General features: G+C 51.2%; 1 protein-coding gene and 1 pseudogene across 1 annotated transcript; one reads left to right on the top strand and one right to left on the bottom strand.

The window, feature by feature from the left end:
• Nucleotides 1-15,013: 15,013 nt before the first annotated feature.
• On the bottom strand, nt 15,014-15,882 carry LOC149120278 (small ribosomal subunit protein eS6 pseudogene; annotated as a pseudogene).
• A 6,768-nt stretch (nt 15,883-22,650) lies between these two features.
• LOC149120279 (golgin subfamily A member 2-like) lies at nt 22,651-44,662 on the top strand. The gene is given in 13 exon segments (XM_089321932.1): nt 22,651-22,698; nt 24,025-24,147; nt 24,994-25,044; nt 40,143-40,250; nt 40,596-40,639; nt 40,760-40,823; nt 41,558-41,614; nt 41,774-41,854; nt 42,774-42,861; nt 43,215-43,328; nt 43,331-43,542; nt 43,794-43,907; nt 44,405-44,662. Coding segments are annotated over 13 exon segments (1,362 nt in total).
• The last annotated feature ends 26,482 nt before the right edge of the window (nt 44,663-71,144 follow it).

The raw sequence follows: 71,144 nt of genomic DNA on the forward strand, positions 1-71,144 counted from the left end.
TGCTCAGATGTTATCCGGATGTTCCCAGTGCATGTTGTCTCTCTCCTCCTTTATAGTCCTCTTCCGCCAATCCCAACTCTACTACCCACACGCCGAGCACACTGCTCTCCTCCAATCAGGAGCAGGATCAGCTACTGCAGCTTGTCAAACTGATGAGGCAGCTGCGTAGAGGTTGGTCTCTTTCTCTCAGCGCCATATTGTGGGAGAGCAGATGCATAGAATAAGTCTTAATTCCAGTAACTTAGTCTAGTCTCAGTTGCTCCCCACACATTACCACCATTCCGTGGAACAATCTATCCATTCCTAATGCAACGCAACTAGCTGATATGTTCAAACACAACCATTCTACCTGGCTAGAGTGGGTAAACGCAACAGCTCATCTTGAGGCTAACATTACTGAGAGCGCTCTACAGATAATACAGCTTCAACATATAGCGGCATTTAAGATAGGTCAAGTCAGAACAGTGGAACAGACAATAAATACTCTGACTGACACAGTTTCCTCTTGGCTCCCATCCTGGAAATGGTTTAAAATAGGAGCAATATTTTGTATGGTTCTTGTATGCTTGCCTATCTTACAGTACCTCTTCTCAATTGGACAGAATTTCGTGAAGGGATACCTAGCCCTCCAAAAGGAACCCAGCCTGCCAGAAATAGAAGAGGAAAAGGAAGATCCCGAATCTGGAAATCAATCCGGAATATGCTCAAGAATGTTCATCCTCTTGGCCCAGCGGCTCAATGGGCTTTGCAGGACTACGAGCGCATTTAAAGAAAAGAAAAGGGAGGACTATTAGGGAACCATTCATGGAGAAAGTAATAGTAGCACCGTTTGAAACAAAGTAACTGTAGCGCCCTTTGAAAGAAAGTAACTGTGCAGCCGCAGTCGCGCCCAGCTTGAAGGAAAAGTAGAGTAGTAGCCACCCTAGCTGGTAAGATTTGAAAATGGACGGCCTAGAGGGCCTAACCACAAACTGTCATTGCCATGATGACGGGACCCTGGGGGGTGGGAATGTGGGCGGGGATAGCCTCTAGAAACTGTATATAAGGGGACCCTCAGACACTGTAAACCAGAGGTTGCTCAGTCTCTCTCCCAAGTCCCTCGTGCCTAGTGCCCACAGGGAGAAGCTCCTGGTCCATAGTGCCTAGTGCCTGCAGGAGTAGGCTTGAGTGATCTCTCCTCCTAGTCGCCTAGAGTATCAATAAAGTGTGTTTAGCTTGACCTTCCTCAGTCTCCTCAACTCTTCCTTCGTGGTAACCTGGCCAGTTCCCAAAGGGGGAGAACCTGACACAAAGGAAGCTCCTGGTTCCTGGCTTCAGATCAGCACAGCTCTGGCCATTGTGGCCATCTTGGGGTGAGACAGCGGATGAAGACCTCTCTGTCTCTACCTATTTCAAATAACTAAATCATAAAAAAGAATCACTATGGTACATTGTGCACCTCCCTGTGTGCCACTCACCAGACAGCTGGCTGGGGAGTTTTGGATTCCACCCAAAGACTCTTCTTCTAGGTGTAACAATAGATTATTCCTAGAAACCAAAGAAACAATCTTCCTTCCCCAGAGAAGCTACTGTATCATTTGCAACTAGATTTGGTTAGACAGGTCCCAGGGGAGCATGAACAATTTAGCTCCTCCATTCCAAGAGTATCTCAATGAAGCTGTGACCATGGATCTAATCTGGGATGAGAACACACTAGTACATCACCACTAGCAGTTCAGCCATCAGACAGAGAGCTTGGACAAACTATTTCAGCACCGTGCAGGGCATTTTGCAAGGAGGGAATCTAATGCCTGGCCAGACCCACAGGCTCAGGCAAGGCTGAAACGTGTTGAGATCTTGGGCTCATCACGGTTCAGGGGTCTACCCAGGTGTGGCTGATGGACATCCAACGTGGAGGAATCAGCTCATCTAAGGAAAAACCAGGGTGTCTTACTGCTCCTACCGATCCCGGAAACAGGTGAGTTAATTTCATTCTGACCACAATTGGCCCCATTGTGGATTACACAGGCACACATTTCAACTGTGCTCCTGTTCTGTGAGACAAAGTATCTCCCTGTGCTCTACTTTGATTTGTTCTTTGTCTTCTTAGGTGAGTTTGCTTTATCTACCCACCAAGCTTGTGCGTTCAGGGTACACTTCCGTTTCTTTCATCTTTACAAAACCACACTGCCTGACACCTTAGCATAATTCAGATCCTCAAGATTTCTGTGGAAATTAACCAGAAATGCCAATGTAAGTAGAAACAACAGAATGCAGAAATCTCCATGTATGCATCTGTTGAATCTATTTAACCATCCATTCATCCCTCTATGTATCTGGCATTTGCCTGTATTGGCAAAGAAAGATGCATTATACAGCTACTGACACTCCTGAGCCATTTGGGGAGGATCCCAGGGACCAACATGTCCATGTCCCCATCTGGAGACCCAGGAGAGCCATTCATTCAATTCTAGGACACTATCAGAGTATTAGTCAATTACCTAAGGCACTAAGGTAGGAGGGTCTGCTCCTGCTCACGGACTGAGTAGCCCTTTTGCTCCACTCAAACCTCACCAGGAAGGGCGATTTCCCTGACAAAGTCTACAGATGTTAAACCTAGCCAGAAGTACCCACACAGAAACATCTAATTTATGCCTGGCCAAATGTGTGGGCATTTGGTGGCCCCGTTCAGTCATTACATAAAATCACCTTTCATACTAGGATCAAACATGAAATGAAACACCAGGAGTAAGGCAGGCCTTTGCATTCACAGCCATAACAGTTGATATGCATAGGTAGACAGGAGGAGGAGGGCTGGAGGGGAGAAGGGGTGAAAAAGACAGGCAAGGGGAGGGGCTCACTGGAGGACAGGAAGATGGAGAGTTTGGAAACACCAGGAATCAGAAGACAAGACAGGGCTGGCGCTGTGCTGCAGCGGCTTAATGCCCTGGCCTGAAGGGCCATATGGGCACTGGTTCAAGACCCGGCTGCTCTGTCGCTCCCCCTATTCACGGAGGAATGACACAGGACCCTGCGCTGTTCTTTTGTCTGCTCAGCCCTTCCCGGGTTTGCTGCTGGTTCTTCCTGGGTTGGCTGCCGTCCTTCCACCTCCATGGAAGGGCGGTGCCCCCTGCCACTTTCCCCACTTCCGCGGGGGAGCAGCACACCACCGGCCGGCTTTCTCAGGGGCTGCTCAGATGTTCCTCAGGTGTTCCTGGTGCATGTTGTCTCTCTCCTCCTTTATAGTCCTCTTCCACCAATCCCAACTCTGCTACCCACATGCCGAGTACGCCGCTGTCCTCCAATCAGGAGCAGGATCAGCTCCTGCAGCTCATCACTCAAGTTGGTGAGAGGCAGCTGCGTAGAAGCTGTTTACTCCTCTCCCAGCGCCATATTGTGGGAGAGCAGATGCATAGAATAAGTCTTAATTCGAGTAACTTAGTCTAGTCCGAGTTGCTCCCCACATGCTCCACTTCTGATCCAGCTCTCTGCTATGGCCTGGGAAAGCAGAGGAAGATGGCCCAAGTCCTGGAGGAAGCTCCTGGCTTCAGGATCAGCACAGCTCCAGCCGTTGCGGCCAATTGTGGATGGAAGACCCGTGTGTGTGTATGTGTGTGTGTGTGTAAAACTCTGACTTTCAAATAAATAAATCTTCAAAAAAAAAAAAAGCACAACAATGTCATAAGGATGAACAGCACTGTGGCATAGCAGGTAAAGCCGCCACCTGCAGTGCCGGCATACAATATGGGTGCCAGTTCAAGACCTGGCTGCTCCACTTCTGATCCAGCTCTCTACTAAGGCCTGGGAAAGCAGTAGAAGCTGGCCCAAGTCCTTGGGCCCCTATACCTGCATGGGAGACTCAGAAGAAGCTCCCGACTCCTGGCTTCAGATCAGCACAATTCTGGCCATTATGGCCAACTGGGGAGTGAACTAGCGGATGGAAGACTGACATCTCCCTCTCTGTCTCTGCCTCTCTGTCTGTCTCTGCCTCTCTCTCTGCCTCTCTCTCTCTGCCTCTCTCTGCCTTTCCTTCTCTGTGTAACTCTTTCAAATACATAATAAATCTTTAATTTAAAAAAAGGCATCAGCAGAAAGAGTAAAACTTCAGACTGAGCACAGCCCCCTGAAGCGGAGCCCTGAGCTCCAGCTCAGTCCCTCACCCTCACCCCATCATGACCAGCACTGCAACCAGGGCCAAGTTTCCTGAACTCAGGAAGCAGCTAGCAGAGATGTGCAGCTATCTCCAAACAACCCTCTCATGTGGGCAAAATGTATGCTTTCACGGGCATCACCTCAGTTCCCACAGCAAGGAAACTGCAGTCCCTGCCTTCTCTCATCCCTGGGGGTCTTTGAAGCTCAGGACAGCCCAGGAAACCACAGGCACGTAATGAAGGCAAGGCCACGCATGTTTGCCTCTCGGGGAACACACACACTCACCACAGGCAGCCCTCCATTGGCTGACAGATGATTCCTAAAGCTTGGTCTGTGTGAGAAACAGCCTCACCCATCCGATCAAGCGATGGACTCGACTCAGTGAGTGCAACAAGAGCAAGACACGACTTCCGATCTTGCAACGCCTTGTGCCAGCACACCAGGAGCAGGTTCCAGAAAGCTATTTATTTCCTAGCAAGCAGATCCCTCCCCCAGTTCCTCATTGGCTGAGTAACAACAGCGTGACAATCTTCCTGGCTTTTGCTTCAGCTGTTTGGCCACAACCTTCCTGGGTCCCTAAAAACTCAGGTGCACGGAATCTAGCATTCTTACTTTGAAAATGAACCAAGTGTTTACTTCTCACAGGGAGGAATAGTGGCGAGGAGTTCTTGGGCAAGGAACCTTTGTGCAGAGCAGTGTGTATGAGGGGTGAACAAGGGCTTGTCTAGGAGAAGATATACTATATTGGCTAACACAAATCTGCACTCATGTAGAAAACTCACACTCTCATCTGTGGGAAATCACTAACCTCTCCCACTCCTGAATATGGCCCGGAAAGGGTCTATTGTAAACTGCCTGCATGTCTGTATCCTCTGGCAAATTACAAATTCCCAAACACACCCCCAACAGTCTTAGCCTAGTACTTCTCCCAGTGGTGGCACAGATTCCCAGAAGTAACTTGGGGGTTTTGCCCCCACATGCTTGAAACAATGGGATTCAGACTCATTTCTGTGCCTTGGTTGTCAGCTTCTAAGCAGCTGTGTTTCCAGCTCCCATTCCATGACAAGCAAAGTCCCATATCATCCATGCCCACCCACACTCCAACACTGGAGCCCGCAAAGAACTGTGGGCTGCGTTTTGGGCCCTTGTGAGACTTGCTGTCTCCCACAGTGCACATCAGGAGGAAGCTGAAATCAGGACTGGACCAGATGTAAAACCCAGGAAATCCTATGTGGGATGTAGACGCCAGGAGGTGACTTATTGCTGCCCCAGGAATCCACCTTTTACTCCTATAACACTTAAGAGGGAATTACATAAAATTATACACAGGCAAGTTTGTGCACACAAGGCATGACTATGTTATCAATAACAAGAAAAGCAGTATTGGACCAAGGCACACAGGAGCAGAATTTGTGTATGCTATTGTAGGTGGCATGGACTCAGACTAAGGGGCTATATATTTAGGATGCTGTATGTGATCTCAGTATCAACATATTTTTGATAATCTTTTAGAGATTTATTTTTATTTATTTGAAAGGCAGAGTTATAGGGAGAGGGGGGGAGAGAGGCAGATCTTCTATCCACTGGTTCACTACCCAAATTGCCTCATGGCTGAAGCTGGCCCTGACCAAAGTCAAGAGCAAGGAGCCAGGAGCTTCTTCCAGATCTCACATGGCTGCAGGGGCCCAAACACTTGTGCCATCCTCCACTAATTTCCCAGGTGCATTAGCAAGGAGCTGGACTGGAAGTGGAGCAGCCAGGACTTGAACTGGTGCCCATATGGGATGCTGGCATCACAGGCAGCAGCATTACCTGCTACATCACAAACACCAGCCCCTAGATAATTTTTGTGTACATGGGAGACAAGTTCAAGGGCATTTAACTAGCTGTGAGCCAAAGCCATACCAAGGGTGCTTGAGGCTGGCCAGGACGCCACACGGCCCCTCAGGGCTCAGGCTGTGAGTGCCTCCAGGCAGCAGCAGAGGTTAGGGCACATCAGAATGAACTTTGAAAAACAGATTTGAGGGCCCAGTACCATGGTGTAGCAAGTTAAGCCTCTGCCTGCAGCACCGGCATCCCATATGGGCGCCAGTTCAAATCCCAGCTGCTGCACTTTTGATCCAGCTCCCTGCTGATGCACCTGGGAAAGCAGCAGAGGATGGCCTAAGAAATGGAAATGCAACAAACACAACAATGCACCTCAAGGACCGCAAAAAGCAAGAAAATCCCAGAGTTAGAAGACAGAAGTAATATCAGAACTGAAACATGAAATAAAATTTTTTTAAAAAGATGAGTTGCAGGCATGCACCTTCCGGATAGGTTAATGCCAGAGAGACCTCGGAGACACCAGACGCGTTTGTCAGCTTTTCAGCTTCCACTTTATTTTTTAGCAGACTCGGGTTACATGTCACGAACGCCGCTGTCTTCGCCTCCTCCAACCCTCATATATCCCGCCCACCGTCCACCTGTTTATATATGATTCACAGAAAACATGTTACCAAATCAGCAAGAAACAAAACTTAGTAAATGTGGGAAACATGCAGTAACAGGATGCTTAAAGTCAAAACAGGATCTTGCGGTTAGCAACGGGCAGGGTGGAAAAAGCCCAGCACTAAACTTCTTGTGCTTGTACATGTCAGGAGGGGCACAGCTGGCCAGGCTGTCCCATTCCCCGACATCTCCCCCTTATTTCTTTGCAAAATGGAGTGGTACTGTGCCTGTCTTAGGTGACCAAGAGCATCTATCGGGCTTACCCGTCATTGGCACATGAACATGAGGTGTGGAGGGAGCGTTCATGCCCTGTCTTAGGTTGCCTTGAAGACCTCTCAGAACTTACCCGTCTTTGACTACCGGTCCAGCAGATTCAGCCACACCTGAATCTGTCCATTTTGCATGGGGTACTGGTTATTGAATGTTAGCATGGCTTATTTAACCACCATTTGCATATTACGCTGACGCCTGAACAGCCCTTGCGAGATCCGAACAATAATTGATCCTGTTATAAGCACAACAAGAGCCAACCCTATAATAGCGGCCCATTGTTTAATTGGATTCCAACTACCATTTAACATGCTACCCAAAAGATGGGACTGATTAGCGGCAAATTAAACGTGGTTGTAGGGGCCGGCACCGCGGCTCACTAGGCTAATCCTCCGCCTAGCGGCGCCGGCACACCGGGTTCTAGTCCTGGTTGGGGCACCGGATTCTGTCCCGGTTGCCCCTCTTCCAGGCCAGCCCTCTGCTGTGGCCAGGGAGTGCAGTGGAGGATGGCCCAGGTGCTTGGGCCCTGCACCCCATGGGAGACCAGGAAAAGCACCTGGCTCCTGGCTCCTGCCATCGGATCAGCGCGGTGTGCCGGCCGCAGCGCGCCGGCCGCGGTGGCCATTGGAGGGTGAACCAACGGCAAAGGAAGACCTTTCTCTCTGTCTCTCTCTCTCACTGTCCACTCTGCCTGTCAAAAAAAAAAAAGAAAAAAAAAAGTGGTTGTAGGGGTAGGTGGTAACACAAACTGCAGTAGATCGAAAAACACAGGGTATGCCAGCCAGGCCTGATCTTGCAATAAATCCGTTCATTGAGTTAACAGCTGAATAGCAGTATATCATCAAGTGCCTGGGTGGTAGATCTTCTGATGCTATCAAGTGTGGACAGTGTGGAGGTTTGGCTCACGGCCATGCCAATAGTGGCCACACCAGCTGATAACACCGCAATTACTGCAACGACGACTGCGGTGACCCCAAAGTCTCTCCTGTGTCAAATAGCCATTGAGAAGTCCTTCTCAGACACCGCAACTGGTACAGGAACCCAAATGGGAATCCGCACAACCACCAATGTTTCCGCTTCATTTAATTTTCCTTTAACACATGAGGAAATAACTCCTGTAGTGCAAGTATTATTAGGATCATTACAACGACACCAAAAGAAGGGAGGCTGAAGGCAAACAGGGGATGATACATGGGTTTCATTGGGTGATGAAAAGGCAAATCATAGCCAGTGCCACAGCTCACTAGGCTAATCCTCCACCTTGCAGCACTGGCACACTGGGTTCTAGTCCCAGACAGGGCGCCGGATTTTGTCCCGGTGGCCCCTCTTCCAGGCCAGCTCTCTGCTGTGGCCAGGGAGTGCAGTGGAGGATGGCCCACGTGCTTGGGCCCTGCACCCCATGGGAGACCAGGAGAAGCACCTGCCTCCTGCCTTTGGATCAGCGCGGTGCGCCGGCCACAGCATGCTGGCCGCGGCAGCCATTGGAGGGTGAACCAACGGCAAAAGGAAGACCTTTCTCTCTGTCTCTCTCTCTCACTGTCCACTCTCTGCCTGTCAAAAAAAAAAAAGGCAAATCAAGAAGGTGCAAAGAAATTAACATTAAGGAGCAACAGGGAATCAATCAGAGGTGGACAGGCATCTGGAGAATTGGGGGTGCCTGAGAAGTGCAAGAAGGAAGTGGATTGGTATGAGGGTAAGGAGCAAATGGTCTGTGACACTCCTGGTACTTGAGAGGTAGCAACTCAGATCGAAAGGCTATAAGTTCCCCTGTAATATTGGCTGTGTAAGAACTACCTGACTCATTCCAGTTGATAACATCTCCCATGGAATAAGTGGCCAAATTAATACATGGCATAGGAAAGCCGGTATAATTATAACCACAAAGATCTGCACCAAACTTAGGCTTATGGAAGTATAGTGCTCCCGAAAGGTGGATGGATAAGTTAACCTGGCCCTGATGGGAAGAATTGACAAGACTGTTGTAAGGCACTCCAAATCTTTCACCTATGGTAGAGTTATGCAAATACACAACTGGCAGAAGGTTAGAAGAATTAGAAACAGGTAGAAGGAGAGGTAGGGCTCTCAAGAGACCCCAATACTCATCCAGCTTGGCCATCGTCGGTGACAGTGGCGTCATTATTAGGAGTAGGATCACGATCATCTTGCCACTCTATTGTTCTTGTCCGTCTTTCTGGAGTCCAGATTGGATTTTTTTCTTCCTGTGGGAGAAAACAAACAGCACCTCATACCCTTCTTATTAATGGGTATGGGCCTTTCCATTGTTATCTTGTGGGTCTTTCCACATAATCATTTTTCTAATGGATGGCTGAGCTTCTGTCGGTTCATGGGGTTTATTACTATTGGGGGTCTGTTCCAAGATTACATGACGTTCTGCCGGGGTGAGACCATCAGCTTTTTTATTTAAAAAATTTATGGTAAGTAAGGCGACGTTGAGAATGTCTTTAGGGGAACAGGATAGTGCCCCTATTCCCCCTTTTTGTTTTAATACAAAATTTTTCAGATACAGATTAGTGCGTTCCACAATGGCTTGTCCAGTAGGGTTATATGGGATGCCGGTTAAATGAGAAATATGAAAAGTTGCTAAAAACTCAGCAAAAGCCTTAGAAGTATAAGCAGGTCCATTATCAGTTTTTATTATATTAGGAATTCCCCAAGAAGCAAAACATTGTAACATATGTTGCATTACATGGGAGGCGGACTCTTTGGCAGCGGCGGTAGCCATAACTACTCCTGAGTAAGTATCCACCGTAACATGGACACAGGATAGCTTGCCAAAGGCAGGGATATGCGTTACATCCATTTGCCAAATGTGACATGGATAAAGGCCCCGGGGATTAGCTCCAGTGGGCATAGTAACAGGCTGATGAATAACACATTTTTCACAATTTTAGACAATAGATTTAGCTTTATGAATAGGATATTAAACCTCATACTTAAGGTCTTACTATTAACATGCCAAAGTTTGTGATATTCCGTTGCCTGTTCCATGGCAGTGCAAGCTAAAAGGAAGCGGGAATGTTGATCGGCAAGGGCGTTTCCCGCGATGAGAGGACCTGGCAGAGAGGTATGTGCTCTAATATGGGTGATAAAAATGGGATCTGATCTCCTAAATAAAGCGTGCTGAACAAGCTCAAAATAAGGAAACACTGTAGAACTTTTGGATATTAGCGAAGGGGAGCCTAGCCTCTTAACAGCATTAACAACATATAAGCTATCAGAAATGATATTAAGAGGACCCTCAACCATATTTAATAACTTAGCCACTATAGCTAGCTCTGCAAGTTGAGGTGAGGGAGACGCAGTAACTGCACGATGCACCTGACCTTGTAAAATAGCCACCCCGGTACCTCCTTTTGCTCCATCAGTAAAAGCTATGGGTGCTTTGGGAATGGGATTAGAATAAACTCTTTTAAAATAGTGTAAGGGTACCATGTCGCAAAATCTAATAAAGGGATGATGGGGATAATGGTTATCTACACTTATGTCAAGGGTGATGGTGATGTGGGACCATTGCCAAGTTTCCTTAGCCCACTCCTGAATGACTACAGACTCTAATGGAAGAATGCAGGACTATGGTCTTCTCCCTGCAATTTCTACAACTTGGTGGATGGCTTGTAAAACTAAATTTCCCATAGCCTCCACATAGGAGGTAATAGATCTGGGTATATGGTTATGTGGGTATATAAACAACAACGGTCCTTCTTGCATAGGGATAATGACTTTGTATGAACACCAAAATACTTAAGGGCATAGTGGGGTCACACCACTGCATAGCGGTGCTCTTAAGGTGCTGTTCAAAAAATTTTAATACTGCTTTTGCCTCCTTTGTAAGTTGTCTGGGTGAATTTAGGCATGCATCACCTTCCAGAAGTCGGAACAAAGGGCGCATTTCTTTAGTAGTCATTTTACAATAAGGCCGAATCCAGTTTAAATTTCCACACAATTTGGGCTGGCGCCGCGGCTCACTAGGCTAATCCTCCGCCTAGCGGCACCAGCACACCAGGTTCTAGTCCCAGTTGGGGCGCCAGATTCTGTTCCGGTTGCCCCTCTTCCAGGCCAGCTCTCTGCTGTGGCCAGGGAGTGCAGTGGAGGATGGCCCAGGTGCTTGGGCCCTGCACCCCATGGGAGACCAGGAAAAGCACCTGGCTCCTGGCTCCTGCCATCGGATCAGCGCGGTGCGCCGGCCGCAGCACGCCAGCCGCGGCGGCCATTGGAGGGTGAACCAACGGCAAAGGAAGACCTTTCTCTCTGTCTCTCTCTCTCACTGTCCACTCTGCCTGTCAAAAAAAAATTTTTTTTTAATTAAATTAAATTTAAAAAATTTTCCACACAATTATTGTAAGTCACTTAAGGTTTTAACATGATGAGTGGAGATATTAAAATCAAGAGGCTTTACTGTGGTAGGGGTAATCCGTAGTCCTAAATATTGTGCTGCAAGAACTCGTTGAATCTTTTCAGGGGATAAGATAAGATTATAATTGTTTAGGGATTGCTCTAATGCAAAGAAGGCTTTATCTAATTCTTCCTGGTTAAGAGCAGCCAATAGACTATAACCCATGTAGTGTACTATTGTCATTTGTGGAAATAATTTTCTTACAGGTGCAATAGCCTTAGCAACATATATTTGACATAATGTGGGACTATTAGTCATTCCTTGTAGCAATACCGTCCATTCAAAATGAGCACTGGGTCCTATATGATTTATAGAGGGAATTGTAAAGGCAAAACGTTGTCTATCTTCCTTGGCTAGGGGGATAGAGAAAAAACAATCCTTTATATCAACTACTATTAGTTTCCATTCTCTAGGTAGCATGGTTAAAATGGGGAGGCCGGGTTGGGTGGCCCCCATAGGTTGCATTTGTTTATTTATAGCTCTTAAATCATGAAGTAGGCGATATTTACCTGATTTCTTTTTAATCACAAAGATAGGAGTATTCCAAGGAGAAGTAGATGGCTGAAGATGTCCTGCCCCTAATTGTTCCTCTACTAAGGTTTTTACAGCAGCCAATTTTTCTTCTGTAAGGGGCCACTGCGAAATCCACACTGGCTTAGAGGAGAGCCAAGTTACAGGGATTGGCTGCGGTGCGGTGGCCCCTCCTGGAAACCCAGTCCATGCCTGTCCTTTTCTCCTTTTGGACTAATGGGCATTGTAATACCCTGTTCCCTAGCTCCCAGGCCTCCACCTTTATATCCCATTCATGTCATGATGTTCCACACAGCCTGCGATACTTGTTGTTTTCCCTTTTCATTAGTCAAAGTAAGTCTTAGTTCCTGTAGGACGTCTCGTCCCCAAAGGGTAACTGGCAGCTTACAGATATATGGTTGGAACTGTCCAGAATGGCCTTCATTGTCGGTCCAAGTGAGGATGCTGGCACTCCTAGGTGGAGCATGGGTAGTACCCAACCCTACCAGTGTATTCTCTGACTCTTGTGTTGGCCAGGAGGGAGGCCAGTCGTCTGCGGCTATAATACATCAGCCCCAGTATCTAACAAGCCTTGTATTGTTTTTCCCTGAATGACAAGAGGCCAAAGTGGTCTGTTTTCCAATGATAAGGAGAGTGCTGCAAAATTACTTCCTTGTTTAGCTCTCTGATCTCTAATTTTTTCCCAGCATAGTAATTGTGCTAGGGGTCTGTCATTATCTATGATAGCTGCACCTAAGGTGGCTTGAACGATAACTTTAGGTTTGCATGTGGGGAGTTACTATTGTTGGCTGAATTTGGAGTCCACGCTGAAAATTGGTGGCTCGTCCAATCACTAGTCCGAAGCCAGTATTGGGAAGAGAATTTTTAGTAGGGACTACATCAATGATTTGAGGACCCATAGCTGGAGTTAATATTTGAGACTCAGTTGGCCACAATTCGAAACAGCTTACTGTTCCTGATCCCCCTTTTTTGATTGCTGGCGCACCCAATTTTGCTTCGGGCCCCAGTGTGCTGGGGCCCCTCTCCCGTTTTTTGACTCTTGGGGAATGGGGTTTCCTGCTCTATCAGTCTTAGAATAACAATCACTGGCCCAATGATTACCTTTCCCACATTTAGGGCATAATCCTGGCTGTCGTTTGTTGGGCTTATGTTGTCTACATTCCTTTTTTACATGTCCGGGTTGGCCGCAAGCGAAACATTTGCAGTCACTCACTCTATTGGCCTTAGCCATTGCCATAGCAGCATGAGCCCCAGAGGCAACATCATCCATGACATCTCTGCAAATTTTCATAAAGGTAGGGATCTCCTTATGTTGCGAAGGCCTTAGCGTGGAGCGACATGTCTTATTAGCATTTTCATATGCCAGTCGTCTCAGCAAGGGTGCGGCCTCTTCAGGAGACTCAAACAGATTGCCCACAGCTTCATAAAGGTGGTTAATAAAATCTGCATAAGGCTCGGTCGGTCCTTGTATTATCTTAGTAAGACTGTGTTTAACTTCCCCTTTTTTTGGCACTACCTTCCAGGCCCTCAAGGCTATATCTCTTATTTGTTGTAATACCTCCCGGGGACACCGAGCTTGCACCGCTTCTGCATGGAATGCTCCCTCTCCATTTAACATGTCCTCATTCCAGGCAGGTTGTCCATCAGCTGAGTTTTGTACCGCCTGAGTACGAGCTAGTTCCCTATAAGCGGCTGACCATAAGAGATAATCTCCCCCTGAAAGGACTGCCTTGCAGACATTTCTCCAATCTTCAGGGACTAAGCCCTGAGTGCCTAAGGTTCCTAGGATAGCTTTGGTGAAGTTAGCATGTGGCCCGTAGAGAGTCACTGCTTTGCAGCTCTTTTAATGCTGTAAAGTTGACCGGAGTCCACCCGCGATTTCCTTGGCGGTCTTCAGTCACTGGAAAGATCTGATGGGGGTTAAAGAACTCTGCCCAATTTGGTTTCAGGCGCCGCAGTGGGTGGGGAGTTGATTCCCCAGTATTTATAAGAAAAGTGGCTTCATCGTCATTACGAGCACTTTCGTTTTCAAGTATTTGCCTTCTAGTCTGTTTCTCCGGTCCAGACTCTAAAACTATGGGCCTCATCTCACTTGAAGCATTGCCGGCAAAACAGCAACAGCACATAGGATGAGGGGGCAGTTCATAAGGAGGAGTGGAGGGCATTAAGGGCAACTCCGGGTAAAGTGGAGGCAATTCCAGCGTCTGCGGATGTTTCGCTTTTGGTCGGGCTCCTCCGCTTGCTTCCATCCTTTGTTTCTCTATATTGTCTCCTTTTTCGCTACTATCAAGGGAGTCTTCGCTGAGCTCCTCCAGTAGTTCGGAGCCTTCATCTGAGAGTTCCCCGACCTGGTCATCCTCTGACCGTAAGGCAGTATCTATCAGATACCACAAGCGGATCACTCCCTCCTCGACTCCAGCGTTTCGCAATTCACGTCCCACCCGTCTCCACCAAACCTGTGATAAATCTCCTTCTTCAACAAACCAAGGACAAGTTTTACATAGTATCCTAGTAAAATTGCACACAGCTACACTCTTTACGGGCGTCCCCGTTGCCTTTAAAAGGCGGCTAATCAATAGGTGCATTTTCATGGTGGACTGTGTGTTCCCCATTGTACCGAGGTATTCCTAGGCTTTTTCCCCTAGACTCCCATCTATAGACTTTTTTTTTCTTACCTTCTTTCCGCGTCGCAGCGATCCGAGTCATGGCACCAGTTGCAGGCGTGCACCTTCCGGATAGGTTAACGCCGGCAAGACCACGGAGACACCAGACGCATTTATTGGCTTTTCAGCTTCCACTTTATTTTTTAGCAGACTCGGGTTACATGTCACGAACGCCCGCTGTCTTCGCCTCCTCCAACCCTCTTATATATCCCCCTCCCACCATCCACCTGTTTATATATGATTCGCAGAAAACATGTTACCAAATCAGCAAGAAACAAAACTTAGTAAATGTGGGAAACATGCAATAACAGGATGCTTAAAGTCAAAACAGGATCTTGCGGTTAGCAACAGGCAGGGTGGAAAAAGCCCAGCACTAAACTTCTTGTGCTTGTACATGTCGGGAGGGGCACAGCTGGCCAGGCTGTCCCATTCCCCAACAATGAGTGGATTAGGTTTTTTGAAAAGGTGAACAAAATTTGTATTTATTTTTATTTTTTGAGGTCTGAAACACAATCTTATTTATTTGTTGTTATTAAACCTTAGTTTTGACTGGACTCAGATTTAGCAGTAGATGCTCTCAGAGAAGACAGCCCACATCTCCCGGCAATCCATTCCTGGCGTTTTTCTTTGGCCTCCTCCATTCTCTTGGCTGAGAGTTTAGCATATTCTGCAGCCTCCTCCTTGTTCTCCTTAGTACACTGTTTCTTCAGAGCAATTCACCGGCGTCTGTGTCGCAGGACACGTGGAGTAACTAGACGCTGAATCTTGGGTGCTTTGGTCCTAGGTTTCTTACCCTGTTTAAGGGCTTTTCTTACAACATACTGGCATACATCATCTTCTTTAGAGAAACTGAAAAGCTTACGAATTCTGCTGGCTCTTTTAGGACCCAGGCGACGAGGCACTGTGGTATCTGTCAATCCAGGAATATCTCTCTCTCTCTCTCTCTTTTTTTTTACAATGACCAAGTTGAGAACACTCAAATTGGCATCAACAATGCAGCCCCGAACTGATTTGAGCTTTCTTTCTCCAGTTCTCCTTGGTCAGTAACAGGAATGCCCCTTATTCAGCAGAAGGTGGACCCGCCCATGGGTCAAGACACCTTGCTTCATGGGAAAACCTTGTTTGTCATTCCCACCACTGATCCGGACCACATAACCCTTCCATTCTTCACCCAGGGTGTCGGCAGCAACTTCTGTGGCCATACACTTCTCATAGAAAGTACGAAGTTTATGTTCATTGTGCACTTGGATGAGTTTCTGGCAGCCAGTGGCTGGGAAGGAGGTATTCAGCTTCATTTTGAAGCAGCTGGCCGCTTCGGAGGCTAAATTTTATTTAAGGTATACAAGTTTCATGTATTTCCTATATACAGATCTAGGAACATAGTGATATTCCCCATCCTTCCCTCCCTCCCACCCACGCTCCAACCCTTCTTCCTCCTCCCTCTCCTATTTCCATTAATTTTTACAAAAATCTATTTTTAGTTTACTTTATACTCCTAAGGGTAACTCTACACTAAGAGTTCAGGTAGTATGAAGGAAAAAATACTGTTGTGGGGGCTGGTACTGTGGCACAGCAGGTTAAAGCCCCAGTCTGCATTGCGGGCATCCCGTAAGGGTGCAGGTTCAAGTCCTAGCCACTCCACTTCTGATCCGGATCTCTGCTGTGGCCTGGGAAGGCAGTGGAAGATGGCCCAAATCCTTGGGCCCCTTTACCCACGTGGGAGACCTGGAAGAGGCTCCTGCTTTGGATCAGCACTGCTTCAGCCATTATGGCCAACTGGGGAGTGAACCAGCAGATAGAAGACCTCTCTCTGCCTCTGTTAGGGTCATTTCTGGGCCAGGGTCATCTTCAGGTGAGGTCAATTTCAGGGATGGCATCTGGGTGAGGAGGGCATCTGGGTGAGGGGCATTGCTGGGTGGAGGCACCAAGGCAAGGGCAAGGGTCAATCCTGGGGCAGGGGTATCATGGGTAAGGGCAGTCTGGGTGAGGTTCACTTAGGGCCGGGGGCATCATGGGAGAAGGCATCTGGGCGAGGAGAGCATCTGTGTGAGGGTCATTGCTAGGCAGGGGCACTTGGGCAAGGGCATCTTGGGCAAGGGTCACTTCTGGACCAGGGGCAGCATCGTCCTAGGGCCCAGGGTCTGCTGTGCTGCGGGTGGGCACTGCACAGGGCAGCAGGGCCTGCCAGCAGTGGGCAGCCTGCTGTGCTGTGCTGTACTGAGCATTCAGTGGGGTGAAGAGGCCTCTTCCAGGCTGGTCTTATTACACTGTGACTCCAGGGGCACTGCCGTCTGTGTGTGTGTGTGTGTGTGTGTGTTTATGAGTATTTATAGATTGTCGCTCCCCCCTTCATGGAGGAATGACACTAAGCCCTGCCTAGGTTTCCTATCCGAGTCACGGCACCATTATGTCGCTCCCCGTCTTCGTGGAGGAACGACACAGGACCCTGCGCTGTTCTTTTGTCTGCTCGGCCCTCCCCGGGTTTGCTGCTGGTTCTTCCCGGGTTGGCTACCATCCCTTCCACCTCCGTGGAAGGGCGGTTCCCCCTGCCACTTTCCCCACTTCCGCGGGGGAGCGGCACACCTTGGCGGGCTCTCTCGGGGGCTGCACAGGTGTTCCTTCAGATAGATGTTCCTGGTGCATGTTGTCTCTCTCCTCCTTTATAGTCCTCTTCCACCAATCCCAACTCTGCTACCCACGACGCCGAGTATGCTGCTCTCCTCCAATCAGGAGCAGGTCCTGCTGTTTATTGGTTGAACTGGAGGCAGCTGTGTAGAAGCTATTTCCTCCTCTCCCAGCGCCATATTGTGGGAGAGCAGATGCATAGAATAAGTCTTAATTCCAGTAACTTAGTCTAGTCTGAGTTGCTCCCCACAGATCCCCCTTTCTTTTTATTTTTGGCATTGATACGCGCCTGTCTTCGGTGTCCCGCGGCACACACTCTGCTCTGCTTGCTAGAGTTGCCACAGGTTCTTACAAGTCCTATCAATCAGGCAAACCGAATCCAGGTCCTCTCTTTGCCATGTTGTGAGGAGGTTTTTAGGCGCTGATGCGTGCCTGTGTTCGGTGCCCTGCAGCACATGCTCTGCTCTGCTAGAACTGCCTGCAGGTGCTTACAAGCCCTACCAATCAGGCAAACCGAATCCGAGCCTTCTCATTGCCGTATTGTGGGGAGACTTATTGATGTTGATAACGTGCCTGTCTTCGGTGACCTGCAGCCGCCCACAGGTGCTCATCGCCTTACTAATCAGGCAGACCGAATCCAAGCTCTCTCATTGCCGTGTTGTGGGGAGGCCTTATTTTTCTCTATTTCTCTATCTCCGGGCATTCCTATTTCTCCTATTTTACTTCTATCTGCCAGCATTCCTATTTCTCTCATTTTACTTCTAAAACTTCTGTTTCTCTTATCCCCGCGGCTTCCCGGCACCCGCCCCGAGGCTGCTTCTCGGCGCCTCGCCCCGCGGCGGCTTCATCCTCCCTAACATATTTTTCTCTACCTGGTATGTTTCCTAACTTTTCATCCAACAATATTCCCCTCTCACTTTTCCTGGCTTCTCCCCACAGTCCGTATCCGAGTCTAAGTTTCTTCTAGGTTTCACTTTCACTTTCAACCTGCAGTCCGTATCTGAGTCTAAGTTTCTTCTTGCTTTCACTTTAAATCCTAACTTCTTTCCCACAGTCCGTATCCGAGTCTATGCCTAGGCTTTCGATAGCTTCTTCCGGCACCTTTTCCATCCGGCTTTTCCCTAGGCTCTTTGCTAGTCTCTCTCTCTGGTATTTTCCCACTTCTTCCCGTTTCTTCCCTCCTAGGTTTCCTATCCGAGTCACGGCACCATTATGTCGCTCCCCATCTTCGTGGAGGAACGACACAGGACCCTGCGCTGTTCTTTTGTCTGCTCGGCCCTCCCCGGGTTTGCTGCTGGTTCTTCCCGGGTTGGCTACCGTCCCTTCCACCTCCGTGGAAGGGCGGTTCCCCCTGCCACTTTCCCCACTTCTGCGGGGGAGCGGCACACCGCCGGCCGGCTCTCTCGGGGGCTGCACAGGTGTTCCTTCAGATAGATGTTCCTGGTGCATGTTGTCTCTCTCCTCCTTTATAGTCCTCTTCCACCAATCCCAACTCTGCTACCCACAATGCCTAGTACGCTGCTCTCCTCCAATCAGGAGCAGGTCCTGCTGTTTATTGGTTGAACTGGAGGCAGCTGTGTAGAAGCTATTTCCTCCTCTCCCAGCGCCATATTGTGGGAGAACAGATGCATAGAATAAGTCTTAATTCCAGTAACATAGTCTAGTCCGAGTTGCTCCCCACAATAGATATTTATAGAACAGGGCAGGAGCAGGACTGCAGAGGGGCACAAATTTTCACCAAGGTCATGCCTGGAGGTGTGAGCTCACCACACAACAGAAAGTCACAGATGAAGGGGAGGCTTTGAGGCTGAGGGGCCACTGTCAAGTCACAGAACAGCTCTCTGGACAGACTGGCAAAGGGAGGTCTCTGAGGAAGAGAAAGGATCTGGTTAGATGTCAAAGGGGGGCCTGGGGCTCTCAGGACAGGATGGCCTTGCCTGACCCAATCAGCTGGCAGTGGGAGAGAGAGCAGAGAGAACAGTGGAGAGAGAGGAGGGAGACAGGTGGTAAGGCAAGAGCAGCCAGGCCATGGCACTGGTGGGCAGGGCGGAGGTGGGAAGCAGCAGGAGGTGGGCATGTGGGTGAGCTTTCTGGAAAAGGCCATGGACAGGAAGGAGAAGGAAGATGGGAGGAGGAGCTGGAGTGGGTGACCAGAGTTTCCGGGGAGTCGGGGTGGAGGTTGGAGAGGGCCTCCCCTGCCACTCACGTCACCTCTCACTCACCACCCAGGCAGCACAGCCACAGTCCTGACACAAGCCTGGCCCTCTCAGACTTCCCTCCTCCCTGACAGCCCTGCCTTTGGACCCACTGGCCAGGGCCAGCACTAGCCTGGGAGGCCCATGTGGCAGCCAACAGGCCTGATGGAGAAAGACAGGAGGAAGAACCCTGCTTGAACCAGGAGCGTGCAGTTAAAATGGATGGCTGGAGGGGGTGCCGGAGACCCCTCGGGTACTCAAAAAGCCCAGCATCCTCAAAGGGGACACTGGAGAGGCAGGGTGGGCAGGGGGCCACAAACTCACAAATCTAAGAGGGGAGCCTCAGCTGGTCGGGGGGCTGCAGGTCGTGGAGGTGAGTCTGGGCCCTCCCTGCTGGGGAAAAGCAGAAGAGGGAGAGTCAGAGGCCAGCGAAGAGTGGCAGGTGGGGCCCTGGGCCAACTCTGTGTCCCAGCCAGGCGGAACTCAGAGTAGCTGACCTGTCCTGGCTACGGGGCTTCATCCGGGGCTGAGGATCCTGCCTTCAGCCAGTAGCAGGTGTGACAATGCCCAGGTGGGAGGCAGGAGGCTGTGCGTCCCTGCCTCGCCTGGGCTGATGGGTACAGAGGATTCTCAGGCTTTGAGGTCATCAAGCAACCAAAGGCTTCACCCTGGCCACTGCTCAACTGCACACCCAAGGGACGAGGTGACCCCCGGCCTGTCACCCTGGCCTGTGCTGGGGCTCCCAGGCTGGGGGGCTTGACACCCCCTGTCCCCTGCCCCCAGCAGCACAGCTCTGATTGGGGCAGGTGTGGCACACCCAGGAGGAAGTTCAAAGCCTCTGGCTGTCCCACAACACCCCCCAAGTTCCCAGCCCCTACACCATCAACCACAAGCTCCCTGGCCTCTCTGGCAGCTCCAGAGGGCACCCACATCTGCCAGTGGTGCGGATCCTGTCCCGAGAACCCCCAGGCTCAGCCACGGAGGCCCTGGGCAGTCACACTGAGTCCCGAGGCTGGCTGGGAAGGGAGAGGAGAGAGCCAGCTGGCCCAAGGACAGAAACAGGAAAGAGGGAGTCTGGAGCTGCAGTAAGGAGAGGGAGGGGCCTGGCCCTGAGGTCCCAGGGGCGCCCCCCAGTGTGGGGCTGGTGCAGTGGGGCAGATGCGGTCCTGAGACAGGCAGAGTGGCAGGTGCCTACCTTGGCTGACGCTCCTCAGGGGGCACTGAGAGAGATTCTGAAAGACAGCTCGGGAGCCTCCCGGAGTTTTGTCTGCTCAGGAAGACTGAGGAAGGCCCACCTGTGGGCTGTGGTTGGGGTGGGGGAGGGCTGGGGGTAGCTGTGATGCCACTGTGTGGGGGGCACGCAGACATCCTCCCCACATTGGGTGGGCTCAGAAATCCTCACGGGATGGAGGGCGTTGGCACCCACACAGAATTGGGGGTGCTGGCACACTCACGGATTGGAGGCCACTGGCAACTTCACGTGTCGGGGGGCACCGGCTCCCTCATGGGTCAGGGGGCATGGGCATTCTCACAGTGTTGGGGGCCCAGGCACACTCACAGGGTTGGGGTGCTGGCATCTTCTCTGGTCGGTGGATGCTGGCATCCTCCTGGGTCGAGGCGCCCAGGCAACCTCAAGAGGTCGGGGGTGCAGCCCCCCCCATGGGGTTGGGAGGCGCTGGCACCCTCATGGGGTTGGGAGGTGCTGGCACCTTCATGGGGTTGATGTCTACTGCAGCCCCCCACACGGGGTTGGGGTCCACAGCCATGCTCACGGCTCGGTGGCCTGGACATCCTCACTGGTCGGGGGGCTCAGGCACACTCATGGGGTTGGGGGGCATAGACTTCCTCACAGGTCGGGGGGCACAGGCCCCCTCACGGTTCGGAGGCACAGAAATCCTTACAGGGTCTGGGGGCTCTGGCACATGCACGGAGTCAGGGGGCGCAGGCACCCCCACTGGTTGGGGCCCAGACATCCACGTGGATCTGGGAACGCAGGCACATGCACGGGGTCTGGGGGCACAGACTTCCTCATGGGTCGGGGGGGTGCAGCCACCATGACTGGGTCGGGAGGTGCTGGCATCCTCACGGGGTCTGGGTCCGTAGCCATGCTCACGGTTCGGGAGTGCAAACATCCTCACGGATAGGGGGGTGCGCAGGCACACTCATGGAGTTGGGCAGTGCAGGCACACACACGGGTTGGGGGGCACAGACACTCTCACGGGATGGGGTCCGCAACCATCCGCACAGGTCGGGGGGGCGCAGGCACACGCACGGGGTCGGGGGGCGCAGGCACACTCATGGAGTTGGGCGGTGCAGGCACACACACGGGTCGGGGGGCACAGACAACCTCACGGGATGGGGTCCGCAACCATCCGCAAGGGTCGGGGGGCGCAGGCAACTCGTGGGTTGGGGGGCGCAGACACCCTCACGGGTTGGGGGCGCAGACATTCTCACGGGTCGGGGGCACAGACACCCTCACGGGATGGGGTCTGCAACTATCCGCAAGGGTCGGGGGGTGCGGGCACACGCAGGGGGTCGGGGGCACACGCACTACTCACCGTGACCGGAAGGCCCCGAGGCAGCTGCGGCCGGGTCCTGCTCAGCCCTGGAGGGAAGCGTGGGAGAGGCTGAAGCCCCGGAGCTGCTCTGAGGGGAAAGGGGGCCCGTGGGGGCACGGGCGGAGGAGCCGCCGGGACCTGGGCGCGCCTGACTGGATCCACCTGGGCGGGGTCAGCGTGGGGCCCCTCGAGGAAGGGTTGGGTGTGAGAGGGCAGTGTCTAGAGGACGTGAAAGGGGTCCCCGAGGGGATTTCTGAAACGAGAACGTCTGGGGCACATCTGGGAGGAGTCAGAAAGGGGTCGTGAACTGATGCAGTGTCCCCTGCTCTGCGCTCCGCGCCCACCTCCTGAGCCCTGGGGTCCGAGGGCCCGGGTTCGGGGGCGCCTGTGGAGAAAGTGGGTTGAGGGCGTGGGCCGGAGAGCGGCCTCTGGGGTCCGCAGACTGACTAGAATTCTGTGACGGACGCCATGAGAGAGCTCCCATAAAGCTGCGCGCGCACCCAAGGGAAATCGCCCCGCCCCCAGAGTGGGCGGTGACAGAGCTGCACGCGCAGCTCCCATTTTGACGCCTCGGACCACGCCCCTCTTTGTTTCGTCTTTCTCACTGACCAATGGGCTTGAAGTGTGGCGACCACGCCCACCCAGCCCCGCTGAGTTCTGCCCTGAACCTGCGTCTCCTGGCTCAGTCACACACCTGCGCGGTAGCTGCCAGGAGCAATTCGCAGTGGTTGCCGGGATCGTGGTGATGTGCCCCGCCCCCTCCCCGCCCCGCGATGTCGGAGGAAACCCGACAGAGCAAGCTGGCTGCGGCCAAGAGAAAGGTAAAACGTCGGGGTCGCGCCCCCCGGCCCAGCCCACTGCCCCTCTGACAGCTGGTCCGTGCCCGGGGTCTGTGCGGCTCCTCAGACACTCTGGTCGAGCCCGAACGCCCCTTGGCTTCCCCCACCCAAGTCCTCTCAGCCAGCACCGCCCCCTCAGCACCCAGCCCCTGCCCTGGCTTGTCGCCCCTGGGTGACTTTGGGCCATTGGCTCCTGGGGCTCCTCGGCCCAGCCTCAGACCTCGCCTCCGGCCTCCCGAAGCCGGACCTCCTTGGGATCTGTGGGCTCAGTCTCCAAGGACTCGGGTCCCTACCCTGCGCCCCACCTCCCCCTGCGCAGAGCGTGGGTAGGGCAGAGTGGGATGTGGTGAGGTCAAATCCCCCTGGGGACTGGCATTACCTCCAGCTCGGGCTTTGATCTCCTGGCCCAGTCCCCTAAGTCCTCACCCCCTTTCTGCTTCTGCCTGAAAGGGGACTGGGGACTTGGGGACCCCCTTCCTCAGCTCGGACACTGACAGTGAGATGTGTCCCGTTCCCCAGGGGAGCTGGAGGTGTGGGCAGTGTTTCTGGGTGACCGCGGGAAAACAGGTTTGGTTTTCCCCCAGGTTTTTACTCTCCAGAGACTTATTTTGGGGGTTGTGCGAGTTCTCAGGCTCCCATTCAATTTCCCTGACCCTGGGAGCAGAGTGCCCCACACTCAGGCTCTCTGGAGTGACAGCTGTGTGACCGTCTGTGGAACAGACTTTGGGAGACTAAACTTTGTAGCCTGAACCCTCCCCAGGGGAGTTTTTGAAGCTGGGTGAGGGCACTGCCACAGAGGAGCGAGGGAGCAGCTTGGTGAGGCCGTCCTGGGGCTTGGGTCGGAACCTGTCGTGACATCATAATGGGCCCTTGGCTGGAATAATGCCTGGGTTCTACTCTTTCTCCTCGGTGTCCAGGGTTCCTCGGGGTGCCCCTCGAAGTTCTGCGAGGTTCTGATATGGAAGAAAGGACCCAATGTCTTGTTTCCAAACCACACAAAGCGCAATTCCTGACCACATAATGTTTAACCTTCTACCTCTACCTCTGGTTTTGCTCCCAGCAGCTGCTGATTCTTGGCAGAACCCCAGAAGTGAGAGTTGGAAGCTGATTTTAAATTCCATCATTCCCTTTTATTGAAGCCATGTTGTCAGTTCTTCAGACATTAACTGGTCGTTCCAGCCCCTTGAAGGGTTGTCGGTGGCATGAAGTCAGTGGTGGGCATGAGAGTTCTTGTGAACACTGTGAAGTAGGATGTGACTGCAGGGGCTTAGGGCATTCCAGAGAATCAACTGCTTTTCCTTTCCACAGTTAAGAGAGTATCAGCAGAAGAACAGGTCTGGTGGTCCTGCAGGAGGAAAAAAGAAGAAAAACCTTAAAAACGGCAGTAGCCCTGAGACAACCACTTCTCGGGGTTGTCACTCAACTGAGGATGTGAGTCTTGGCTGGCCAGGCTGCTGGGGGCTCGGGGGCTAAGGGGCAATGGGGGGTGGGGGGTTGGGGATCCAGAGGACAGTGGAAGATGGTGGAAGGGAGTGTTAGATACTGGTCAAGGATTCTGGGTCTGAATGCTCCCTTTCCCTCTGCTAGGGATATGATGTAAGGCAAACTGTTCAAGCTTTCTGGGCCTCTCTCTCCACCTCTGTGAAACAGATAGGGCTGATGTTTTACTTACAAAGTTTGAGAGTTTTTGCTGTTCTCATATTAATCCAGAATACAGGGTCTTGTAACATTCATAGTCGCTGGTATTTGCGACTTCCTCATCCCCAGCCTCAGGAAAAGCCAGGCCAGTGAGAGCAGCCCGGCCATAGGGCTGTCCCCTTAGGAAGCCCCAGGCACTGGGATGCGGCCTTGGCTCTGGGTGACCTCAGAAAAGTAACAGCCTCCCCTGGGCTTCAGTTTCAGGCTGTCAGATATTATTGGATTGGAACAGTGTCTTCTAATTGTTGAGCTGTAGCCTCCCTGTTCAAGAGAACCCTTCTGCAGAAGTCTGGTTTTAACATGGAGAGTGGAGGTCGTGTCTAGGGAGGGTCTGAGAGCCGCGCTGGTCAGTGACTGCGCTTCCTGTGACTCTGGGGCCTGGGGACTTTTCCCTCTGTCTGGCAAGGCAGCAATGGCCAGTCTGAGAGGATGGCCTGGGGGGCCATTGTGTGGATCTCTGCTCTTCCTCAGCCTCCGTTTCCTGACTCCACCTCTTCCTTCCCCGACATCCTCGCCTCTCTCTAAGCCACGTCTCTGTGTCTTCCCCTGCCCTTGTTTTCCCCTTTTCACCGCCTCTAGATGCAGGACATACTGAAGGTGCTGGTGTCTGACTTTAACCGTTCCGATGGGGTAGCGCTGCCCCATAGGACAAGTGGAAGGGGAGGCAGTGCCGAGACCCCCCCTCTCTGGCTTGCTGCCTCCCAGATGTGCATTCCCTGAGGCTTGTCTCATTTGGTGCAGACTCTGCCTCTGGCTTGTTTTAAGTTGCTGCCATTAACCCTCGGCCTGCTTATGTCTGCTTCCTCCCCTGCTTGGCTAATTGCATTTTTTCCCTTCCCTTGTGTCTTTTATCATCTTGGAGAGGGTAAGGCACACCTCAAAGATTCAGTAATTTGGGAATAACTTCCAGAGCAGGTCTGTGGCGTTTTGGGCTTTGAATGCCCAGTGCGGTCAGACCAGGAGAGATTTGAAAACATACAAATGCTGTTATATTTTGCCCTCTGGGCAAGTAGACCAGATGGAAGTGAGTGATTTTTCAACTTGATGAATTCCATTTTGGTTTGAAAGTGAGAAGGTAGAATTAAGAGAAAATGAATTCGCTTTATAATCACAAGGATGGAGGTTAGCTTTTCAGAGGAACTAACCAGCAAGGATGTGAAGCTACCCAGACAGACCAGTGCTAGGACACTCTGCCTGCCCCTCGTCTCTTTGACAAATCAGATGGGGTGCTCAACCATGTTCACTGGGCCCATGGATGGCAACGGCATTGGATGCACAGTGGTGGAAGTAGAAGAACAAGACAGGAGGTGCCATGGGGGTGGCAGAGTCCTCTGAGGGGGCAGGGGAAAGGCGGCAATAGGCCAGCTGCATGGCTAGGTGAGGGAGGTGGGTTCTGAATGGACTTGCAGCTGGAGAAGGTGGCGTTTGAGGCCAGTGTGAAGATTAAAGGTGGGTAATATTCATCCACATGGCGAGTGGGGGAGGCAGAGGGAGCGATGAGGTCATAGGCAGCATCATGAGGTCATAGAACACCTTTCAGGGCTGCAGGGAGCCTGAGTTGTGGGAGGGGAAGGGCACAGGCACATGGGGCTAGGTAGGCCATAACCTGCAGATAATGTTGGCACTTCCTGTCTAACTGACCCAGGGCCTAGCCAGTGTAGCAGGGCTGATCTGCAGATGGGCCTAGGGAAAGGGACAGGTGGCTGGTCAACCATCACGGCAGCTCCCACCCAGGAAGGTCTGGCTAGGGGCCATGATCACTCTGCGGCCTCAGAGGAGACAACAAATGGCATAGTCTGGGCAGGGCCCAGGCACGGAGAAGTCCTGAGAGCTTAATATTTGAATTCGAGTAGCTCAGTGTACTTGAGCCATCACAGTGTCTGCAAGGGTTGGCGTGAGGAGGAAGCTGGAGTCAGAGCTGGAGCTAGGAATCAGGCTCAGGCACTCTGAAGCTAGGTGCAGGCTTCTCATCTGGTGATCTGACACCCAGGCGAAGCTCCACCTTCACACTGAAAGCTAGGAGCAGCCTTCTCATCTGGTGTCCCGACGCCCAGGGGGAGATCCCCCTTCAGATATGAAGTGAGGTGCAGCCTTCTCATCTGGTGAACTGATGCCCAGGCGAAGCTCCACCTTCAGACTGAAAGCCAGGTGCAGGCTTCTCATCTGGTGTCCAGACACCCAGGTGAAGCTGGACCTACTGATGTGAAGCGAAGGGCAGGCTTCTCATCTGGTGTTGTGACACCCATGCGAAACTCCACCTTCAGACTGAAAGCAAGGTGCAAGCTTCTCATCTGGTATCCTAACAACCACGGGAAGCTCCACCTCCAGACGTGATGTGAGCTGCCGGCTTCTCATCTGGTGTCCTGACACCCAGGCGAAGCTCCACCTTCAGACTGAAAGCCAGGTGCAGGCTTCTCATCTGGTGTCCTGACACCCAAGCGAAGCTCCACCTTCCAACATGATGTACGGTACAGGCTTCTCATCTAGTGTCCTGATACCCATTCGAAGCTCCACCTTCAGAGTGAAAGCCAGGTGCATGCTTCTCACCTGCTGTCCTTACACCCAGGCGAAGCTCCCCCTTGACTGAAAGCCAGGAGCAGACTTCTCATCTGGTGTCCTGATACCCAGGGGAAGCTCCACCTTCAGAATGAAAGCGCGGTGCAGGCTTCTCCTCTGGTGTCCTGACACCCAGGCAAAGCACCACCTTCAGACTGAAGGCCAGGTGCAGGCTTCTCATCTGGTGTCCTGACACCCAGGCGATACTCCACCTGCAGACGTGAAGCGAGGTTCTGGCTTCTAATCGGGTGTCCTGACGTCTAGGTGAAGCTCCACATTCAGACTGCAAGCCAGATTCAGGCTTCTCATCTGGTGTCCTGAACCCAGGCGAAGCTCCACCTTCAGACTGAAAGCCAGATTCAGGCTTCTCATCTGGTGTCCTCACACCCAGCCGAAGCTCCACCTTCAGAATGAAAGCGAGGTGCAGGCTTCTCCTCTGGTGTCCTGACACCCAGGCAAAGCTCCGCCTTCAGACTGAACGCCAGGTGCAGGCTTCTCATCTGGTGTCCTGACACCCAGGCGAAGCTCCACCTTCAGACGTGATGCGAGGTGCAGGCTTCTCATCTGGTGTCCTGACATCCGGGTGAAGCTCCACCTTTAGATGTGAAGTAAGGTGCTGGCTTCTCATCTGGTGTCCTGACACCCAGCCGAAGCTCCACGTTCAGACTGAAAGCCAGGTGCAGGCTTCTCATCTGGTGTCCTGACACCCTGGCGAAGCTCCACCTTCAGACTGAAAGCCAGGTGTAGGCTTCTCATCTGGTGTCCTGACACCCTGGCGAAGCTCCACCTTCAGACGGAAAGGGAGGTGCATGTTTCTCATCTGGTGTCCTGATACCCAGGCGAACCTCCACCTGCAGACTGATAGCCTGATACAGGCTTCTCATCTGGTGTCCTGACACCCAGGCAAAGCTCCACCTTCAGACTGAGCCAGGTGCAGGCTTCTCATCTGGTTTCCTGACACTCTGGTGAAGCTCCACCTTCAGAAGTGATGCAAGGTGCAGGCTTCTCATCTGGTGTCCAGACACCAGGCGAATCTCCACCTCAAGACAATTAGCGAGGTTCAGGCTTCTCATCTGGTGTCCTGACATGCAGACGAAGCTGGACCTTCCAATGTGAAGCGAGGGCAGGCTTCTCATCTGGTGTCCTGATGCCCAAGAGAAGCTCCACCTTCAGACTGAAAGCCAGGTGCACGCTACCCATCTGGTGTCCTGACACGCTAGCAAAGCTGCACCTCCAGACGTGAAGCCAGGTGCAGGCTTCTCATCTGGTGTCCTGACACCCAGGCGAAGCTCCACCTTCAGACTGAAACCCAGGTTCAGACTTCTCATCTTGTATCCTGACACCCAGGCGAAGCTCCCCCTTCAGACTGCAAGCCAGGTGCAGGCTTCTAATCTGGTGTCCTGATGCCCAAGAGAAGCTCCACCTTCAGACTGAAAGCCAGGTGCACGCTACCCATCTGGTGTCCTGACACCCTAGCAAAGCTGCACCTCCAGACTGAAAGCCAGGTGCAGGCTTCTCACCTGCTGTCCTGACACCCAGTCAAAGCTCCATCTTCAGACTCAAAGCCTGGTGCAGGCTTCTCATCTGGTGTCCTGACGCCCAGGCGAAGCTCCACCTTCAGACTGAAAGTGAGGTGCAGGCTTCTAATCTGGTGTCCTGACACCCAGGTGAAGCTCGCCAGGTGCAGGCTTCTCATCTGGTGTCCTGACACCCAGGTGAGCTCCACTTTCAGACTGAAAGCCAGGTGAAGACTTCTCATCTGGTGTCCTGACACCCAGGCGAATCTCAACCTCCATACGTGATTGAGGTTCAGGCTTCTAATGTGTGGGGAGCAACTCGGACTAGACTGTTACTGGAATTAAGACTTATTCTATGCATCTGCTCTCCCACAATATGGCGCTGGGAGAGGAGTAAACAGCTTCTACCCAGCTGCCTCTCACCAACTTGACAAGCTGCAGGAGCTGCTCCTGATTGGAGGAGAGCGGCGTGCTCGGTGTGTGGGCAGCCGAGTTGGGATTGGCGGAGGAGGACTATATAGGAGGAGAGAGACGGCATGGTGGTGTGGGTTGGTTGGAGAGTGCGTTGGAGAGTTCGCGGGGAAGTTCGTTACTTCGTTCTTTCTCATTTCTCTCTACTCATTCTTGCTTTGGGAGTTTGCTGTTTACTTATTCTTACTTTACTATAGAAAGGACTTGTAAAAAAAGGGAACAACAAGCGCCCGGTCCGGTGCGGCTCCTCCGCGTGTGGAGGAGCAGCAAATGGTGCCGTGACTCAGATATGAAGCCTAGGCAGGGCTTAGTGTCGTTCCTCCATGAAGAGGGGGAGCGACATAATGGTGCCGTGACTTGGATAGGAAACCTAGGAAGGATAGGAAACTTAGGAGGGAAGAAACGGGAAGAAGTGGGAAAATACTGGGGAGAGAGACTAGCAAACAGCCTAGGGAAAAGCCAGACGAAAAAGGTGCCGGAAGAAGCTATTGAAAGCCTAGGCATAGACTCGGATACGGACTACGGGGGGAAGCTGGGAGAAATCTCTAAGGTCGAAAGCGAAAGTGAAAGCTAGAACAAACAGACTCAGATGCGGACTGTGGGGAGAGGCCAGGAGAAATGAGGGAGGAGTATTGTTGGAGGAAAGCTTGGGGAAACATACCGGGTAGAGAAAAATGTTAGGGAAATTGAAGCCGCGGGGGGCAGACCGAGGCGGAGACGAAAGCCACTTTGGGATTCTCAAGTTAGCCCAGGAATGGGGGGCGAAAACTTGAAACCAGAAGCGGAAACGTAAGGCAGATTGGGATCCGTCTGATTAACCCGGGGAGCAAAGGACGGGAAGCCAAATCGGGGGCGGAGACGTGAGCTGGGTTGAATTCGCCAGGTTAGCCCGGGGAACTTAGATTGAATGCTAGTGGCGGAGACGTAAGCTACGCTGTGTGACTCGCGGAGGCTGCCGCACGCAGACAGAGCGTGCGGGGCTCAAGTAGATAGGGAACGCTGGGCTAGTGCGAAGCCGCGCAGATGAGAGAGGCGCGGGCTGAAGCGGCTCAGAGCCGGAAAGCCACCGAGAAGCAGCCTCGGGGCGGGCGCCGGGAAGCCGCGGGGATAAGAGAAACAGAAGTTTAGAAGTAAAATGAGAGCGGGAAGCCGCAGGGATAAGAGAAACAGAAGTTTAGAAGTAAAATGAGAGAAATAGGAATGCTGGAAGATAGAAGTAAAATGGGAGAAATAGGAATGCCCGGAGATAGAGAAATAGAGAAATAGAAAGGCCTCCCCACAACATGGCAATGAGAGAGCTTGGATTCGGTCTGCCTGATTAGGGCGATAAGCACAAGCAGGCAGCTCGACCAGAGTATGCGCTGCAGGTCACCGAAGATAGGCACGAATCAACACCAATAGGCCTCCCCACAATATGGCAATGAGAAGGCTTGGATTCGGTCTGCCTGATTAGTAAGGCGGTAAGCACCAGCAGGCGGCTCGACCAGAGTATGAGCCGCAGGTCACCGAACACAGGCACGCATCAGCGCCTAAAAACCTCCTCACAACATGGCGAAGAGAGGACCTGGATTCGGTTTGCCTGATTGATAGGACTTGTAAGAACCTGTGGCAACTCTAGCAAGCAGAGCAGAGTGTGTGCCGCGGGACACTGAAGACAGGCGCGTATCAACGCAAAAATAAAAAGAAAGGGGGATCTGTGGGGAGCAATCCGGACTGGACTAAGCTGCTGGAATTAAGACTTATTCTATGCATCTGCTCTCCCACAATATGGCGCTGGGAGAGAAGAAAACAGCTTCTACACAGCTGCCTCCAGTTCAGCCAATAAACTGTAGGACTTGCTCCTGATTGGAGGAGGGCAGCGTACTCGGCGTGTGGGTAGCAGAGTTGGGATTGGTGGAGGAGGACTATATAGGAGGAGAGAGATGGCATGCACCAGGAACATCTAAGGGGAACATCTAAGGGAACACCTGTGCAGCCCCCGAGAGAGCCGGCCGACGGTGTGCCGCTCCCCTGTGGAAGTGGGGAATGTGGCCAGGGGGAACTGCCCTTCCACGGAGGTGGAAGGGACAGTAGCCAACCCGGGAAGAACCAGCAGCAAACCCGGGGAGGGCCGAGCAGACGAAAGAACAGCGCAGGGTCCTGTGTCGTTCCTCCATGAAGAGGGGGAGCAACATAATGGTGCCGTGACTCGGATATGAAGCCTAGGCAGGGCTTAGTGTCGTTCCTCCATGAAGAGGGGGAGCGACATAATGTGGTGTCCTGACGCCCAGGTGAAGCTCCACCTGCAGGCTGAAAGCCAAGTTCAGGCTTCTCATCTGGTGTCCTGACACACAGCCAAAGCTCCACCTTCAGAATGAAAGCCAGGTGCAGGCTTCTCATCTGGTGTCCTGACACCCAGGCGAAGTTCGACCTCCAGATGTGAAGGAGGTTCAGGTTTCTAATCTGGTTTCCTGACGCCCAGGTGAAGCTCCCCCTTCAGACTGAAAGAGAGATGCAGTCTGCTCATCTGGTTTCCAGACAAACTGGCGAAGCTCCACCTGAATAGGTGATGCGAGTTGCAGGCTTCTCATCTGGTGTCCTGACACCCAGGTGAAGCTCCACCTTCAGATTGAAAGCCCAGTGCAGGCTTCTCCTCTGGTGTCCTGACGCCCAGGCGAAGCTCCACCTTCAGACTGAAAGTGAGGTGCAGGCTTCTCTTCTGGTGTCCTGATGCCCAAGAGAAGCTCCTCCTTCAGTTGAAAGCCAGGGGCAGGTTTCTCAACTGGTGTCCTGACTCCAGTCGAAGCTCCCCCTTCAGACTGAAAGTGAGGTGCAGGCTTCTTCTCTAGTGTCCTGACACCCAGGCAAAGCTACACCTTCATATGGAAAGCCAGTTGCAGCCTTCTCATCTGGTGTCCTGACACCCAGGGGAAGCTCCCCCTTCAGACTGAAAGCCTGGTGCTGCCTTCTCATCTGGTGTCATGACACCCAGGTGAAGCTCCACTTTCTGACTGAAAGCCAGGTGCAGGCTTCTCATCTGGTGTCCTGACACCCAAGTGAAAATCCACCTTCAGACGTGATGCAAGGTACAGGCTTCTCATCTGGTGTCGTGACACCCAGGTGATATCCACCTGCAGATGTGAAGTGAGGTTCTGGCTTCTAATCTGGTGTCCTGACGCCTAGGTGAAGCTCCACCTTCAGACTGAAAGCCAGATGCAGGCTTCTCATCTGCAATACTGACACCCAGCTGAACTCCACATTCAGACTGAAAGCGAGGTGCCGGCTTCTAATCTGGTGTCCTGATGCCCAAGAGAAGCTCAACATTCAGACTAAATTCCAAGTACAGGCTTCCCATCTGGTGTCCTGACACCCAGGCTAATCTCTACCTCCAGACGTGAAGGAGGTTCAGGCTTCTAACCTGGTGTCATGACGCCCAAGTGAAGTTCCCCCTTCAGACTGAAAGTGCGGTTGAGGCTTCTCATCTATTATCCTGATTCCCAACAGAAACTTCCACTTCAGACTAAAAGCGAGGTGCAGGCTTCTCATCTGGTGTCCTATGGCCACGAGAAGCTCCACCTTCAGACTGAAAGCGAGGTTCAGGCTTCTCATCTGGAGTCCTAACACCAAGGCAAAGCTGCACCTTCAAACTGAAAGCAAGGTGCAGGGTTCTAATCTGGTGTCCTGACACCCAGGTGAAGCTCCACTTTTAGACTGAAAGCCAGGTGCAGGCTTCTCATCTGGTGTCCTGACACCTAGAAGAAGCTCCACCTCCAGTTGTGAAGGAGGTTCTGGTTTCTAATCTGGTTTCCTGACGCCCAGGGGAAGCTCCTCCTTCAGTCTGAAAGAGAGATGCAGGCTTCTCATTTGGTGTCCTGACACCCTTCTGAAGCTCCACCTTCAGACTGAAAGCCAGGTGCTGGCTTCTCATCTGGTGTCCTGACACCCAGGCGAAGCTCAACCTCCAGATGTGAAGGAAGTTCAGGTTTCTAATCTAGTGTCTTGACGCCCAGGTGAAGCTCCCCCTTTAGTCTGAAAGAGAGATGCAGGCTTCTCATTTGGTGTCCTGACATCCAGGCGGAGATCCATCTTCAGACGCAAAGCCTGGTACAGGCTTCTCGTCTGGTGTACTGACACCCAGGTGAGCTCACCTTCAGACTAAAAGCAGATGCAGGCTCATCTGGTGTTCTGACACCCAACCGAAGCTCCCACTTCAGACTGAAAGCCAGGAGCAGGCTTCTCATCTGGTGTCCTGACACACAGCCAAAGCTCCCACTTCAGACTGAAAGCCAGGAGCAGGCTTCTCATCTGGTGTCCTGAGACCCAGGCGAATTTCAACCTCCATATGTGAATGAGGTTCAGGCTTCTAATGTGGTGTCCTGACGCCCAGGTGAAGCTCCACCTGCAGGCTGAAAGTCAGGTGCAGGCTTCTCTTCTGGTCTCCTGACACCCAGGTGTTACTCCACCTGCAGATGCGAAGTGAGGTTCTGCCTTCTAATCTGGTGTGCTGACATCTAGGTTAAGCTCCACATTCAGACTGAAAGCCAGATTCAGGCTTCTCATCTGGTGTCCTGACACCCAGGCAAAGCTCCACCTTCAGACTTAAGTCGAGGTGCAGGCTTCTCATCTGGTGTCCTGACACCGAGGCAAAGCTCCACCTTCAGACGTGAAGCAAGGGGCAGGCTTCTCATCTGGTGTCCTCACATCTAGGTGAAGCTCCACATTCAGACTGAAAGCCAGGTGCAGGCTTCTCATCTGGTGTCCTCACACCCAGGCGAAGCTCCACCTTCAGACTGAAAGCCAGGTGCAGGCTTCTCATCTGGTGTCCTCACACCCAGGCGAAGCTCCACCTTCAGACTGAAAGCCAGGTGTAGGCTTCTCATCTGGTGTCCTGACAACCAGGTGAACCTCCAACTTTAGACTGAAAGCGAGGTGCAGGCTTCTCATCTGGTGTCCTGACACCCAAGCGAAGCTCCACCTTCCAACATGATGTACGGTACAGGCTTCTCATCTGGTGTCCTGATACCCATTCGAAGCTCCACCTACAGAGTGAAAGCCAGGTGCATGCTTCTCACCTGCTGTCCTTACACCCAGGCGAAGCTCCCCCTTGACTGAAAGCCAGGAGCAGACTTCTCATCTGGTGTCCTGATACCCAGGGGAAGCTCCACCTTCAGAATGAAAGCGCGGTGCAGGCTTCTCCTCTGGTGTCCTGACACCCAGGCGAAGCTCCACCTTCAGACTGAAGGCCAGGTGCAGGCTTCTCATCTGGTGTCCTGACACCCAGGCGATACTCCACCTGCAGACGTGAAGCGAGGTTCTGGCTTCTAATCGGGTGTCCTGACGTCTAGGTGAAGCTCCACATTCAGACTGCAAGCCAGATTCAGGCTTCTCATCTGGTGTCCTGAACCCAGGCGAAGCTCCCCCTTCAGACTGAAAGCCAGGAGCAGGCTTCTCATCTCGTGTCCTGACACCCAGCCGAAGCTCCACCTTCAGACTGAAAGCGAGTTGCAGGTTTCTCATCTGGTGTCCTGACACTGAGGCGAAGTTCCACATTCAGACGTGAAGCGAAGGGCAGGCTTCTCATCTGGTGTCCTCACATCTAGGTGAAGCTCCACATTCAGACTGAAGGCCAGATTCAGGCTTCTCATCTGGTGTCCTGACACCCAGGCAAAGCTCCGCCTTCAGACTGAACGCCAGGTGCAGGCTTCTCATCTGGTGTCCTGACACCCAGGCGAAGCTCAACCTCCAGATGTGAAGGAAGTTCAGGTTTCTAATCTAGTGTCTTGACGCCCAGGTGAAGCTCCCCCTTTAGTCTGAAAGAGAGATGCAGGCTTCTCATTTGGTGTCCTGACATCCAGGCGGAGATCCATCTTCAGACGCAAAGCCTGGTACAGGCTTCTCGTCTGGTGTACTGACACCCAGGTGAGCTCACCTTCAGACTAAAAGCAGATGCAGGCTCATCTGGTGTTCTGACACCCAACCGAAGCTCCCACTTCAGACTGAAAGCCAGGAGCAGGCTTCTCATCTGGTGTCCTGACACACAGCCAAAGCTCCCACTTCAGACTGAAAGCCAGGAGCAGGCTTCTCATCTGGTGTCCTGAGACCCAGGCGAATTTCAACCTCCATATGTGAATGAGGTTCAGGCTTCTAATGTGGTGTCCTGACGCCCAGGTGAAGCTCCACCTGCAGGCTGAAAGTCAGGTGCAGGCTTCTCTTCTGGTCTCCTGACACCCAGGTGTTACTCCACCTGCAGATGCGAAGTGAGGTTCTGCCTTCTAATCTGGTGTGCTGACATCTAGGTTAAGCTCCACATTCAGACTGAAAGCCAGATTCAGGCTTCTCATCTGGTGTCCTGACACCCAGGCAAAGCTCCACCTTCAGACTTAAGTCGAGGTGCAGGCTTCTCATCTGGTGTCCTGACACCGAGGCAAAGCTCCACCTTCAGACGTGAAGCAAGGGGCAGGCTTCTCATCTGGTGTCCTCACATCTAGGTGAAGCTCCACATTCAGACTGAAAGCCAGGTGCAGGCTTCTCATCTGGTGTCCTCACACCCAGGCGAAGCTCCACCTTCAGACTGAAAGCCAGGTGCAGGCTTCTCATCTGGTGTCCTCACACCCAGGCGAAGCTCCACCTTCAGACTGAAAGCCAGGTGTAGGCTTCTCATCTGGTGTCCTGACAACCAGGTGAACCTCCAACTTTAGACTGAAAGCGAGGTGCAGGCTTCTCATCTGGTGTCCTGACACCCAAGCGAAGCTCCACCTTCCAACATGATGTACGGTACAGGCTTCTCATCTGGTGTCCTGATACCCATTCGAAGCTCCACCTACAGAGTGAAAGCCAGGTGCATGCTTCTCACCTGCTGTCCTTACACCCAGGCGAAGCTCCCCCTTGACTGAAAGCCAGGAGCAGACTTCTCATCTGGTGTCCTGATACCCAGGGGAAGCTCCACCTTCAGAATGAAAGCGCGGTGCAGGCTTCTCCTCTGGTGTCCTGACACCCAGGCGAAGCTCCACCTTCAGACTGAAGGCCAGGTGCAGGCTTCTCATCTGGTGTCCTGACACCCAGGCGATACTCCACCTGCAGACGTGAAGCGAGGTTCTGGCTTCTAATCGGGTGTCCTGACGTCTAGGTGAAGCTCCACATTCAGACTGCAAGCCAGATTCAGGCTTCTCATCTGGTGTCCTGAACCCAGGCGAAGCTCCCCCTTCAGACTGAAAGCCAGGAGCAGGCTTCTCATCTCGTGTCCTGACACCCAGCCGAAGCTCCACCTTCAGACTGAAAGCGAGTTGCAGGTTTCTCATCTGGTGTCCTGACACTGAGGCGAAGTTCCACATTCAGACGTGAAGCGAAGGGCAGGCTTCTCATCTGGTGTCCTCACATCTAGGTGAAGCTCCACATTCAGACTGAAGGCCAGATTCAGGCTTCTCATCTGGTGTCCTGACACCCAGGCAAAGCTCCGCCTTCAGACTGAACGCCAGGTGCAGGCTTCTCATCTGGTGTCCTGACACCCAGGCGATACTCCACCTGCAGACGTGATGGGAGGGGCAGGCTTCTCATCTGGTGTCCTGACATCCGGGTGAAGCTCCACCTTCAGATGTGATGCGAGGTGCAGGCTTCTCATCTAGTGTCCTGACATCCGGGTGAAGCTCCACCTTCAGATGTGATGCGAGGTGCAGGCTTCTCATCTAGTGTCCTGACACCCAGCCGAAGCTCCACCTTCAGACTGAAAGCCAGGTGCAGGCTTCTCATCTGGTGTCCTGACACCCTGGCGAAGCTCCACCTTCAGACTGAAAGGGAGGTGCATGTTTCTCATCTGGTGTCCTGATACCCAGGCGAACCTCCACCTGCAGACTGATAGCCTGGTACAGGCTTCTCATCTGGTGTCCTGACATCCAGGCGAAGCTCCACCTTCAGACTGAAATCCAAGTGCAGGCTTCTCATCTGATGTCCTGACACCAGGGCAAAGTTCCACATTCAGATGTGAAGTCAGGTGCAGGCTGAAGCTCCACCTTCACCTGGTGTCCTGAGCCCACGCGTAGTTTCCCCTTCAGACTGAAGGCCAGGTGCAGGCTTCTCATCGGGTTTCCTGACACCCAGGAGAAGCTCCACCTTCAGACTGAAAGCCAGGTGCTGGCTTCTTATCTGGTGTCCCGACACCAAGGCGAAGCTCGAACTTCAGACTGAAAGCCTGGTGCAGGCTTCTCATCTGGTGTCCTGACACCCAGGCAAAGCTTCACCTCCACAGGTGAGGTGAGGTTCAGGCTTCTCATCTGGTGTCCTGGCACCCAGGCGAAGCTCTACCTTCAGACGTGATGCAAGGTGCAGGTTTTCGTCTGGTGTCCTGACACCCAGGTGAAATCAACCTTCAGACTGAAGGCCAGGTGCAGGCTTCTCATCTAGTATCCTGACACCCCCCGAAGCTCCACCTCAGACTGAAAGTCAGGTACAGGCTTCTCATCTGGCGTCCATACGCCCAGGCCAAGCACCCCTTTCAGACTGAATGCTAGGAGCAGGCTTCCCATCTGGTGTCCTGACACTCAGGCTATGCTCCACCTTCAACTGAAGGCCAGGTGCTGGCTTCTTATCTGGTGTCCCGACACCAAGGCGAAGCTCCAACTTCAGACTGAAAGCCAGGTGCAGGCTTCTCATCTGGTGTCTTGACACCCAGGAGAAGCTCCATCTGCAGACGTGCAGCAAGGTGCATGTTTCTCATCTGGTGTCCTGACACCCAGGCGAAGTTCTACCTTCAGACTGAAAGCCTGGTGCTGGCTTCTCATCTGGTGTTGTGATGCCCATGTTAAGCTCCACCTCAAACTAAAGCCTGGTGCAGGCTCTTCATCTGGTGTGACACCCAGGCGAAGCTCCACCTTTAGACTGAAAGCCTGGTGCAGGCTTCTCATCTGGTGTCCTGACACCCAGGCGAATCTCCCCCATCAGACCGAAAGCCAGGTCCAGGCTTCTCATCTGGTGTCCAGACACCAGGCCAAGCACCCCTTTCAGACTGAAAGCTAGGTGCAGGCTTCCCATCTCATGTCTTGACACTCAGGCAAAGCTCCACCTTCAGACTGAAATCCAGGTGCAGGCTTCTCATCTGGTGTCCTGACACCCAGGCGAAGCTCCACCTTCAACTGAAGGCCAGGTGCAGGCTTCTATGCGGTGTCCTAATACCAAGGAGAAGCTCCAGCTGCAGACTAAAAGCTAGGTGCTGGCTTCTCATCTGGGGTCCTGTCACCCAGATGAAGCTCCACCTTCAGAGTGAAAGCCAGGTGCAGGCTTCTCATCTGGTGTCTTGACACCCAGGCGAAGCTCCACCTTCAGACTGAAATCCAGGTGCAGGCTTCTCATCTGGTGTCCTGATGCCCAAGAAGAATTCCACCTTCAGACTGAAATCCAAGTGCAGCATTCTCATCTGCTGTCCTGACACCAGGGCAAAGTTCCACATCCAGATATGAAGTCAGGTGCAGGCCTCTAGCTGGTGTCCTGACACCCAGGCGAAGTTCTACCTTCAGACTAAAGGCCAGGTGCTGGCTTCTTATCTGGTGTCCTGACACCCAGCGGAACTCCACCTTCAGACTGAAAGTCAGGTGCAGGCTTCTCATCTGGTGTCCTGACACCCAGGCGATGCTCCACCTTCAGACTGAAGGCCAGTTGCAGGCTTCTCATCTGATGTGATACCCAAGAGAAGTTCCCCCTTCAGACTGAAAGTGAGTGCCAGGCTTCTCCTCTGGTGTCCTGACACTCAGGTGAGCTCCACCTTCAGACTGACAGCCTGGTGCAGGCTTCTCATCTGGTGTCCTGACACCCAGGCGATGCTGCAACTTCAGTCTTGAAGTGAGCTGCAGGCTTCCCATCTGGTGTCCTGATGCCCACACCAAGCTCCACCTTCAGACTGAAATCCAGGTGCAGGCTTCTCATCTGGTGTCCTGACGCCCAGGCGAAGCTCCACCTTGAGAAGTAGAATTGTGACTTGGTTGTTCACAAAGTAATCACAGTACATAGATTCTATTTTTATTTACTTATTTATGTATTTGAAAAGCACAGTTATAGAGAAGCCGAGATGAGAGAGAGGGAGAGAGGGAGAGAGGGAGAGAGAAGTGTTCCATTTGCTGGTCCACTCTCTAAAGGTATAACTGCAGAGTCAGCACGCCTCTTTCTCATCTGTAGGCTTTGCAGCCTGGACTCTAAGGAGGCAGCCGATTGGGGTTTTCAGAGGCCAGGGCTGAAGGGTCCAGAGAGCAGGCAGCAACTCCCTGCCTCCACTCAGCTCCTCTGGCTGCTGTCACTTGTTCAGCCATCTTGGCTGTGTGCGGCCGTCTGACCTGCTGACATGAGGTGGTCTCTAGAGCCAGATGCATGGACCAAGATTTAGGCCTGAGCCTGGGGAGAAGCTGGATGGGGCTGGCCGAGGGAGGGGGTCCCGCTGCGGGAGAAGGAGGAGAGGCTTCTCCACATCTCCAAGCACTAGATCCCCGCATTGTTCCCTAGCAGTTTTTCTGGCAATGAGGCGCCATGACCTCCATGTGCCAAATCAAAGAGCAGACATCTTACCTGTGATTTTCTGGCTTCTTTTGGTAGAGTAGGTATTTCTGGAGCTGCGAGATGGGGCTGAGAGGTATGCCCATGAGGCGGCTGTGGTTGATTTTATCTCCAGAAAGCAGGGAGGGGCTTCTTGGGCAACATTTCTCCTTGGAAAGGCCTGAATCAGAGAACTACAGCTGATGGTTGAGGCAGAGAGGAGGGCAGGGAGAAAGGGTGGAGAGCAGGAGAGGGCAGTGGCAGAGAGCTACCTGGAGGGATTCCTGTCACCACCAGCGGCCTCAGCCCAGCAGGGGCCTAGAGTCAGGGTCACTGTGTGGCAGAGACTGGCTTCCTGGAAGAACACTGCCATGCTCCCTGATGTTGGTTCCCGTTCCTTCTGCCTGCTGCGGCTGCCGGAGGTCAGAGCCCTTGCTGAGGTCCAGGGAGAACCAGGGCCTCGTGTCCATGGAGGTCGTAGCCCCCTTCCTTTGAGCTTTGGCCACCTGAAAAGATGCCATGTGTCCCCAAGCCTGGGCAAGCCATTCCCACAACCCCTGTGGTTCCCAGCATGTGTGACTGTCACTCTGACTGCTACGACATCTTCCTACCTGTTCTGCGCCCTTGTGTCCATGGCAGCGAGGCACCTCCTCTCCTGCACGGCCCCTAACCCCCTGCTCTGTTCCCTGACAGGTGCCCAAAGACCGCGCTGCTCCTGCACCACCCTCTGCTGATGCCACCGTGTTACTTGGCTGTTTAGCGCCCCCTGGCGCTAGTCTAACTAGCATGGCACCAACTCAGGTTTGCCTCCGTCCTTGTGCCTGCTACCCCTGTATGCTTGCACCATCTCCCTTCCCAGAGGACTGCGCCTGCTGTGCCTTCTCTTCTCCTTTCTTCCAGCAGCTTGGTTCCCAGTGCCAGGCACCCTTCCCAGAGGACTGTGCCTGCTGTGCCTTCTCTTCTCCTTTCTTCCGGCAGCTTGGTTCCCAATGTGAGGAACCCTTCCCGGCACTGGGGTGGGGGAGGCCAAGATGGGGCTTTCTCTTGAGCTTGTGGCAGTGGCAGGTTGCTGGAAGGAGCTGGGCTCCTGCCACGCCTGGGTAGTTCTTACTGGAAATCAGGTGATCACTCTCTCTTCTCCCTCAGATCCATGATGCTGACCATGGCCCTGTCCTCATAGATGAGACCAAGTGAGTGTCTTCCTGTGCGGGCAGCAGTCCCTAAGCCATGGGAGTAAGGGCAGGCCACGGCCCAAGGACCTCTTTTGCATCAAGCCCCTGCACCCCTGACCTCTGTGTGCCTGTCCCTAGGACATTGTCCTCCACGGAGAGCCTGCGTCAACATGCTCAGCAGCTCCATGGTCTTGTCTCCGAGGTACCCCAGACACTGGGACTCAGGAAGGGAGGAGAGAGAGGAAAGGACAGAAATGGAGGCTGGGATTCCTGAGAGATGGGGAGATCCTGGGATAGACTGACCTGCTGAGCCGTGTTGGGCAGGCTGGGTGACGGCTTCTTCTTGGAAGCCATACAGATGAAGGACATGGCCATGAGAACGGTGACAATGTATCTCAGCGCAGGAAGCATAGGGAGAGCATCACTCAGGAAGGGAGGGGTATGGTGATGAGACCCAGGAGAAGCTGGCATAGAGGGTGATGAGAGGAAGAGGCCAGGCTGGGCAGAGGAGTTTTCCAGGTGGAGGTGGGGGGCGGAGAGGTAGTCTGAGGGTAGGCATAGAGGGTGATGAGAGGAAGAGGCCAGGCTGGGCAGAGGAGTTGCCAGGTGGAGGTGGGAGGAGAGGTAGTCTGAGGGTAGGCATAGAGGGTGATGAGAGGAAGAGGCCAGGCTGGGCAGAGGAGTTGCCAGGTGGAGGTGGGAGGAGAGGTAGTCTGAGGGTAGGCATAGAGGGTGATGAGAGGAAGAGGCCAGGCTGGGCAGAGGAGTTGCCAGGTGGGGGAGGAGGTAGTCTGAGGGTAGGCATAGATGAGAGGAAGAGGCCAGGCTGGGAGAAGAGTTGCCAGGTGGAGGTGGGGGGGGGGGAGAGGTAGTCTGAGGGTAGGGACTTGGCGGTGGAGGACGTAGCATCTCCATGGGAGCTCTTGTCTCTTCTAGTCAATGTCCTACATCAATGGAGAGGGCCTCACATCTTCCTACATGAAGGATCTGGAGGTGAGTGGCTCTTCAGGGCCAGCCCCCCTCTTCTCCCACAGCGGGGGCTGAGTGCCCTGCTGCCAGCTGAGACAGCCCGTGCCACCCCAGCCCTAATGACTGCTCTCTCTGCCTCTCCTCAAACCCTCCTGCAACTCCCCCTCTCTGCATGTGCCTCAGAGCTGGTACCAAGAGCTGGCAGTAGCCCTGAACTCCAGCTATCTAACAAACAAACAACTCAGTAACACCATAGAGGAATTGGTAAGAGCCCAGTGGGGTCCCCTGATTCCATGCTGCCCACCCTGGGCTTCTGTTTCCCCATGGGCTCTGAAGAAAGGGGCTGGGGGCCCCTGGTGCTGAGGGAGAGTGGGGTGCTGGGTGGGCCAGGTCTCAGCTGGAGGGACCCCAGAGCATGGAGCATGCAGCATGGCTCTCATCCTGTCGCTGCCCTCTCCACCTCCTCTCTTCTCCAGACACCCCTGCTTGCACCCTGGCCACACAGCCCTGGGATTGTGGCCTCTCATTCAGCGCTGGCCATGAGACTCGTGTCCCCACCCTGACTCAGGCCCTGACCTGAGCTTTGAGTTTGGACAAGCGCCTCTCCACCCTGGGCTTGAGTTTCCCAAGGAGGTTGAAATGGCAGTTGTCAAAAGTCTCTTTTAGCTCTAAGAATCCAAGATTTCCAGGCTCCCTGGGACGTCAACCTCAGGGAGAGAAGGGATCTTACCTGTGCTTTTCATTCCTGTATCCCCGCTGTTAAGAGCAGCCCCAACCCCTATGTAGCACGTGCTGAGCTTTCGAACGATGCGCACACCCCTGTAAATCCAAACCTAGCGGAAGGCCTGTCTTTTCTCACATTCTGTTTCTGGAGGCTCACCTTACTGTCCCCTAAGAAGAATCCCAATTCAGACTCGGTTCCATAGCTGTGAGCAAAAACCAGCAAAGACCCACATGCTCTTTCCTTGGGAGCCTCGGGACAGGCCCTGTGCCCATAGGGTCTGAGAACGTGCCAATCCCGCCCTGGCCCCCTGCGCACCCCCTCTTGCTCTGGGAGTGGAGTAGAGGGGACATCCTTAGTCACCTTCCTTTCTTTGACTCTCCCCACAGAAACAACAGCAGCATCGGTTTAGAGGGAGGCAGTGGCCCCTGCTCATAGCTCTTTTCCCTGTGCTCTGGGCAGCTCTGCACACTGAGGGAGGAAAAGGAGTGCAGCCTGAGTCAGGTGTGGGAGTTGGAGACCACCTTGGCCGAGCTCAAGAGCCAGATGGGTGAGCAGGGGCAGAGGTGGCCTGGGAGCAGGATGGGTGTTGGGTGCCCCGGTGAGGGGTGTTGTGGCAGAGGGAAGCAGGTCTGTGCTGGTGGATGGCGAGTCTTGTCATCTCTCTGAGCATAGGTGACCTCACCTGTAAATAGGGGTGGCGCACCCACTGTCCACCATGCACGGTCAAGCACTCTGTGTCCTGGCTTGGAAGGGTAATGACCATCTGAATATGGAAAGTTGTTAGCCAAGAAGCCAGCACCGGGGTGGGGGCAAGCCGTTGGCCTGAGGAGCTAAGGACCAAGACAGGAGCTTTTTGAAAACCCAGAGGCCAGGGCCCCTGATGGCTGCTTCCTTTCTCAGCTGAGCCTCCCACCCCAGAGTCCCCAGCTTCCCCCGCGGGGCTGTCGGCGGTGGAACAGCAGCTGCAGGCGCAGGCTGAGCAGCTGCAGAAGGAGCTGGAGAGCCTGGCGGGACAGCTCAGGCCCAGGTGCAGGACAACGCAGGCCTGAGTCGCCTGAACCAGCAGCAGGAACAGCGGCTGCTGCAGCTGGAGTGGGAGGCGGAGCTGTGGGGCAGCCAGGCTGAGGAGCACAAGCAGAGCGACCGCGTGACCATCAGCCGCGCGCTCCTGCAGAACCGGGAGCTCAAGGAGCAGCTGGCCAAGCTGCAGGATGGCTTAGTGAGACTGGTATGTTCGGCCTCCCTGGACAAGGCCTCTGGTACAAAACACTTCCCTCTGGGCCTTCACTCCCCCCCCCCCACCAAAGGGGACGGTGATGACCTAGGCAGGTGCCCTGTGAGCCAGGACCCTGCTCAAATGTCTGTCGGAGGAGAGGGGCTGAGTTTCCAGCCCTCCCAGCACTGTGGGAGGTGGGCACCTGGTGCTGGGATCCGGATGCAGCCACTTTGGGTGGCAACGGATTGCTTCTCTCTGTGCAGAGCAATGACAACATGTGGCTCACCCTCTCGCTGCAGGCAGAGCAGCACATCAAGAATGAGCTGGCCAGGGAACTCGGCCAGCTGCAGGAGAAGCTGGGGGAGCTGAAGGAAATGGTAACGCTCAGGAAATGGACTGGGCCATGGGGACAAGTCTCTGGGGAGGGCAGTGCTAGGCCCAGGAGGGAGGCTGCTCCAGTCTGGAGTGACAGGTGACCTCCATATCGACTGTCCTGCCTCTCTTAGGGCTGGTAGCCCCGGGCTCCTCCCAGGCCTGGACATCATTGTCCCACGAGAGGCGTTTCACCCACCTTAGCTACCCTTTGCTAAGCCTCAGATTCCTGACAAAGGAACTTAGCATTTTTTCCTTATACAGGTGTTGAGGATGAGCTGAGATTGTGCATGTAAAGTATTAGGCACGAGTGTTCCCCTAAAGATGATGCCTTCCCTCTCGTGTGTGGCCTCAAGTTAAAGTGATGGGAAAGAAGGGGATGAGGTGTGAGGCTGGGTGCAGGAGATGCAGGGCTCTGTGCCACTCCCCTGCAACCAATGGAATCAGTTAGCAAGCCACCACCTGCCCTCATGCTCCCCCCACCCGCCTTGGTCTTCTGCAGATGGAGCTGAAGAGCCAGGAGGCTCAGGGTCTGCACCAACAGCGCGACCAGTGCCTGTTCCACCTGCAGCAGCACATGGCCACCTACACACAGCTGCACTCTGAGAAGAAGGCGCTACACAAGCAGAACCCTACTGTGCAGCAGCTCAGGAAGCAGCCACAGGAGATGCAGAACCCCCGGGAGCGCCCAGGCCTGGGCACCAACCACTGCATCCCCTTCTTCTACCGGGCTGACGAGCATGACGACATTATCGTCTAACACCAGATGCCATCAGCCCGGGGAGCCCCAACCCCATCCTTGCCACTCCACCCCTGCTAGCCACCCTATCCCCTGCCGTTCCTTCCCAGTTCCCTTTCCTCCTTAGCCAGAACCCCTGATGGGGAGAGAAAGGCCTCTTTAGGCTGCCTCTCTGGAGGACCCCAGGGGCTCCTGGGGCCTCCACATTTCCAGCTCCATCCTCAGAGGCCGTGACCAACACAGGCAGCATTTGTGTGGCCCCCAGAACAGCCGAGACCAGGGGGTGCTCATCCACTTGGGCAAGTCAGCCAGGCAGTTTTCATCACCCCTCTTGGGGCTGTCAGCCTGGCCAGCATAATCTGGCCGGGAACATCACGTGGGGGCATCAGCAGGCACAGACATGAGGGCATCAGGAGAGGAGGGCATCTGAGTGAGTGTCATTGCTGGGCGGGGGCACCTGGGCAAGGGCATTGCTGGGCAGGGGTCACTTCCGGGGCAGGGGCATCATCATGGGCAAGGGTCACTTCCAGGCCAGGGGCATCATGGGTAAGGGTATATGGGTGAGGAGGGCACAATAGGATGAGGGTCCTCTGGGCGAGGGCAGTCCCTTATTAAGGGAGGCTCCCGGTCCCAAATCACAGGTTGGCCTAGGCAAGCTGAGGCTAATGGGAGGCCAGGCTTGGTCCAGCTCTTCACTCCGTGCCTGTGCCCCCAGGCAGGCCAGCTGGGAGGCACGGTCAACAGCCCTCAAAGGGTCAGCTGCAGCAGGCGATGCAGGGGCGCCTGTCCCCTTACTAACAGGCACACCAGCCAGGCAGGGCCGAGGCAGGCTAGGCAGGCATTCGGGGGACTCCCTTTTCTTTGGAGGCACTTTGGGGCAGGGCAGTAGGCAGCATTCTGTCAGGCCCTAGGACAGTTGGGGCTAACTCTAGGCCTGATGAGGGGAAGAGGCTGCCTCCAGTGGGCCTCCCCACCCCCACCCCATGTAAATATTGTACTTGTGTATATTTTGTATATTCTGGGGGTAGGGCCTCCCCTGTATCATAGCTGAGGCTGGAGCTCGCAAATGAGGAGGAGGTCTTAATAATTATCTGGGGCTGGGAAACGTATTTATTGATAGTCTATGGCCCAGGAAAGAGGCGGAGACAGCGTTGTGGCACCATGTTGATGTGGCTCCTGATATTATCTTGAAATAAAGAGATAGAGCCATACTGCATGGCCCCGTGTGTGGCAGTTTTGTCATAGGGCCCAGGGTCTGCTGTGCTGCGGGTGGGCACTGCACAGGGCAGCAGGGCCTGCCAGCAGTGGGCAGCCTCTGTGCTGTGCCGAGCATTCAGTGGGGTGAAGAGGCCTCTTCCAGGCTGGTCTCCTTACACTGCAACTCCAGGGGCACTGCTGTGTGTGTGTGTGTGTGTGTATTTATGAGTATTTATAGATATTTATAGAACAGGGCAGGAGCAGGACCGCAGAGGGGCACAAATTTTCACCAAGGTCATGCCTGGAGGTGTGAGCTCACCACACAACAGAAAGTCACAGATGAAGGGGAGGCTTTGGGGATGAGGGGCCACTGTCAAGTCACAGAGCAGGTGTCCAGGCAGCTTGGAAAGGGAGGTCTCTGAGGAAGAGGAGGGATCTGGTTAGAGGTCGAAGGGAGGCCTGGGGCTCTCAGGACAGGACAGCCTTGCCTGACCCAATCGTCCGGCAGTGGGAGAGAGAGCAGAGAGAACAGCGGAGAGAGAGGAGGGAGACAGGCGGTAAGGCAAGAGCAGCCAGGCCACGGCACTGGTGGGCAGGGCGGGGATGGGAAGCAGCATCAGGTGGGCATGTGTGTGAGCTTTCTGGAAAAGGCCATGGACAGGAAGGAGAAGGAAGATGGGAGGAGGAGCTGGACTGGGTGACCAGAGTTTCCGGGGAGTCGGGGTGGAGGCTGGAGAGGGCCTCCCCTGCCACTCACGCCACCTCTCACTCACCACCCAGGCAGCACACCCACAGTCCTGACACAAGTCTGGTTCTCTCAGACTTCCCTCCTCCCTGACAGCCCTGCCTTTGGACCCACTGGCCATGGCCAGCACTAGCCTGGGAGGCTCACGTGGCAGCCAGCAGGCCTGATGGAGAAAGACAGGAGGAAGAACCCTGCTTGAACCAGGAGCATGCAGCTAAAATGGATGGGTGGAGGAGGCGCCAGAGGCCCCTCGGGTACTCAAAAACCCCAGGAGTCCTCTGAGGGGACCCTGAGGAGCCAGGGCCGGCAGGCGGCCATAAACTCAAAAATCTAAGAGGGGATCCTCCGCTGGTCAGGGGGCTGCAGGTCGTGGAGGCAAGTCTGGGCCCTCCCTGCTGGGGAAAAGCAGAAGAGGGAGAGTCAGAGGCCAGCAAAGAGTGGCAGGTGGGGCCCTGGGCCAACTCTGCAGCCCGGCCGGGCGGAACTCAGAGTAGCTGACCTGCTCTGGCTACAGGGCTTCATCTGGGACTGAGGACCCCACCTTCAGCCAGTAGCAGGTGTGACAATGCCCAGGTGGGAGGCAGGAGGCTGTGCGTCCCTGCCTCGCCAGGGCTGATGGGTGCAGAGGATTCTCAGGCTTTGAGGTCATCAAGCAACCAAAGGCTTCACCCTGGCCACTGCTCAACTGCACACCCAAGGGACGAGGTGTCCCCCGGCCTGTCACCCTGGCCTGTGCTGGGGCTCCCAGGCTGGAGGCTTGATACCCCCTGTCCCCTGCCCCCAGCAGCACAGCTCTGATTGGGGCAGGTGTGGCACGCCCAGGAGGAAGTTCAAAGACCTCTGGCTTTCCCACAACAACATCCCCCAAGTTCCCAGCCCCTACACCATCAACCACAAGCTCCCTGACCTCTCTGACAGCTCAGAGGACACCCACATCTGCCAGTGGTGCAGATCCTGTCCCGAGAACCCCCAGACTCAGCCACGGAGGCCCTGGGCAGCTGCACGGAGTCCCGAGGCTGGCTGGGAAGGGAGAGGAGAGAGCCAGCTGGCCCAAGGACAGAAACAGGAAAGAGGGAGTCTGGCACTGCAGTAGGGAGAGGGAGGGGCCTGGCCCTGAGGTCCCAGGGGTGCCCCCCAGTGTGGGGCTGGTGCAGTGGGGCAGACATGGTCCTGAGACAGGCAGAGTGGCAGGTGCCTACCTTGGCTGACCCTCCTCAGGGGGCACTGAGAGAGATTCTGAAAGACAGCTCGGGAGCCTCCTGGAGTTTTTTCTGCTCAGGAAGACTGAGGAAGGCCCACCTGTGGGCTGTGGTTGGGGTGGGGGAGGGCTGGGGGTAGCCATGATGCCACTGTGGGGGGGGGGCTCGTACACAACCTCTCCCCATTGGGTGGACTCAGAAATCCTCATGGGGGATGGAGGACATTGGCACCACAGGGGTTGGCGGGTGCTGGCAACCTCATGGGTCGGGGGACAGAGGCACCCTCACAGGTCAGGGGGCATGGGCACCATCACGGGGTTGGTGCCACAGCCACCCTCACCAGGTCGGGCGGCAGCCATCCTCACAGGGTCAGGGGCAGGAGCCACCCTCATGGGGTTGGTAGTTCAGGCACACTCATGGGGCTGGGGATGCTGGCACCCTCATGGCTCAGGGGGCACTGGCACCCTCATGGGTCAGGGGGCACTGGAACCACGTGTCGGGGCCCCTGCACCCTCAAGGGATTGTGCAGTACAATGAGAAGGCTATGCCAAGATGGCTGCTGGCAAGAAAGCATCAGTTACTCAGGAATTGCCTCAGAAACTCCCTGGGAAACCACCTGGCAATGGAGCCTGCCTGGCAACAGGCTATGATTGGTCAGGGCATAAACTGCCCCTTGACAAGATTGGCTGCCTCAGCTATATAAGCTGCTGCACCAACTGAAATATACAAGTCTGCTGGCTGCTCACCTCTGGCCTGCTTTCACCTGACTCCCGGCATCTGTGTGGTGACTCTGCGCCTCTTGCCCCCACCATGCTCCTCCTCTCAGAATGAATCCACAGCAACATCTGGCACCAACGTGACTGAGAGAGAGACAGTGTGTCAGACTCGGCGAAGTCCCCCCTTGATTTTGGCAAGTAGGCCCCTCGGTGTTTTGTGTGCTATTCGGTTCTGTGAGGGTGAGCACAGAACCCCCTCCTACGCCCCTTTCCTTGTCCTTGTCCTCAGTCTAAGTGACCCCAGGTTAAGCACACACTGCCCAGAAACCTAATGCCGCTTCTCGGCTCCTCCTTTTACTTCCAGTTCGCCTGGCGAATTCACATAAGGGACTGATCATCCCAGAATTCAGAACCAAGTCATCTACCCTCCCTTGAGAGAGTTGACGCTCTGGAGACACCGTGTGGGCATACGGCCTTGACCTAATGAATCAAGGAAGTCCCCCACTAAGCACAGGACAAACATACGACCTGATACACCACTGTCTGTCCGTCTAACGTAGGGAACCTCTGCAGAATGCCATCAACCACTGAGGTGCTAGGAATTTGTTTTGTTATGGCAGCAGTGCTGTGCATGTCTTTCCTTTGGCTAGAGTTGGCGTGCCGTGCCGCTCTTAAGCACTCAAACATGGGAAAGATACCCCCTCTCAGAAACCCACACAGATGACCAAACATAATGAATCTGTGAGTGATGAGAGCCTGTCTCTCCAGGTCCCTGTCTCACAGACATCAGTTGATGACTTCGGGAGAGAGCGCTCTGACAGTGAAAATGATGTGTCAGCAGACAACGCAGCAATGCCTAGTCAGACACCTCCCAGATACCCATGGGATGAACTTAGATGACCTTGAGGCAATAACCCATGTGAGGTCATCCCATCCGCACCCAGTGAGTATCCATGTTTGTGGCAGTCCCCAGGTACCCCAGGCTCTCAGAGCAGCTGCTAGACCCCATCCCACCTGCATGTTTGCCCTAAATGTAGGAGCAGATGTGGAATTCAGGCCCTGGATTCCAACACCCATAGAAAGGCTTTTGCTGACCAAGGGCCAAGGATATGCTTGTGTCTATCCAGAGAATGTGGGACAGCCCATTTGGGTACCAGCCAGAAACATCAAGCCTGCAACTGATAGTCAACCAGAACCAGCTGAACAAGACAGAGTCCACCTTGTTAGTGGACGCACCTGCTACCAATTGTCAAGCTGCTGCCCTATCATACTACCCTGAGGAACTGCCCATAGCCATATTTGCTACTGTTTTATACTCCCACTAGCTCTGGTCAGCCACTCAAATGGCCCACAGCCTGCATGCGGTTACCATTGTTCCTCATTCCTACCCCCATCTGAGCAAGCACTCCTATGGTCTCCCATTTTGAGCGCTGGTTAGTCAGTGGCTAAGATCTCCTGGGGGACAACCTAAGACAGGCACAGCCATGAATGGAGACCACATGGAAATGGGGTCAACAATGGTATGGCCAAGAATCATGCCTCCCGTTGCTCAAAAATAAACAAAAAGGGGACAATGTGGTGGAACAAGAAGATCATGCCAAGATGGCTGCTGGCAATGGAGCCTGCCTGGCAACAGGCTGTGATTGGATGGCTTCCAAAACCACATGGCAATGGAGCCTGCCTGGCAACGGGCTATGACTGGTTAGGGCATAAACTGCCCCTTGACTGGATTCACTGCTTCGACTATATAAGCTGCTGTACCAACTGAAATAGACGAGTCTGCGGGCTGCTCACCTCTCACCCACTTTCACCCGACTCCTGGGATCTGTGTGGTGACTCCGCGCCTCTTGCCCCCACCACGCTCCTCCTCTCAGAACGAATCCACAGTAACAATTAAGTTCAGGGGGGGTGCAGGGGCTGCCTCAGAATGTGGATTAAAACTCGAGATTTGCACTCTGGCCCAGGGGTGCCTCTTTGAGGACAGCCAGGCCTGGATGCAGCTCCAGGAGCCCTGCAGGAACACACCTGCCAGAGAGAAGCTGCAGGGTGGCTCCTGTTAGTTACCTGATAACCCACCCTTGATTAGCTTGAAGGGTCTTACCCTGCTACTTCATTCCCCCATCCAAATTTTTATCTTCTCTCCTTTATTCAGAAAGAAACTGCATTCTGCACCTGGATGTTGTTAACCAAGGATTCATACTCAGCTCCCAGTCCAAGCAGGTCTCCAGGTGCCACTTGGGGGGTGCCTGACAAATGAACAGGTATCCACACCACACAGAAGAGATGTTCCAGTTACTGGTGTTACTTCTCTAACGATGAGGTGGTTTGGGCCCCACGTGAATACTCATGAGCTTTGCACACACTGATACATAGACCAGCCTGGAGGTCCCCAAGGCCTGGATCCAGGAAGAGGATTCTCTCTAGTGCTTTGTACTTGGCTAGAGTTGAGGATGCCTGCACTCATTTCTGCCCACTCACACAGCCCCACACCCTGGGTGCCTAAGATCCATTCTCAGGCCTGCCTCACCACCATTGACCAGCATCAGGATATTCTGAGACTCCCCACAAAACCTCTGGAGGCTCTGAGAGTACACAGGGAGGGCAGGATGACTGATCCAGAAGAGACTTTTGCCTATGGGGGCCTGAGGCTGCAGGAAATTGTTTTTTTTTCTCCCCCAGGCTATGGATTAATTGAATCTAGGAGTAGAGATGCCCCTTGCAGTTCAGTGACTAGAGAACAGCCTCTCTTTATCCTTTCAAAAGGTCAGCACCTTCAAGACCAGAATGGGCTCATCCTGGCCCCCACTTCACATATGATCTCAGTGACAGCTCCAAGGCCAGCAGTCAGGCCTCTTGGAACCTGTCTGGGGCATGTAGGAAAAGAAGGGGCCTCTTGGGAGAGAACATGATGCCTTGGGCCACCTGGCCAGGTTTTCTGTGATATCCCCAGGACAATGGCAATCTCAAAAGCAAAAATAATCAGGTTTTGCAAAGAATGATATTCATTTGGGAATGGTAGAGCAACGCAATGGTTGAACATGTGTCATAATAGACTATGAGTGCACTCCAAGGGTCTGAAGGAGGGGGAGTTCTTAAAGGAAAACATAAGGAATGCTATACCAAATACTTTGAAACAACAATATTGGATCACAATGGACAATACCTAGGCTGAATCCTTTACAATAGTTACTATTAGGCAACCAAGAGTTTAGTATTAGCTCCAGGGCTGCAGCAGGTTGGACAGGACAGGAGCTGAGATGGCGCTATGGGACTCATGGTTGTTAGTGACCATACAGGAAGTGTCCCTAGAACGGTGGTAAATGCCCAATTAGGGTGAGCCCAAGAAAGAATGGCAGAAGCATGGACAAGAGTATACACATGAGTCCATGCTTCCTGCTGAAAAGAGAGTCAAGTGTTCACAAAGACATGTGATGCGGAGGTTTTGTCTCACAGATGAACATTGCATACGATGCTCAAACCATGCAAAGAGATTGATGCGAGACACTGGTAGAAAATCAACATACAAGGGACTTCGGAGTGCACTTACTTTAGAAATGAGAAATATCAACAAACAATTTCTCTTTGGTTTGTCTGTGCTTTGATGAGGGAAGATTGCCTTTCATCTGAGAGCCATTTTTCATTGTGTGGTATGCTGCAATTGCACCAAATTAAAATATTTTTCCTAGTTGTTTTCTTTCTCTGAAAATGTTCATCTTAAGGATGTATTTACAATAAGATTGCATTTTGGGGCTGGTACTGTGGTGCAGTGGGTTAAACCACTGCTTGAGGTGCTTGCAGCACATACAGGTGCCAGTTTGAGTCCTGGCCACTCCAATTCCAATTCAGCTCCCTGCTAATGTACCTCGGGTAGTAGCAGAAGTGCTTGGGCCCCTGCACCCATGTGGGAGACCTGGAAGAAGCTCCCAGCTCCTGGCTTTGGTCTGGCCCAGCTTTGGCCATTGCAGCCATCTGGGGAGTGAAGTAGATAGAAGACACCTCTCTCTCTCTCTCTCTCTCTCTCTCTCTCTCTCTCTCCCCTCTCTCTCTCTTCCTCTAACTCTATCTTGCAAATAAAGTAAATAAATCATCTTAAAAGATATTGCATGTTATATACCTTATTACCATCAGATAGCTGAATAATTTTGGGGCTCCTAAGCTTACTGGGGATGCATTAAAGACCTGAATTTAAGGCCTACAACTAAATTTGCTAGGAGATAATATAGGGGAAACACTTCAAGACATTGGTGTAGATGGTGACTTCTTGGTTTAGGTCTCCAAGGCATAGACAACAAAAGCAAAACTAGACAAATGGTATTATATCAAAACTCAGAAGCTTCTGCATGTCAAAGGAAAACGTAGAGTGAAGAGACATCCAACAGAAAGTGCAAAAATACTTGTGAGCTACTCATCTGATAAGGGGTTAACATTCAGAATATATCAGCAACATAAAAAACTCAACAACAAACAACCAGTCGAGTTAAGAAATGGGGAAAGGACCTCAGAAGACAGTTCTCTAAAGAAGAAATGCAAATGGATAACAAATATGGTGAGGGAATTCTTAGGGGATAATAATGTAAACCAACCCAAGCATTTGGTATATGGTTGTCCTTGAATTCAGAACATGGCCATCAGGAGGTAATTAGTTCTGACCAAATGATACTGCATTATTGGTTTTGTAATAATTGTCAAATATCATCAGTTTCTCATAGTGGATTCCAAAACATTTGGAGAGGCTTATTATTTTTTAGACATTTGGGAAGGAAGGAGAGACTGTTCAGTGATCAGAAAGGTGTTCTTTAGAACCACCACAAGAGAGCAGTAAGACGTAGGCTTTAGTATCTGCACCCCTGTTTCTCAGAGGCTTGGGAATATGTTTATTCCACCTTTCTTGTGTTAGTGTCTCCTTTTCTTCATTTTAAAATTCTCAAACATCTTGTAGAGATAAATTTACTTTCTCTGGAACCTTCTGATTGTACATCTGTGTCTGTATCTGTGTGCACATGTGCATGAGTATATGTTAGTGTTCACATGCATGCATTGTGATGTGCGTGCTTGTCTAACATATGTATACATCTCTGTTAGTGTTGTTATTGTATATCTTCATGTGTACCTTCACCTGTGTGTACTATGTAAGTGTGTGAGGGTTAAGTGTATGAGTGTGTGTGTACCTTTATGAAATATATGTTTGTGTATACCCACTCACATCAAATACTATGCACATGTATGTGTGTGTGTGTGTGTGTTTTAGATGTGCACTGTGGTGTGTCCATTTGTGTGGCTCAGGCCTATTCAAGTGTGGGCTAGGGTATGTGACATGTGTGCCTGTGTTCATGTTTGTGGGATTTTGTTGGATGGGCAGGGAGATTTCAAATAGCATTTATATGTGTGTGTAATGACAAGGAACTAAACCAACTGCCCTCTTTTTAAAAGATTTATTCATTTATTTGAAAGTCAGAGTTACACAGGGAGAGGAGAGGCAGAGAGAGGGGGAGAGAGGTCTTCCATCTGATGGCTCATTCCCCAATTGGCCACAACAGCCAGAGCTGTGCCAATCTGAAGCCAGGAACCAGGAGCTTTCTCCATGATTCCCATGTGGGTGCAGGGACCCAAGGACTTGGGCCATATTCCACTGCTTTCCCAGGACATAGCAGAGAGCTGGATTGGAAGTGGAGCAGCCAGGTTTAGAACCAGCACCCATATGGGGTGCCAGTGCTTCAGCTCACAGTGCTGTGCCACAGCGCCGGTCCCACAAACTGTCCGTAGAACTTTATTCCCAATTGAACACCTCACTCTGGCAATGTGCTGTCTGCACTCTCTGGAGAGATCAGAGGAAACCCTTTGACTTCCATGTTGAGACCACTACTCTGTGTTTCTCTGTCCTGCACAACAGTTACATTCACTGGATTGTGTGGGGGCCATCGTAAGCCTATTTGTTCTGTGTAGAAGCTCTGAGTCTAAAGAGCACTTTAGTATTTATTTCTATCACCACACAGTCTTACTTTCTCTGATATTTGACCATTTCATCTCTAATGATTGACTTTCTTAGAAAAATACAGGTGTCAACTATCCTCTCAAATAATCTGTTTCTAATATGACCATTTTCTTGGCTTCAGCAGATTCTTTTGAAGGAAAACTTGTCAGCTTATCTTCCTAAAGCTTATTTATGCCTGCCTTTATTTTAAACTCTGTATTCCTTTGCAAAAATGCCAGAGGAACCTTCACAAGCTCTGTTTTCTTAGAAATAGTTGATTACTTGCTTTTGAGGTTTGTCTTGAAATGGTGTTCTCTGATCTTAGTGCCTGATATGTAGTCATTTTTCATGTTTTCCCACCTAGCATTTTCTTTTTATTTATTTATTTTTTGAAAATAACACAGAGAGAGAAGGAGAGGCAGAGAGGCAGAGGTCTTCCATCCACTGGTTCATTCCCCAATTGGCTGCCATGGCTGGAGCTGCATCGATCCGAAGCCAGGAGCCAGGAGCTTCTTCTGAGTCTCCCACGTGGGTGCAGGGCTCCAAAGACTTGGACCATCTTCTACTGCTTTCCAAGGCCATAGCAAAGAGCTGGATTGGAAGTGGAGCAGCCTGGACTCAAACCGTCACCCAAATGGGATGCCGGCACTGCTGGCAGCAGCTTTACCTGCTACACCATGATGCCAGCACCCCCACCTAGTGTTTTCTAACTTCATAGCATTCTGAAAGAGCAATGACTTTGCAGGCAGGGTAGCCCAAGATCAAACCAGGGGCCAAGTCAAATCACTTGGCCTTTACAGTAGTGGCATTCGCTATAGCCTGAACACTAAGTTATATAGTAGATTACCCATAAACTCCTACTGATTTTCATTTAAATTTTATGAAGGAAATGTTTTAAAAACAGTTTCTCAGACAAATTATAGTTGAAAGATGTTCATGTATGGTGGAATGAGAAGGTCATGCCAAGATGGCCACTGGCAAGTGAGTGTCAGTTACTCAGGAGTGGCTTAGGAAACCCCCTGGGAACCCCCCAGCAACAGAGCATGACTGGCAACAGGCTGTGATTGGATGGCTTTGGATACTTCCTGGCAACAGGCTGTGATTGGTTAGGGCATAAACCACCCCTTAACCAGATAGGCTTTCTAGGCAATTTAAGCTGCTGTTGCAACTGAAATAGACGAGTCTGTGGGCTGCTCGCCTCTGGCCTGCTTTCACCTGACTCCCGGGGTCTGTGTGGTGACTCCACGCCTCTTGCCCCCACCATGCTCCTCCTCTCAGAATGAATCCACAGCAACAAATGTAGCTGATTTCCGGCATAAGAGTCAGAAAATATTAATTCTGCATTATTCAAAATGGAGAACTTTATCCTTCAAAAGAACTCTAAAGCTACTGACTTAAAAATATGAGGGGCTCTTCAAAAATTCATAGAAAGTGCATATTTTGAAAAAACTATGCATGGAGTTGAAACAGTTTTGCATCAAAAGATACATATCTTAATTTTATTTTTCCACAATTTTTGAAGCCCCCTTGTATACAGACTCTATAAATATTTCTATCAACACTTTTTATCCTACATAATGTTCAGTACTTGTTGACATCACAAGAAACAAGATTTGGGTGAGAAGACATTGCTCAAATAACCGAATCTTCAAAAAATTCCAAAGATTTTCAAATTATATCACTCCGAAGATGGATAGACATTTAAGCTATTTTGTAATTATATTCAATAAAAACACAAGCTATTGCTTTGGAAGATTATGTTTATCAGTTGACAGTATCAAATCAGCGTCAGCATAGGCATTTGGTTCAGTGGCTACGCTGCCTCTTGGGACACCTGCATTGCGTACCAGAGCGCCTGGGTTGAAGTCTTGTCTCTGCTCCTAATTCCAGCTTCCAGCTAATGCAGACTCTCAGAAGGGATCCAATACTTGGGTGTGGGAGACCTGGGTTGAACTTCCAGCTCCTGGCTTTGGCCTGGCCGAAGCCTGTCTGTTGCAGGCACTTGGTGCATGAACCAGTGCATGAGAGTTCTGTCTGTCAGTCTTGCTGCCCCTCAAAAAAAAATCTGCAAAACAATATAAAAAAACAGAAGCAAAATCAAGAGTTGGAAATGTGAATTCATCAGGAGGACACCTTCCCAACAAATTGATTTGTGCTTCCTGATCCGTGGTTATTCTCTCCATTCTTCCCATCCCCATTCAAGCTATGTCAGTGAACACTTCCCCCACTGTGAGACTAATCCATCCTTGATCCCAGTCCCTTCTTATGCTACTTTTTACCCTATAGTTAATCTGGCAGTGAGATCTCACCTATCTGAAATATGGCTTTTCAGAACTCAGTTCAAGTTCACTGATGTCTAAATCAAGTTCTTGTATACAGTTTTATACTCTGAAGATAAACACAATAATAATTCTCTACCCTATACTTATGTGGTTATAAGTCCTTAGGGTAACCACAAAAAATTAGAATATCTATAAATTTTAATTAATTATCTAACTTAGCTGCTTAAGAAATACTCAAATGTGAAAACAAGCCAAATACTTAAATCTTAAAAAAAGAAATTATGACAACAGTTGTCATGAGGGAAACGGGGCCAGTGCTGTGGTGTAGCAGGTAAAGCTGCTGCCTGCAGTGCCAGAATCCCATATGGGCTCCGGTTTAAGTTCCAGCTGCTCCACTTCCAATCCAGCTCTCTGCTGTGGCCTTGGAAAGCGCTGAGGGATGGCCCAAGTCCTTGGGCCCCTGTACCCACATGGGAGACCCAGAATATGCTTCTGGCTCCTGGCTTCAGATCAGCACAGCTCCAGCCCTTGCAGCCAACTGGGGAGTGAACCAGTGGATGGAAGACCTCTCTCTCTCTCTCTCTCTCTCTCTCTCTGTGTGTGTGTGTGTGTGTGTAATTCTGCCTTTCAAATAAATAAATAAATAAATAAGTCTCTTTAAAAAAATAGGGGGGCAGCACTGTGGCATAGCAGGTAAAGCCACCGCCTGCAGTGCTGGCATCCCATACGGGCACCCGTTGGAGTCTTGGATGCTCCACTTTTGATCCAGTTCTCAGTTATGGCCTGGGGAAGCAGTAGAAGATAACCCAAGTCCTTGGGCCCTCACACTCATGTGGGAGACCTGGAGGAAGCTCCTGGCTCCTGGCTTCAGATAGACTCAGCTCCAGCCATTGTAGCCATCTGGGGAGTGAACCAGCAGATTGAAAACTCTCTCTCTCTCTCTCTCTCTCTCTCTCTGCCTTTCAAATAAATACATAAATAAATAAACAAACCTTTTAAAAACAGGAATATCAGAATGTGTATCTATAAACAGCTAAAATCTTTTTTTAAGATTATTTATTTGAAAGAGTTACACAGAGAGGGAAGGAGGCAGAGACAGAGAGGTCTTCCATCCGCATCTTCTACTGCTTTCCTAGGCTGTAGCAGAGAGCTGGATTGAAGTGGAGCAGCCAGGTCTCGAACCGGCACCTATATGGGATGCTGGCACTACAGGCAGCGGTTTTACCCACTATGCCACTGTACCTGGCCCATTGCTAAAATCTTTTAAAAGAAACAGTAGCAGTTGCAATAAGAACTTGCATTCATCACTGTCCCACCCTCCCTGTAGATTTGAGAAGGAAATTGCTTTTGAAAACAATCATGTCAACACCATGCAGGAAAAACAGAGACCATCCAACTTTATTTAACACAGTAAGCCCACCAAGTCCAGTGCAGCCACCTGCCAAACCAATCAACCTTGTAGGATGTCACTATGCAGACATGATAGAGTAATACTGGAAGCCACACAGGGAACATCAAGTTAGTTTCAGAGATCAGATATCACACCATATTACAGGTCATCATGCGGACCTAAAAATCAGTATTACAGGTCACTGTCCAGGCCTCATACTAGTTTCAGTGGCCAACTTTTTTTTTTTTTTGACAGACAGAGTTAGTGAGAGAGAGAGACAGAGAGAAAGGTCTTCCTTCCGTTGGTTCACCCCACAAATGGCCGCTATGGCCAGCACTGCGCCGATCCGAAGCCAGGAGCCAGGCACCTCCTCCTGGTCTCCCATGCAGGTGCAGGGCCCAAGCACTTGGGCCATCCTCCACTGCCTTCCCGGGCCACAGCAGAGAGCTGGCCTGGAAGAGGAGCAACTGGGACTAGTATCCAGCGCCCCAACTAGGACTAGAACCCGGGGTGCCAGCGCCACAGGTGGAGGATTAGTCTAGTGAGCCACGGCGCCAGCCATGGATATCTTATTGGTAGATATCTTGTGCTTTAGGTGGAATTTCTCCCCCCGTCCCCCCAGACCTTTCTGTGTCCAGCACTCTGAAGACCTGTCAGCCAGAGATTGGAAGCATTTTACAGAGTGCAGATCTGAGAGTTCATCCTTGCTGGGAACCTGGCGCACTTCTCACACCCTTGATGGCTACAGTCAGAAAAAGCAGGCTCGCGCGCCCTCTGGCGCACTTCTCACATCTTTGATGGCTACAGTCAGAAAAGGCAGGCTCGCGCGCCCTCTGGTGGCTTCTAGGACTCGGCACAGGACTCGCGGCCGTTCGCCACAGACTACACCTACCAGTGGTCCCCACGGGCATCCTGCGTCAGAGGACCGCGTCTCCCAGAACACCCCACGGGCTCTGGACTCAGACTCCATTTCCCAGGGTCCCGTGGGCGCCCGCCTCAGACTCCATCTCCCAGAGCCCCGTGGGCGCCTGCCTCAGACTGCATCTCCCAGAGCCCCGCGGACAGCCGACTTCCGAGTACTCCTCTCACGGAGGGCCCTGCGGGGGTGCCCTCTTTGAGGAGCCCGTCTTCCGTCTTCCAGAGCACTCTGCGCAAATCCCTAAGACCCCATCTCCAAGAGCCCCATGGGCGCCTCAGACTCGAACTCCCAGAGCCAGCGAGCGACAAGCCTCAAAGGACTCCATCTCCCAGAGTCCCGTGGGCACCCGCCTCAGACTGCATCTCCCAGAGCCACATGGGCGCCTGCCTCAGACTCCATCTCCCAGAGCCCCATGGGCGCCTGCCTCAGACTTTATCTCCCAGAGCCCCGGGTGCGCCCGCCTCAGACTCCATCTCCCAGAGCCCCGTGGGCGCCTGCCTCAGACTCCATCTCCCAGAGCCCCGTGGGTGTCCAGCTTCCTAGGGCTCCGTCTCACGGAGGGCCCTGCTGGGCTGCCCTCTTTGAGGACCCCAGCTTCCAGACCCCCTGAGCATGAAACCCTCAGAAAGCCATCTGCGAAAGCCCCGCGGGCGCCCCCCGCGACTCCAACTACCAGAGCCCAGCCAGCGACAAGCCTCGGAGGACTCCATCTCCCAGGGGTCCCCGCGGGCATCATACATCAGAGGACCGCGTCTCCCAGAATGCACGGTGGTCTCCCGCTTCAGACTCCATCTCCCAGAGGTCCCCGCGCTCATTGTTCGTCAGAGGGCCACGTCTTCCAGAACACCTCGCGGGCGCTCATCTCAGACTAACTTTCCAGGGTCCTGTGAGCACCTGCCTCAGACTCCATCTCCCAGAGTTCCTAGCAGGATGCTCACGTCAGAGGACCGCTTCTCCCAGAACACCTTGCAGGCGCTCGCCGCAGACTCCATCTCCAGCGGCAAGCTTCAAAGGACTCCATCTCCCTGCGTTCCCCGAGGGCGCACACACACAGACACACACACACACGCGTTATCCTCAGAACGATGGAGCCCTAGAGTGTGGAGTGCAGAGCACGACAGGGCATCTGTCACAGATGCGTGGACACTCACGACGCGTGGTGGGAGACGGCGCTTGTGTGGAATCCACAGGCCGGAATGAAAGTGGAATGCACACGAGCAGTGCACCGTCCTTCTTACAGGGCCAACAGAGGCTTCGGGCGTCAGGCGTTGCGGCACAGCCGCTTAAGTGGCTGCCTGCAATGCCGGCATTCCCTATGGGCGCTGCTTAGATCAAGCTACTGCACTCCCAATCCAGTTCCCCGCTGATGTGCCTGGGAAAGCCTTGGGTGGTGGCCAGAGTCTTGCACCCCTGCCACGCCCATGAAAGACACAGAGGGAGTTCCAGGCTCCTGGCTTCAGCTTGGCCCGCCCCACCATTGTCGCCATTTGGGGAATGGAAGATCTGTCTCTCCTCTGTCACTGTAGCTCAAGAAAGAGAGAGGGAGGGAGGGAGGGAGGGAGGGAAGGAAGGAAGAGAAAAAAATTAATTTAAAAAGAAAAAAGGAGTCTGAGGGAGCCTGTTTCACCGTCCCGCCATTCAAGGCCACAGCTGCAGACCCATCAGGGAAGAGCAGGTCTGCACCAGAAATCTCCAGAGCTTCAATCTTTGTCTGCTGTCCAGGACCACGGGCAATAAATTACTGTTGAGATCTACTTCCTGAAAACCCATAACCCCAGGCCCATTGTGAGGAAAGTCAGAAAAGAGAAACATGGCATAGAGCTGGAGACCTAGAAGCCATGAGCGATTTTCTAGTAAAAATACATAAAAGTTGGGGCCAGTGCTGTGGTGTAGTGGGTTAAACCACAACCTGTAGTACCAGCATCCCATATGGGCACCGGGTAAGTCTCTCCCTGGTACTCTGACACCATCAGAAGCACATGTCCTGCCTCTCCAGTCTACGCATATCCTGGAGCCTGTGTGAAGAGGCACAGACCTTAAATGCCTCCATTCCACTTTCATCTTCACTCATTTCCCAGCGTGCAATCTTTTCCCTGAGACCATGGATTGCAGGGGACACAGTGCACATCTGCGCTGGGAGATAAGTAGGAAGTGAGAGAAGCCTGGAAGGGCATTCCCTGAATCTGAGGTCCCCAGAGGCGATCCCCAGCTCTGCCCTCCACTGCCTTCCTCTACAGTGGAGACTCCCTGGGTTCCTACAGCCACGGGACAGGTGTGGAGAGTCCTCCCCTTTGTGGTGCATCCTGCAGAGCAGTGCAGTCGTGCACATTTATGTCTCAGCAAAACTGAGTTCCCATCTCCATGGAGAACCTTAGGAAAGGTCATGTGGTGTGAGCTTCTGTTTCTATGTCAGCTTTGCAACACTGAATGTAAAAATGGTCACTGAAAAACCCAGGAAGCTTGCTTATTTTGAGAGTTGAAGGATCAAATTCCACTGCATATTAACTGTAAATTTCAAGATTTAGAGGTGACTTTTTCTTTTTTTAGTTGTCTTAAAGATTTTAAAATTTATATGAGAGTTACAGAGAAAGACAGAGAGGTCTTAGATCTACTGGCCCAGTCCCCAAAAGGCTACAATGGCCCAGACTGGTCCAGGCCAAAGTCAGGAGCCCAGAGATCTTTCCCAAGTCTCCTGCATGTGTGCAGGGGACCAAGCCCTTGAGTCGTCTGCCACTGTTTTTCCAGGCAAATTAGCCCAGAGCTGGACTGGAGATGAAACTGTCAGGTCCTGGACTTGTGCCCATACTGGATGCCAGCATCACAGACGGCAGCTTAACCTGCTATACCACAATGTCAGCCCAAAGTAGTTTTATTTTTAAACATTGCCTTTGTTAATGAATTAATAAATCTATTCATCCTTGATTTTTCCAGTCATTTCTTTATTCTCTGTGAATTTGCATTTGCTCTTTGGGATACCAACCCTTCTGCATTATTGACTGCAAACATTATATGAGGTTCCCTCTGTCATTCATGAAGGGATGAAAGCATAAACTCATTTTAATGTGAACCTAAGGAGATCATTTTAACATTAAAGACAGATAATCTTGAGGTAGTTTCCTTTTTCCCTTCATTTGCTCGATTTTATTTATTTCCCCACCTCTCTGGTGTAAGCATGGTTTTAATAGCACAAGTTTCCATTAGTTGTGTTTCCAGAGTGGCCATGAGAAGCCGCTCAGATGTAGTCAGCTGACGCCTAGTACTAGTTCTGCAGTATAAAGCGTAAGCACATCAGAGCACTGTGTTGGTTTCTGATTTTCAGACTGCTTTTTTCTTTGCTTTTTATAAACATCACAACTTGAATTAACATATCTCAGTCCATTGCTGTGGATAGAAGTTAAACCATGTGTTGTAGAAAATAGGGTGTGGAGGGAGAGTTTCTGGGGGATGTTCCATCTCTGTCTGGCTTCTTGGTGATTTGGACCTGGGTCAGTGATAAATTCATGCTTCTCTCTGGTCTGCTTTGCCTTCTAGGAGTCCAACTGTATATTATTCTAGCTATTTGTTCCTCCAGGTTATTGCTTTGCAGGTTCCTTTGAATGCCTGTTATAATTCAGGCCTATTTTTGGTTAGGAACGGCAGCAGTGGAGATGAATGTATGTGTTACTGTTGTCCCACTAAGCAGCCTGGAGTAGAGCCGATGGGTTTACTTCACAGTGTGAACTTCCCTTAGTGTCCCTGGAAGCAGCCTCGCCCACTGCGTGCAGGCAACAAAGTAGCAGGACAAAGACACAGCAAACAATGCCATGGAAATTTACTGTTGCAGGGAGCTAGGCCATGCTGCATTGGCTTCTGCATTGGCAGTGCTTAGCCTCGACAGCAGGGCCATCTGCTGGGGCTGCCTCCTTCATACAGTCAGCCCTTCTTTCTTAGTGACCATGGCTCCTGTGACAGCAAAGCTACAGGTTTGGGTGGTGGAAACTGTGGAGGAGTCAACAATGTGGAGCAGCTTGAGTATATTTCTTTGGTGCTTGAATGATCCTGGCCCACCCGTACAGCTTCTGTGTCTAACATCACAGCCTTCTGCTGCATGGTGGCTCTGCTCTGTCATGTTTCAGAGACCTTTGGGTGGCTCCAACAGCAGGCAGTCACAATTGATCATAATGAAAGGACTAAGAGTAAAAGGGAGCACATAAACAAGTCTAGTACCTCCTAATACTAACCGATAGAATAAATAAAGGGGAGAGTGATCCAACATGGGAAGCGAGATACTCAGCAGACTCATAGAATGGTAGATGTCCTAAACAGCACTCTGGCCTCAGAATCAGCCCTAAAGGCATTCGGATCTGGATGAAAAGCCCATGAGAGTATTTCAGGCATGGAAAGCCAAGACACTCTGGCCAAAAAAAAAAAAAAAAACAAAAAACAAACAAACACCTAAATGAAAGATCTCTGTGAGTGAGATCCCAGTGGAAAGAACAGGTCTTCAAAGAAGGAGGTACCTTTCTCTGAAGGGAGGAGAGAACCTCCACTTTGACTATGACCTTGTCTAAACAAGATAAGAGTCAGAGAACTCAAGGGGCTTCCATAGCCTTGGAAACTCATGACTGGAGCATGGGGAGATTACTGAGGCCATAAACAAGAGTGTCAATTTGTAAAGCCAACAACAGGAGTCACTGTGCACTCGTTCCTCATGTAGGATCTCTGTCCTTAGCGTGCTGTACCTTGAGACTTAATGCTATAACGAGTACTCAAACAGTATATTTCACTTTGTGTTTCTATGGGGGTGCAAACTGTTGAAAGCTTTACTTAATGTATACTAAACTGATCTTCTGTAAAAAAAAAAAAAGAAGAAGAAGAAATTATCAATTCCCAACTTGACTCTCACTGGGATTACTGGGATTAAACATGACAATAGGTCTGATCTGATTTCATCATCATTTAAAAAATCATCTATTATGTTTCACTTTATGTTTCTGTGTGGGAGCAAACTGTTGAAATCTTTACTTAATGTATGCTAAACTGATCTTCTGTAGATAAAGAGAATCGAAAATGAATCTTGATGAAGGGGAGAGGGAGTGGGACAGGGGAGGGTTGCGGGTGGGAGGGACGTTATGGGGGGGAAGCCATTGTAATCCATAAGCTGTACTTTGGAAATTTATATTCATCAAATAAAAGTTAAAAAAATGTTTGGTAAGTAAAATAGTAGTATCATAGGCTTAATAATAGTAGCTTGTCTCCCCATACGTACATGTTATAAAAAGTTACTAGGAAATTACTGAAAACAATGGCTAGCTTTCTTTAATATTATTTCCCTCTAGAGTTGAGTCTAGATCCTTTCTAAGCCAAATAAAGTACTGAAACAGTAATTACTGAACATAAGTTTATGTATTCTATTTGACATCTTGCTTCTGTATCATAAGGAGAAGCAAAATATTTTGGAGTATCTTAATGAATATGAAAAAGATAAGCTGGCGCTGTGGCTCACTAGGCTAATCCTCCACCTTGTGGTGCTGGCACACCAGGTTCTAGTCCCGGTCGGGGCACCAGATTCTGTCCTGGTTGCCCCTCTTCCAGGCCAGATCTCTGCTGTGGCCAGGGAGTGCAGTGGAGGATGGCCTAAGTCCTTGGGCCCTGCACCCCATGGGAGACCAGGATAAGTACCTGATTCCTGCCATCGGATCAACGCGGTGTGCTGGCTGCAGCACGCTGGCCGTGGTGGCCATTGGAGGGTGAACCAATGGCAAAAGGAAGACCTTTCTCTCTGTCTCTCTCTCTCACTGCCCACTCTGCCTGTCAAAAAAAAAGATATCACATGAGGGTCCTTATTCCTCTAGAAATTACAGATTCACAAATGTGTTAGTCTGCTATCAAATGCTGCTCCATGACTGCACTATAGAGTGAATGTTCATGGCTTCCTCAAACATATCTGTTGGTATATTTAGCCTGTTGTGATAGTCTTTGATACTGGGGTTCTTGGTAAGTGATATGGTCACTCTTACAACAGAACCCTATGTGTTTTTTTTTGTTGTTTTTTGATGATTTCTCTCTCTCTTTTTTTTTTTTTTTTGACAGGCAGAGTTAGTGAGAGACAGAGAGACAGATAAAAAGGTCTTCCTTCAATTTGTTCACTCCCCAAATGGCCACTACACCTATCTGAAGCCAGGAGCCAGGTGCTTCCTCCTGGTCTCCCATGGGGGTGTGGGTCCCAAGCACTTGGGCCATCCTCCACTGCCTTCCCGGGCCACAGCAGAGAGCTGGCCTGGAAGAGGAGCAACTGGGACAGAATCCAATGCCCCCTCAGGTACTAGAACCCCAGGGTGCCAGCACTGCAGGTGGAGGATTAGCCAAATGAGCCACAGTGCCAGCCTAGAACCCTATGTCTTAAACATTACTTGGCTGTTTCTGCTCTGAACAGCCCTCGACAATTTTGACAAATTATTTCAACCATAATTGTTTCCATACTTCTCAGCATGTCCTAGGAAAATAATTTATTTGAAATCACAATTAAAAATTACAGAATCAAATTGTTGCAGGAGTTTGAGTCAGTTTTTTATTTCAGGTTGGATAATGAGTGTGAGAAAAAGGAGAAGTAAAGTTTCACTGAGGAGGGGATCCAAGGGAGTGTTCCAGTAAGGTTGTGGACAACACAGCTTATTTAGCGATTGCCTGTTGATTGATCAATCGCTTATGTCAGGGCCTGCTTTGGTGTTTTGTTTCATGTTTTCATGTTTTCTTCAGGAGTCTGGTTTCTGGTGAATTGAGAAATGGCTTCCTTACATACATTTCAGGAAGTGGTCATTGTCTCTGACCAGGTTATCTCTCTATTGAGGTCTGATCTGGCTTCCAATACCTGGAACATTCTACACATCAAGGAAATGGTCCTGGTCTCTGATGAGCTGAGAATGCCATCTTTCTGAGTAGAAAGAGTTGAAAGACATTACCTCACTGATCACTATAGAAATGCCATAGTTGGAAACTGTTGCTGACAAGTTGAAAATGTGGTGGTCTGGCCGGTGCCGTGGCTCACTAGGCTAATCCTCCACCTTGCGGCACCGGCACACCAGGTTCTAGTCCCGGTTGGGGTGCCGGATTCTGTCCCAGTTGCCCCTCTTCCAGGCCAGATCTCTGCTGTGGCCCGGGAGTGCAGTGGAGGATGGCCCAAGTCCTTGGACTCTGCACTCCATGGGAGACCAGGAGAAGCACCTGGCTCCTGCCTTTGGATCAGCACGGTGCGCTGGCCGCAGCAGCCATTGGAGGGTGAACCAACGGCAAAGGAAGACCTTTCTCTCTGTCTCTCTCTCTCTCTCTCACTGTCCACTCTGTCAAAAGAAAGAAAGAGAGAGAGAGAGAGAGAGAGAGAGAGAGAAAGAAAGAGAGAGAGAGACAAAATGTGGTGGTCTGCTCTGACACCAGAACCTGGTATCTTGTAGTTATTTAAGAAAAAAGGACACTTCTATATCCCAGAACCCGTTATTTCCCTATCTTTCTGCTGGTATTTCACTTACTGCATTCTCACAAGATAGCTACTCAAGGAGCACCCCCCTGCTACCCTTACAATGCTATAGTGGATATGCTGACTGATGTGAAATGAGAAGGCCATAGATATCCAACTGCAGCACCAGCAACAATAAGCACAAAGAAACACATAGGAACATCTGACTACAGAATTGCCCACTTTTGGCAACTGAGGTTTATCTTCAGTTATTGAAACTGGAGTTAGAGAAGTATTTAACTTCATAATAGTAAATGAGAAATGGGCATATCTTTCTCATTCATAAGATTCTTTTTTCAGTTGCTGACTGAGTGTGGTGGCTGCAGCTGACCAATTCTACAATAGCTTCTCTGCTGAGAACTACAGGTTGCACTGGGAGGCCAAGATGCAGCCCCTCTCCTACCAACACCTCTTTTTCTGTTCTATCCTCCATGGTAGGAAGGTTTGATTGCTTCTACAACACAAAACTCAGAGATCACAACCAGTTAAATTTGTGTTTTAACTCTGGTATACTACACATAAAACATGAATGCCCTGGCATTGTTCTCAACCATCATTTTTGTACTATGTCTATGATGATTAATAATTATTCTGTAAAGAATTTCGATGGTGTTCATGTTTGCAGGGAATTTCTTCCTATATTAATTATCTGGATTTTTTGGAGTTCCTTCTCCATAGACTTCTCTTATAATTCTGTTTCTGTGAATTCGTTGGTAACAGTCTATATTTCATTTCTGAGTTAAGATTCTGAGTCTCTCCTTTGTAATCTAAGTGTTTGTAATATGTGTTCATTTGTCAAAGAATCAAGTTTGATTCTGGTGATTTTTAAAAAGATGTACTTATTTAAAGGCAAAGATGGAGGGGGGTAGGGAGGGAAAGAGAGAGATATATTCGACTTTCTGATTTAATCACCAAATCAGCACAGTAGCCTGGGCACAATCAGGCCAAAGCCAAGAGTACAGAACTCAATCAGGGTCTTCAAAATGGTGGCAAAAACCCAGGTATTTGAACAAACATCTTCTGCTTCCTATTTGCACAGCAGTGAGCTGGATGGGGAGCAAAGCAATGTGATTGTTTACTTCCCACATACTCAATACAGTCAGGTCCAGGCTTGCCGAAAGCCAGAAGCTTGAAACTCTACAGCTATATCCCACGTTGGTGGCCAGGACCCAGGTTCCTGTGCCATCACATGCTGCTCTCTGTGATCTACATTAGCAGAACAGGTACCAGTAGCCATAACTGTGACTAGAAACCAAGTATACGCATATGGCGCTTAGGCATCCTAACTGGTTGGCATCTTAACCAATAGGCCAAATGCCTATTCCATATTGTTTGTTCTTTTTAAAAACATTTTATTTATTTTATTTGAGAAGTAGAGTTACAGACAGTGAAAAGGAGAATCATGAAAGAAAGGTCTTCCCTCCATTGGTTCACTCCCCAAATGGCTGCAATGGCCAGAGCTGCACCAATCCGAAGCCAGGAGCCAGGAGCTTCCTCCAGGTCTCCCACATGGGTGCAGGGACCCAAACACTTGGGCCATCTTCTACTGCTTTCCCAGGCCTGAGCAAAGAGCTGGATTGGCGGTGGAGCAGCCAGGACCAGAACTGGCAACCAGATGGGATGCCAGTGCTGCAGGTGGAAAGATTAACCCACTACGCCATGGCAATGGCCCCTCCATATTATATGTTCTTTTTTTAAATTTTTTTTATTTTTTTTTTATTTAATGAGCATAAATTTCCAAAGTACAGCTTATGGATTACAATAGCTTCCTCCCCCCCGTAACTTCCCTCCCACCCACAACACTCCCCTCTCCCACACCCTCTCCCCTCCCCTTCACATCAAGATTTTCAATTATCAATTATTATAATTTAATATAATTATATAAAATTTAATACATAAAATTTAATTTAATATATATAATTTAATTTATATATAACTTAATATATATTATATATATAATTTAATATATAATTATATATAATTTAATTTAATATATAATTTAATATAATTATATATAATTTTCAATTATCTTTATATACAGAAGAAAAATTTAGCGTATGTTAAGTAAAGATTTCCACATTTTGCTCCCACACAGAAACAAAAAGTGTAAAATACTATTTGAGTACTAGTTATAGCATTAAACACCTAAGAGTGATTGTGTATTAATTACAGAGTTCAACCAATAGTTTTAAGTAGAATATAAAATTCAACTTTTGTATTGTTGTGGCTTCCCCCCACAACCTCCCTCCCTCCTGTGGCCCTCCCCTCACCCACTCCCTCTCCCATCCTGCCCTTCATCACGTTTCATTTTCAATTACCTTCATATACTGAAGATCAACTTAGTATATCCTAAGCAGGGATTTCAACAGGTTGCACTCACACAACCGAACCAGGTATAGGGTATTGTTCGACTAGTAGTGTTGTTTTTGAGTTTCATAGTTAAACATATTAAGGACAGAGATCCTGCGTGGGGAGCATGAACCCAGTGACTCCCGTTGTTGATTTAACAATTGGCACTCTTATTTATGATGTCAGCAATCACCCGAGACTCTTGCTATGAGCTGTCTAGGCTATGGAAGCCCCTTGAGTTCACCAACTCTGAGTTTGTTTAGTCCAGGCCATATCACAGTGGCGGTTCCTTCCTCCCTTCAGAGAAAGGCGCCTCTCTCCTTGATGGCCTGTTCCTTCTGCTGGGGTCTTGTTCACCAGGATCTTTCATTTAGATTGTTTTTTGCCACCGTGTCATGGCTTTCCATGCCTGTGAGACTCTCATGGACCTTTTAGTCAGATCCGAATGTCCCAAGGGTTGATTCTGAGGCAGGAGTGCTGTTTTGGGCATTTGCCATTCTATGAGTCTGCTGTGTGTCCTGTTTCCCCTGCAGGATCGTTCTCTCCCTTTTAATTCTGTCCTTCATTATTTGCTTACACTGGTCTTATTTGTGTAATCTCTTCGACACTTACCCTATCTTTTTGATCAGTTGTGTGTTTATATTTATCACTTTACCAAGTGTGCTGGCATTGGTACCTGCCTCCTTGGTAAGGTTGAGTTGAAATCCCCTGGCACATTTCTAGTTCCACCATTGGAGGTAGGTCTGAGTGAGTATGTGCCGTCCTATATATCTCCTCCCTCTCTTATTCCCACTCCTATGTTTCACAGAGATCAATTTTCTGTTAATTTTTAAATGCTTAAGAATGGTTGTGCATTGATTGCAGAGTTCAACCAGTGGTCTTGTGTAGAGCAAACCGAGCAACAACAACAACAACAACAACAAAAATACTAAAGGAAACAAAATAGTAAGTTGTTCCTCAACAGTCTAGACAAGGGCTGCTCATGTCATTGTCTCTCACAGTGTCCATTTCACTTCAATGGGTATCATTTAGGTGCTCATTTAGTTGCCATCGATCAGGGAGAACATGTGATATTTGTCCCTTTTGGACTGGCTTATTTCACTCAGCATGATGTTTTCCAGCTTCCTCCATTTTGTTGTAAATGCCCGGATTTCATTGTTTTTTACTGCTGTATAGTGTTCCATAGAGTACATATCCCATAGTTTCTTTATCCAGTCATCCGTTGATGGACATTTAGGTTGATTCCATGTCTTAGCTATTGTGAATTGAGCTGCAACAACTATTGAGGTGCAAATGGCTTTTTTCACCCCTTTAATTCCATTTGGGTATACTCCAAGGAGTGGGATGGCTGGGTCCTGTGGTAGTGCTATATTCAGGTTTCTGAGGATTCTCCAGACTGTCTTCCATAGTGGCTTTACCAGTTTGCATTCCCACCAACAGTGGGTTAGTGTCCCTTTTTCCCCACATCCTCGCCAGCATCTGTTGTTGGTTGATTTCTGTATGTAAGCCAATATAACCGGAGTGAAGTGGAATCTCATTGTGGTTTTGATCTGCATTTCCCTGATGGCTAGGGATCCTGAGCATTTTTTCATGTGTCTGTTGGCCATTTGGATTTCCTCTTTTGAAAAATGTCTGTTAAGGTCCTTGGCCCATTTTTATTGGGTTGTTTGTTTTGATTCTGTGGTGTTTTTTGATCATTGTGTAGATTCTAGTTGTTAATCCTTTATCTGTTGTGTGGTTTGTGAATAACGTCTCCCATTCTGTTGGTTGCCTCTTCACTTTCCTGACTGTTTCCTTTGCTGTTAAGAAACTCCTCAATTTGAGGTAATCCCATTTGTTTATTTTATCTTTGATTACCCGTGCCTGTGGGGTCTTCTCCAGGAATTCTTCACCTATTCCAATATCTTGAAGGGTTTCCCCTATGCTCTCAATTAGTTTCATGGTGTCGTGGCATGTCTCTAGTTCTTTGATCCATGTTGAGTGGATTTTTGTATAAGGTGTAAGGTAGAAGTCTTGCTTCATACTGTGACATGTGGACATCCAGTTTTCCCAGCACCATTTGTTGAAGAGGCTGTCCTTGTTCCAGGGGTTGGTTTTAGGTCCTTTGTTGAATATGAGTTGGTTATAGGTGTTTGGATTGATCTCCGGTGTTTCTATTCTGTTCCATTGGTCTATCCATCTGTTTTTTTACCAGTACCAGGCTGTTTTGATTACAACTGCCCTGTAGTATGTCTTGAAGTCTG

This window comes from Oryctolagus cuniculus, chromosome 19, assembly GCF_051225735.1.
Source record: "Oryctolagus cuniculus isolate XC-2025 breed Fujian yellow rabbit chromosome 19, ASM5122573v1, whole genome shotgun sequence".
NCBI classification, from domain to species: Eukaryota; Metazoa; Chordata; class Mammalia; order Lagomorpha; family Leporidae; genus Oryctolagus; species Oryctolagus cuniculus.